The sequence below is a fragment of the Filicampus tigris genome, chromosome 2 (genome assembly GCF_054856515.1).
Source record: "Filicampus tigris isolate MCC_2025a chromosome 2, RoL_Ftig_1.0, whole genome shotgun sequence".
In the NCBI taxonomy this organism is placed as follows: domain Eukaryota; kingdom Metazoa; phylum Chordata; class Actinopteri; order Syngnathiformes; family Syngnathidae; genus Filicampus; species Filicampus tigris.
Genome location: NC_141218.1, coordinates 35,339,852 through 35,411,940, shown reverse-complemented (window position 1 = coordinate 35,411,940; position 72,089 = coordinate 35,339,852). Strand labels below are relative to the sequence as shown.

Here is a 72,089-nt window from a genome sequence, read left to right as displayed (position 1 = left end):
CACCAAGACTGTGAGTTTTCTCACGTCTGCAGTGCACCTAATATCATTTAAAATCCTTAAAAGAGCAGTCTCCGTACTGTGGTTCATCCTAAAACCAGATTGATATTTCTCCAAAATATTATTTGTATTTAAAAAATGATTCAACTGGATGAAAACCAGTTTTTCTAAAATCTTACCTAAAAACGGTAAGTTGGATACGGGTCTGTAGTTATTAAAAACGCTCGGGTCAGAACCGCTCTTCTTCAGAAGGGGCTTCACCACCGCCGTTTTAAAGGCAGCGGGGAAGACGCCTGTCTGAAGAGAGCAATTGACTATATTTAAAATTTGTTCTTCAAAAAATCCATAAAATGTCTTAAAAAGAAATGTGGGAATTGGATCCAAAAGGCAGGTTGTTGGGTTTACCTGGGAGAAAACTCGAACAAGTGTCCTTGCATCAACCAGGGCAAAATTTTCCAGTGTTTCCTCATGTAAATATGATTGTCCGGGTTTATTAAAACTTGTGTTTTGACGGGCTAAAAGACTGGATCTTATGTCATCGATTTTACTTCTGAAGTGGTCTGCAAAGTCCTCACAGAGAGCATCTGTTGGTCTCTGTGGGGACTTATTAAAATCAGAACTAGTAAAAAGTTCAAAGGTGGAGAAGAGAACCCTGGGGTTGTTTTTATTGACTGTAATGAGGTTTGAGAAATCGGAAGATCTTGCCAGTTTTACTGTTTTATTGTAGGATTTCAGTTGTTCGCGTAAAATTTCATAGTGTACTGTAAGTTTACTTTTTCTCCACCTCCTCTCTGCACTCCTGCATTTTCTCTTTGATATTTTGATAGCATTGTTTCTCCACGGGGGTACAGTCTTTGTTTTTGTTGTTTTAATTAAAAGTGGAGCTACTGAATCTAATGATGATTTAAGATGTAGGTTAAAATTGTCAACAATAAGATCACAGGGTGCAGGTAAAATGTCAGCAGGAGTGCTTTTTAAGATCTCGATAAAATTTGCAGCCACCTCAGAAGATAGGTAGCGTTTCTTCACTGTTCTGACCGGGACTGCTAGATGGTTAAAACTGGCGATGTTAAAATAGACACAGTAGTGGTCTGACACTGCCAAGTCAACAACAGAGGACACACCAGCAGACAAGCCATAGGTTATAACCAAATCCAGGGTGTGTCCTCTGTTGTGAGTTGGCTGCAAGACGTGCTGTTTAAAATCCAAGCAGTTTAAAAGGTTTGAAAAATCTCTGGATAGTGGGTCCGAGATGTTGTCCATGTGTATATTAAAATCGCCAGTTATTAATATCCTGTTATAACTGGAATATAAAATGGATAAGAATTCTGAAAATTCTGTAATAAAAGAAGTGGAATGATGGGGAGGTCTATAGACGGTAATGCAGAGAATAGGGGGACTGCTAAAAACAAAGGCATGGTGTTCAAACGATAAATAGCTGCTAAAAATGATCTCCTTTGATAAAAGAGTATTAATAAAAATTGATGCAGTCCCGCCTCCTCTTTTGCCATCCCTTGTAGAAAATAAAAAGTTAAAATTCGGTGGGCAAGCCTCGTTGAGAGCAACTGGAGCATCTGTACCAAGCCATGTCTCAGACAAAAGTATACCATGTAAATTATTGTCTAAAATCAGGTCGTTTATGATAAAAGTTTTGTTTAAAAGGGAGCGAACGTTCAGCACGGCCAGATTAATTATTGTGCTGGACGTGCGCTCATGGTGGTACGAATGAGCAGTATTAACATATACTAGATTACCACTGTTAAAACCACGTTGTTTGTGTGTGCAAGGGAAGCGTCTGCCGGTGATGGTTTCAATGGGAAAGTTGTCCGATAGTGGTAATGATAATGAGGGCCTGCAGGGGGAGCTAGTGAGGGTGGTGGTACTGTGAGCAGCTGGTATTGGCCTGTAAGTGATGGTAGTGACATTGTCATTGCAGCGTTTATGAGTAGAAGAAGAAATATGATTGGTAAACAAGAGTCAGCTGGGAGTGGAATTGGTTACGACATGGTGGATGTTAGCGGCTAAAATCTTGCTACCAAGAGAGTTCGGATGAACACCATCCGGCTGGTAAAAAGACGGGCGATTCCAGAATAGGTTCAAATTGTCAATAAAAGCAAAGTCAATATGTATATATGTATATATATATATATATGTATATATGTATATGTATATATATATATATATATATATATATATATATATATATATATATATATATGCATATATATATATATATACGTATATGTATATATATATATATATATATATATATATGTATATATGCATATATATATATATATACGTATATGTATATATATATATATATATATATATATGTATATATGTATATATATATATGTATATATGTATATATGTATATATATATATATATATATGTATATATATATATATATGTATATATATATATGTATATGTTTTATTTCTTCTTAATTAACTACAATACAAACTTTCACAGTATAAAAAATTAAAATACTTCTACTACAACAACTGTTTCAGAACAAAAGTCAAGAGAGTCAAACCAAAAAAGCAGCAATGTAACAAAAATACAAACCGTCGCTGTCCTGTGAAAAACACTTATCTCCAATTTTTTGAACTTTTTTATTTTTTCACTTTAATGCGATGTCTGTAACGCGGAAACATGATTCATGTAAAAATAAGAAAATAAAAAAAACATGTGTTTGTGTTTTTCACATGACAGCGACGAAATATAACAATGTCAAGTTGACAACTATAATACCTTCCATTGCACAATATTTTGAAAATAAAGTCAGAAAGTGCAAATGGAGTAAACAATACAATGTAAAAACCTTTAACACTTTAAAAAAATAAAATACTTCTACTACAACAACTATTGTTGATTTTTTTTGGGCTGAAAAGCCTCTGCCAGAGTATGTTGTCTCTATGTCCGCGGGGGTGTTCTGGCTTGGGGATCTCCCCCTTCCTCCTCCTCCTCCCTCAACTTCACTTGCAGCTCGTTGCTTTCTGTAGGGTGAGCTTTTTTCATATCTTTATGTAAATTTGTGGTGTTACCACAGTAGCGTAGCACTTTATTACACAAATCACACTTTGCATTGTCCTTTTCTGTTGTTGAAAAAACAAGTCCACACCGCGCTAGCCTCCGCTTCTTGTTTGGCTCTGCCATTGCTTTAGGTTCCGGCCGCTCTCTCACTCTCTGCTAGAGAGAGGCGAAAAGTGTGCCTGAGAGAGAGTAGCAGGAGGCGCTGCCCGAGAGAGGGGAGGGGGGGTGCGCTATTTGCGCAGAGAAGCGGCGCTTTGAGGAAATTGGTGAACGAGTGAAGTATCGATTCCAGGACAATAGTATCAATCCGATCCAAGTCCTTGCTTAGTATCGATAATATCGATATTTGGATCGATCCACCCACCCCTATTCTTCAGAACTGAAGGCCGGTCTGCTGCAAACACAAAGCCAGTAGAGTTCGATTAGATATAAAGCTCCAAAAACAGCTAACTTAAAATAGTTAGGTATATTTTTAAAAGTCTTCTACTGATTTTAACCTCTTCCACTCAGGTCTTTCCATCGGAGGGTTCCAAGTCATGCTCTCAGCTCGCGTTAAAATGCTGTTCTTTTTCCAAACCAGTTAACATTTACGGGTCAACAAATCACTGTGAATTCATTCAGTAGTGAGAATTGATCTGAAAAATTTCTGTCCATTGATTGTAATTTAAAAAAATATCCATGCACACTGTTTTTGAATTAAATATAGTTTCACCTCATCTCTGTCGTCCAAAAGGGGGGATTCAGTCTGACTTGGCGATATGGAGAGCGCAAAGCTGGCTGAGTCGGGGTCTGTTTCATAAGATGGCTCTGCATGGCTCACTTCCAGTGGCGGCTGAAAACTGACTGAGTCAGGGTCGGTGTAATTTTGGGGTTCTGTGGGATTTGCTTCTCCTTCTACGCCTTCCAGTGAGGTACTATTGTGGCTCTGCACATATGCCCACCACCACACACGCACACACACACAGCCACACACACACGCACACTAGCCAAACATGCGCACACATGCACACGCATTCACACACACCAAATACAGGTAAACATTAAAAGGATATGCTATGATCACAGTATGCACACATTTTTTTTCTAAATAATGTGCATTATAGTGAATAAGCTAATGGGGATATTACAACACCTATTCCAAAATAGGACAAAGTGTAAATTGAGAATAACAAAATGCAACGAATTTCATATCACTTGAGCTAATATGTTATTAACAATAGAAGATATGCATGTTTTAAAAAGCAGTGCGAATGCTGAAAGGTATATATAGGTTTTACTGCAATATATGACAACATATATTCCAGGAAAGGCCTTGTGTATTTCTTCAGGACATTGCAATACCACACATTGCAGCTATTACAACAACATGGCTTAGTAGGACAAGAGTACGTGTGCTGAACAGGCCGACCTGCAGTCTTGATCTTTCATTGAATTGACAACAAAACTCAAGGAAACGTTTGTCAAAGGAGACCCTAAAACATGGGTGTCAAACTCATTTTTGTCGCGGGCCACATCATAGTTCTGATTTCACTCGGAGGGCCGTTACGATTGTGAACCCATGTAAATATATGTTGTTACTGTTACGGCCCACGTATCAAATTAGGTCATTTGTTTCAGGTGTGGCACCAGCGCCAGTTTAAGAGGGACTGGCTTGCTGGTGTTCGGGGCTGGCTGTGGCTGATGCAGACAGTCCCTTGTATTTTGATTTTGTATCCGCTGTCTTTTGTGTTGGTGCACTTTTCATTTACCCCTTCCAGCTCGCGCAGCAATGTCAGACCCCTCCTCCTTGCCATCTAGAGGAGGGGTCATAACATCGACTTATAACACAACAAATTGATGGATGGCTAGTTTTGAAATCAGAAGCCAGTTAATATTTTGTTCAACTATTTTTAAAGTTATTTTAAAGGAAGGATTGGTAATATATAATAACAATATGCTTGACATCGAATATGTTGTGTTAGCAGTGAAGACAATTTCAGAGAATGTCAGGTTTGGCCACATAACATGATGTCGTGGGCTGGATCTGGCCCCCGGGCCTTGAGTTTGACACCTGTGCCCTAAGATGTCCATCAGCCGGAAGCCTGTATCAGACAAAAGTGGGATCAAATTCCAAAGGCTAAACTCAAGAAAACTGTCCCCTCAATACTCATCCACTCATCCACTCTTGGTTAAAAAGAAGAGGGAATGCTACACCATGGTAAGCGGGCCCCTGTTCAAACATTTTTTGAGACCTGCAGCAGACATCAAACTTAAATGAGCTAATTTTGCAGATGAAATTGTAATATTTCTCACTTTCAGCATTTGCTATGTTATCTCTGTTGTATTCAGAAGGAAATACTTGCTGGTATGATGATAACGCCGCTTTTACTTATATTCACAATATACACTTTGTCCATAGTATTTTTGAATTAGATTTGTTCAAAATAACAGAGCAGTACTAACGCTAGAATTATGAAGCAATAATATTAAAAAGTATGGAGTAAAAAGGAAAATGATTTTTTATTATTACCTGTTCGTGCTGAAGGTAGACAATTTGAATTCTTGTCCTATTGTGCAGAAGATTGGGGATTGCCAATTCCTTGCAGACAATTCCCCATAAGTTGTCCTGTGGATAAGTGCTTTCTTTGGCAAGCGGGGCATTGGCTTTGTCGTGTAGCCTACGGATGCATGAAAGAATGTCCGATGCACTGTACACCAACTTTCTGGACTGTTCCGAGAAGTATAAAATGATCAACCATCCATCCATTATCGATACCCCTTATCCTCACAAGGGTCGTGGGGCGTGTTGGAGCCTATCCCAGCTGTCTTCGAGCACTAGGCGGGGGACACCCTGAATTGGTTGCCAGCCAATCAGGGCACACAAAGACAAACATCTGCACTCACAATCTCACTTAGGGGCAATTTAGAGAGTCCAATCAACTTATAAAATGATCATGTCTTTTTAAATTCTTATGGTTGCCATTAAAAGGCAAAACTTCTTATTTTGCACACTTATTGTTGAGCAAAATGAATGTACCCTTACCCTCCCAAATATTGAAAAATGGAAAAATCTGAAAAGAAATTAATAGTTTTAAGAAGCCAGTACAAGTATACAACACAAAGACTTTCAGAGAACCCCATAAGTAAGGGGTTAATAGCGCGACACTGTAGGCCTACAGTGGTTTGTTTTTGTTAACCTTGTGTAGGTGTGATGATGTCATGAGGTGATTATTACAAATTTATAGAGCCAACATGAATAAAGGTAGGCCTCACAATATTCCCAAAAGGAGAAATTATAACTAATATTTTGTTTTAAAGCCGACCGCCGGGTCTCCACCTTTTAAAGTAGGCCACTAGATATACAACTGCGAAGTTGATAAATAATATGATCTAACAAAAACGGAAAACGCCCCCCAAAAACAAGAGATATGCACTGAAATACACTCAACATTAAAACATCTACTCTTTTTCACAGTTTCGTTTCTGCTTCAGTTCTGACCGCTAAAGGTAATGTTCCAGGTGAATTTCACCCAATGCGTGTTTTATCACAGAGATGTCAGAAAACGAATAAAACACGATTTTTAAAATATTTTATCATTAATACTAAATCTATGAGTATTTGTCAACACTTACCTTTAACGGGTAATGGTTCAATAAGGATAATCCATGTGTTTTTCAGGAAAAAAAAATACATGGTCCCGTTTTTTCAAAGGCCAACATCCATCCATCCATTATCTGTACCGCTTCTCCTCACAAGGGTCGCGGGGCGTGCTGGAGCCTATCCCAGCTGTCTTTGGGCAGTAGGCGGGGGACACCCTGAACTGGTTGCCAGCCAATCGCAGGGCACACAGAGACAAACATCCGCACTCACAATCACACCTAGGGGCAATTTATAGTATCCAATCAACTTACCATGCATGTTTTTGGAATGTGGGAGGAAACCGGAGTGCCCGGAGAAAACCCACGCAGGCACGGGGAGAACATGCAAACTCCACACAGGGAGGCCGGAGCCGGGATCGAACCCACGACCTCTGAACTGTGAGGCGGACGTGCTAACCAGTCGACCACCGTGCCGCCAAAGGCCAACATATAAAACACAAATTTTACGTACAAGTAAAAAATGACATTTAAATTTTTTAATTAATTTAAATTAAATGCACTGTTTTAAACCAAAAATGAACAACAAAAAATGCACTGTTTTTAAACAAAAAATGAACAAAAAACAAGCTGTCGCAATTTGAACTTGATATGTGTGCGTGTCTGTCTAAAGTCTCTACTGCATGTACTGTATTTTGTGCAGACTTTGTCACAAATTAAAAAAAAAAAAAAGTACAGTAAAATCAGTCCAAAATTGGCACGCTGATAGTATAGGCCCCCAGGAAGAAGAATCCAATGGAATGATTTTCTACTTATTGGAGGAATTGTTTTTATGGGAGTTCAAAGGTGAGGCAAATGATTTCTGTACTGCATGCACTGTATTGTGTGCAAACCTTGCCTCTCGTTTAAAAAAAAAAATTGTTCAGTAAAATCAGTCCAAACTTGGCATGCTGATAGTATTCCTCTTCAGGCAGAAGAATCCACTGGAATGATTTTCTACTTATTGGGAGAATGTTTTTTTACTGCAGTCCAAACGTGAGGGAAATGAAGATTTTGTACTGTTTGTGCTGTGTTTTGTGCAGACGTTGACTCTAATTTAAAAAAAAAGAACTGCACAGTGAAATCAGTCCAAACTTGGCATGCTGATAGTATGGGCCCTCAGGAAGAAGAGCCCACTGGAATTATTTTCTCTTTATTGGAGGAATTGTTTTTATGGGAGTTCAAAGGGGAGGTAAATGATGATTTCTGTACTGCATGTACTGTATTGTGTGCAAACCTTGCCTCTAATTTACTAAAAAAACTGTATGGTAAAATCAGTCCAAACTTGGCGTGCTGATAGTATTCCTCTTCAGGCAGAAGAATCCACTGGAATGATTTTCTACTTATTGGAAGAATGTTTTTTTATTGCAGTCCAAACGTGAGGGAAATGAAGATTTTGTACGGTTTGTACTGTGTTTTGTGCAGACGTTGACTCTAATTTTTAAAAAAAAACTGCACAGTGAAATCAGTCCAAACTTGGCATGCTGATAGTATGGGCCCTCAGGAAGAAGAGCCCACTGGAATTATTTTCTACTTATTGGAGGAATTGTTTTTATGGGAGTTCAAAGGTGAGATAAATGATGATTTCTGTACTGCATGTACTGTATTGTGTGCAAACCTTGCCTCTAATTAAAAAAAAAAAAACTGTACAGTAAAATCAGTCCAAACTTGGCATGCTGATAGTATTCTTCTTCAGGCAGAAGAATCCACTGGAATGATTTTCTACTTATTGGAAGAATGTTTTTTTATTGCAGTCCAAACGTGAGGGAAATGAAGATTTTTGTACTGTTTGTACTGTGTTTTGTGCAGACGTTGACTCTAATTTAAAAAAAAAACTGCACAGTGAAATCAGTCCAAACTTGGCATGCTGATAGTATGGGCCCTCAGGAAGAAGAGCCCACTGGAATTATTTTCTCTTTATTGGAGGAATGTTTTTGTGAAGAATTATGAAAAGTATTAAGTAAGTTGACATTGAAAAATAAAGAAAAAGAGAAAGAACAATGAACACGGAAAACAATGGTATAAATGTAAAGCCCTCGTTGACCGGGCTGGACAAAAACAATCTAGGAAAACAGCAGAGGAAAAGAAAAAGATGGATGAGGATTTAACAATGGCCAACACAGTAGCCTGGTTGACCCATTAATTATTACTCCATCATCCTCAACCACAGGAGGGTTATATCCTACCCTACCTTCGTATTCTAAAATAACAGGAGGACAAAGAAGTAGTTTTTGTTGACGGATCAGCGAGCAAAAGGGAAGACGGCCGCAACAGGGTGGGCTATGCAGTTACAACGCAGACCAAGATTTTATTTCAAGGAACGTTGAATTCAATGTGCTCAGCACAATCAGCTGAATTATCAGCATTGAATCAAGCATACAAAATCATCCAAGGGAAAGATGTAACCATTTGGACACACAGCCAATACGGCTGGGGTTCAGTGCATGTGTTCTGTCAACACTGGGCAAACCGAGGGTTCAAAACCACATTAGGAAAAGAAGTCGCCCACAAGGCATTACTTCAACAGCTACTAGAAGCAGTACAGCTGCCTAGAAAAATTGCAATATGCAAATGTGAAGCACATTTGACAAGAAATGACACAATCACAATTGCACATTTGACAAGAAATGACACAATCACAATTGGCAACCGCTTAGCTGACCAAGCGGCTAAGGAAGCGGCCCAGGGTATTTTCCCAGTTGACACATTAGCACATGAACTGTTTACAACAGAAACACAGAACACAACACAAGACATGTTGAAGTCACGATAAAAACAAGCACCGCATACAGAACAACAATATTGGGCAAACAAGGAGGCAAAACCAGAGCATATAGGATTAGAAAAATTGGCCAATGGTAAAACATGGCTACCTAAATCCTTATATGAATGGGCAGCAAAATTGACACATGCATTGAGTCATGTGTCCACAGGAGGGATTATAGCACAGGTACACCAGCACTACCACACACATGGATTTACGCACTATTCAAAACATTTTTGCAGACGTTGTATAAGTTGTTTAAAAAAACAATGCACAAGGTTATTTGAGACCACGGAGGGGAAAATTCCCAGATCCACCAGAACCATTCCACACAATACACATGGATTATATTGAATTGAACAAAACACAAGGGAAACGATATTGTCTTGTTATTGTTGAGGAGTTTTCAAAGTGGGTTGAACTGTTTCCAAACATCCACAATGATGCAAAAACTGTTGTAAAGGCATTATTTGAATGCACAATTCCAACATTTGGTATTCCATCTGTAATCAGAAGTGACAATGGAACACACTTTGTGAACAAAGCAGTTACCAGAGTGAGTGAACTGCTAGACATTGACTTGAAGCGACATTGTGTCTAACATCCACAGACAGCAGGACTTGTGGAACAAACTAATGGAACAGTCTAAGCCAGACACATCAAGACCATGAAAGAAACAAAGAGACAGTGGTCTGATTGTAGTCCCATTGTAGCCACAGGAATGAGGATAATACCTACGGAAGGAAAAACTCTGTCCCCATTTGTCCCCTCAATGTGCTGAGACAACCCCGTTGGGACAGTGAACGCTGGGATGCCCCCTTCCAGGTGATTGCAGCAAGTCCAACTTCTGTAAAGGTCCAAGGGTATGAAGGCTGGATCCACCAGTCGCAGTGCATTCTCCTTCGGTGCCCTGTTGATGGGCCTACCGACGCCAGTTCCTCAAACTAGGATCAGCACCCAGACTGTGCACTGTGGAAAGACCACACCCCTCTCGGGAAGATGGAGCAGGCCCCACGCCGGAAGCTGACCACAGTCCTGTGGGCTAAGTACACTGTTTGCATCCTTGCTCGCATGCAGGTCACTTTTGTGACGCATGTGCTCATCCAGCAGACAAGACTGAGGTCGTATTTAAAATGTAATATGAACGCTTACAAAAAAATATCAGATAATTTGAAAACAATCCGAATTGAGCATTAAGACCTGCGGTGTGAACCTAGCCAAAGAGACCGGATGTTTTTTTCCACACATGGTGTCTTATGTATGTGTTAAATACAGAAATAGCACCCGTAACCGAGACTGTGCCTTTTATTACGGTGCGCCTTTTGGTCGTGAACATACAGTAAATGCAGGTGGATACACGTGTGATCCTTGTGCGCGAGGAAGTGCGCCTGCGAGGCTGAGTCGGTACAAGACTGTGCCTTTTATTACGGTGCGCCTTTTGGTCGTGAACATACAGTAAATGCAGGTGGATACACGTGTGATCCTTGTGCGCGAGGAAGTGCGCCTGCGAGGCTGAGTCGGTACAAGACTGTTTAGGCTGTAAAAATCATATTCTGTACAGTCTAATCTTTGCTTGTGCTAATTAATAACAGTTTTACTGATTGGTTTTGTTGTTTCTTTTGTAGGTTTCTGAGACACATAGTTATGCATTGGAAGTGTAACTACTACATGTTTTCTTCTGAAAAGAGGGCGCAACTATTCAAGCACTACCGCTTAAAACATGGAAGCTATGCCAGAACTACTCCAATTCCATGCCTCCACACAGATTGGCTGTGTACATTCAAGTCATTTAATGCTCTAAAAGTGCATCTAACAAGAAATCACTCCTATGAAGTACATGATGGGCAGATGAGTGGAGCTGGTGAAATTCCTGTGATATTCCATTGTCCCCTTTGCACTTTTGAAGAATCCTGCACTGAACAAATGTTTTTTTCCCATTTGCGCCAACATCTTAAACGTGAGGAAACTGTGAACTGTCCATATGAAAACTGCATTTTTGAGAGCAATGTCTACTCAACATTTAATGCTTATAAAAGCAAAGAGCATCGGCTTCCCAGTCAGAAACATTTGAAGCCAGAAATTGTCTTGCGCAGTACACCTCACGATTCAGATCCAGATGTGTCACAAGATGTACAAGAAGTTGAGGATTTTTCTAGTGATCCTACAGACCAAGAAAAAGATGAAGAACGTCAAATGGAAAATTTGGATCACTTACAACATGAACTTTAGCATAATTTAGCGTCGCTCTTTCGGAAACTGCAGGCAGTCTTGCATTTATCTGATATGGCAGTGCAGGAAGTAATTCAACAACTAAATCAGCTTGTTCTTCTTTCAGAGCCCCTTTTGCATAATGCCATTCAACAATTTCTCAATGAACATGGTGTCAGTGACAGTTCAGTTGTGAGAAAGATTGTGAATGCTGTCAAAGAGAATAACTTGTTCTTAAAAATGACTGATGCTGGCCAGTCACTCTCCACAGCCAGTAAAAGAGCCTTATATTTTCAGAAAGAATTTCCTATAGTCGTGCCGGTTGAATACAAGCTCGGAAAAGACCTACAGTCACTCTATGTGCCAATTCTGAAAACGTTACAAAAACTATTAAACAGAGCTGATGTTCTGGATAAAATTCTCACACAAGTGAACTGTCGATGGAGTCAGCACCTACAGAGATGGTACACACTATCGTGGAAATGATTTGTTTAAGACTGAGACCTTAAGGATTGTGCCTTTACGTCGCTGAGTTTGAGATAACCAATCCTCTGGGCACCTCCAAAAAGAAACACAAACCGTGTGGTATTTATTGGGTTCTTGCCAATATTCCATCCAAACATTGCTCCTGTCTCCACTCCATTCAGCTAGCATTATTATGCAGCGCAAGTGCAATCAAACACCATGGCTATGCACCTGTCCTTCACCCACTTCTTCAAGACCTGGTGACTTTTGAGAAACATGGTGTCTATGTTGAGCAATTCAGCGAGAGTGTGAAGGGAACTGTGCTCTATGTGTTAGCCAATAACCTGGGTGCTCATTCTTTGGCTGGCTTTCAGGAGAGTTTCAAGGTGGAGCACCCATGTCAATTTTGCATGGTGAAGAGGAGTGACATCCAGCAAAGGGAGGTCAGATCAGGAGGTTTTGAGGGGAGAACCTGCCAGGATCATGACAGGCAAGTTTCTCAGGTTTTAGGGAATCGAAGTGTCACTGTCTAACTCAGTTTTGAACTGTAAGACTTGAGGCCTATTTGACATCATAAAGGACAAAGCATAAAAGGACCATAGCAACGGAAGAGCAACTGATACATCACGTAAACAACCAGTCATAAAAGTACCGCCCCCCCTCAAGGTGCACCACTTTGTGCCCAGAATCTAAAACAACAACAGAAACAAGGTCACAAAGAAAATAAAAGAAAACAAAAAAAAGAGAAAAACAATAAGAAAACATGAAACTAAAGCCTAAATAGAAACCAAAATCAGGAACAGATCGGAGAAGGCGAGACAAGAGGTTCCCCGGTGGAACCAGTTTGGTGGGCGTCCAGAAGGCCAGAGGAGAGGGTCTTGGAAGGACCAGTCCGGTTGGCGACCCGGAGGCCAGACAAGAGGGTCGTGGCGGGGACAATCTAGTGGCCCTCCCAGAGGCCAGACAAGAGGGTCGTGGCGGGGACAATCTAGTGGCCCTCCCGAAGGCCAGAACGAGGTTCTTGTCGGGGCCAGTCCGGTGGGCGTCCAGGAGGCCGGACGAGAGGGTCTTGGCAGGAACAATCTGGTGGGCGACCTGGAGGCCAGACGAGAGGGTCATGGCAGGTACAATCTAGTGGCCCTCCTGAAGGCCAGACAAGAGGTTCTTGGTGGGGCCAGTCAGGTGGGCGTCCAGGAGGCCAGACGAGAAGGTTGGACAAATCTGGTGGGCAACCCGGAGGCCGGACGAGAGGGTCTTGGCGGGGCCAGTCCTATGGGCGTCCAGGGGGCCACACAGAGGATGAAGGCAGCCTCAGGCCTTGCGCCGCTGTAGCAGAATCCAAGAGCAGCCGCAGAGGTTGCGCCACCAGAGCCAAGTCAGAGGGCAGCCGAAGGTCTTGTGTCGTCGTAGCAGAATCCAAGGGCAGCCGCAGAGGTTGCGCTGCCGGAGCCGTCGTAGCAGAATCCAAGGGCAGCCGCAGAGGTTGCGCTGCCGGAGCCATCGTAGCAGAATCCAAGGGCAGCCGCAGAGGATGCGCCGCCGGAACAGAGTCAAAGGGCAGCCGAAGGCCTTGCACCGCTGGAGCAGAATCAGAGAGCAGCCGCCGCCCGAACAGCGTCAGAGTCTAGTGGTGCTGAGGAGCTAGGATGGGGGCATGCATTTGCTGAGGTGCCCGGAAGAGGTGCTGGCACTGCAGAGGAACCGGCAAGGGAAGCCTGTAGTTACAGAGGTGCCGAGAAGAGGGCTTGGCACTGCAGAGGAGCCGGCATGAGAGCCTGTAGTTGTCGAGGTGCCGGGAAGAGGGCCTGGCACTGCAGAGGAACCGGCATGGGAGCCTGTAGTTACCGAGGTGCCGGGAAGAGGGCTTGGCACTGCAGAGGAGCCAGCATGAGAGCCTGTAGTTGCCGAGGTGCCAGGAAGAGGGCCTGGCACTGCAGAGGCACCGGGTGCAGACGAGCCGGCATGGGAGCCTGTAGTTGCCAGGGTGCCAGGAAGGGGGCCTGGCACTGCAGAGGAACCGGCATTGGAGCCTGTAGTTACCAAGGTGCCGGGAAGAGGGCTTGGCACTGCAGAGGAGCTGGCATGGGAGCCTGTAGTTGTCGAGGTGTCGGGAAGGGGCCCTGCCTCATCAGCCTCCCACCATAGAGGTTGGGACGCACACGAGACACGAGGGATTGGGAGTACAGATAGTGAGGAATGTAAACTAGAAGAAACAGGATGAACGGGACTAGGTGAAGAAGTACGCAGTGAACGAGGTGTCGAAAAAGGTGGGGAGTGTAGTGGCTTGGGTAAAGGTTCGTAATGATGTGACTTGGAAAAAGCTGAGGAGGAACCAGAAAATCTACGTTGGCCACCCCGCGGGGGTCCCGTGTAAATGGCCAACCGGGCGCCCAAGATAGTGTATGATGGAAAGTGTTCTGGAGTGGACACTAAGGAATCATCATCAGAAAAACGTGACAAAAATTGGCAAGGGCTTGAATAGTGACTTGGGAAGGGACTCGGAAAACCAAAATCAGTGTCAAAATCTGAATCGGAAACTAAGGGATCATCATCGTACAAAAAGTAAGGAGGGCTTGAAAAAGCAGGAAGCCCAAAATCAATATCCGAATCAGAAAGGAGATTAACCAAATCATGGCCATCTTCACAGTCAGAAAAATCTGAGTCCGAAACAAAACATCGGCTGTTAAACTAGAATCGGACTGTACAAAATTAGAACAGGTCGGTGGCAAAGATGAGAGAGACATGGAAGAAAAGACAGAGCTTACACGAAGGGTTTGGGGGTGGTCAGCAGGCTGAGGGCGGTTGGAGGCAGACCGGGACTTGCGACGGCTTGAGCAACCCATCGTGAAGGAGCGACACGAGAGGTTCCCACTGAAAAGGCAAAGCAGCACCCGGTGAGACGATCACTACCTGATTGGAGGTGGAGGTGATGTTTAGGAGCAGGTGGTGATGTCTTCGGCTTGAGTGATTGTGTCTGAGTCTGCTGGGTCCATGACTGGTCAGTACGTTCTGTCATGTGAGGATCGGGATTTGGACCCATTCGCAGATATGACACGGAAGTTGAAGAGTAAAAAGTCTTTAGCAAGAAATACAAGTAACAACAGAGATCATGACTGGAGGAGAGCTTGCATCCTCACTCCAAGAAGGTTGGACATAAAAACTGTAAGACTTAAGCCTGTATGACATTACAAAGGACAAAGCATAAAAGGACCATAGCAACTGCAGAGCAACTGATACATCACGTAAACAACCAGTCATAACAAGAATGGCATTATATGTACTTGTTGAAAATAAAAACTTTTTTCTCTCCTTTATTTGCCTTTTATTTAACCTACAAATGTGTCAGATCATTTTACCTGACCCTGTATATACATGTGCATAAATGATAATCGAAATCTAGATATGGTATGAAATGTCCCTGTGTGTTTTATATGCATTAGATAGTTTGTCAACATTTTACACTAGTTCATGTACTAGTGTCTGTCTCAGTAGCCATTTCCAATGCATACTTGCATATAACAGTTGTCTAACCAACTATTTTTATTTTGTTTTGTAGATTCATTCTCCGAGCAAATCAGCCCGGCTCCAGCAGTATCATCAACTTAGCTGTTCAGAATTTCCCTTGATATTTCTTTCTCTTGAAATTATTGTAATAGAGCTACTGTAAATATACAGGGGGGTGCAAAAGTAGGTACGTTTTTGCTGATTGATTACAAATGCCACAATTAAAACTGATGTAAATGAATAGAATTTCACTTTTTTTTTTAATTATAAATAATACTACAAATAATAATGATGTGTTGTACATCTGTGCAATTTACTACTCATAATTTTGTCAAGTACTTAAGAATAAGAATAAGAATAAGAATAAGAATGCCTTTATTGATCCCACAGTGGGGAAATTTTCATTGTTACAGTAGCAAAGATATAGGTCACACAGGGGCGGCGGCATAATGTGGCCATTAATGTATAACATTGACGGCAAACATTTAGAATCAAACCTATGTAGATATACGCAGTAACATGTGTATATACACATGTGTATACACACCAACCTACATCTACATAAAAAATATGAGGAACACTCATTTCGGCCTGTACATAGTACAGAGGAAAAAATACTCTAAGTGACAGTGCTGCAGTGCTGTAGTGAAATGTAAGGAACAGCATTGGATAAAAATAAAACTAGACTAACAGTAGTGGGGAATGTTGAGTATTGCACGGTATTACAGTAGTGGGGAATATTGGGTATTGCACGATACGAGCTCAGGTGCAGGACTGCACAATTGCACTAATGACCGCCAGTTTGTAGAGACTACACAATGTTCTTGTTAAAGAGTCTGACAGCAGCAGGCAAGAAGGAACGGCGGAATCTCTCCTTTGCACAGCGAGGGTGTAACAGTCTGTCACTGAAGGTGCTGTGGAGTGCTGTTAGGGTGCCCTGGAGGGGGTGGTCCGGGTTGCCCAGCATTGATGACAGCTTGGCCAACATCCTCCTGTCCCCCACCGAGTCCACAGAGTCCAGGGAGCAGCCCAGGACAGAGCCGGCCCTCTTGACCAGTTTGTCCAGCCGCTTCTTGTCCCGGGCCGAGACGCCGCCTGCCCAGGTGACCACTCCCTGGAAGATGACCGATGCAACCACCGAGTCATAAAAGTTCCTGAGGAGTGTCCCCTGAACCCCAAAAGACCTCAGTCTCCTGAGTAGGAAGAGTCTGCTCTGACTCTTCCTATAGAGGGCGTCTGTGTTGTCGCACCAGTCCAGTTTATTGTTCAGATGAACACCCAGGTACTTGTAAGTTGAGACTCTCTCAACATCTGTTCCCCGGATGTTCACTGGTGCAGGTGAAGAGTGCTGGCGCCTACCGAAATCCACCACCATTTCTTTGGATTTCCCCGCATTGATCAGGAGGCGGTTCTGCTGGCACCAGTCCACAAAACCCTGAGTAAGTTCTCTGTACTCCCGATCATCTCCGCCTGTGATGAGGCCGACAATCGCAGAGTCGTCAGAGAACTTCTGCAGGTGACAGGTAGGGGTGTTGTAGTTGAAGTCCGAAGTGTAGAGGGTGAACAGGAAGGGAGCCAAGACAGTTCCCTGTGGGGCCCCCGTGCTGCAGAGGAGCACGTCAGACACACAGTCCTGTGTCCTCACATACTGTGGCCGGTTTGTGAGGTAGTCCTGGATCCATGTGGTGAGGTGGTGCGCCACCCCCGCCCGCTCCAGCTTGTCTCCCAGTAGGGTGGGCTGGATGGTGTTGAAAGCACTGGAGAAATCAAAGAACATGATCCTCACAGTGCTCCCCGCCTTCTCCAGGTGGGAGAGTGAAGTGTGGAGGAGGTAGATGATGGCATCATCCACACTGATGCCAGGCTGGTATGCGAACTGGAGTGGGTCCATTGAGGAGCTCACCAGGGGGCGCAGGTGGACAAGGACCAGTCTCTCCAGGGTCTTCATCAGGTGAGACGTCAGCGCCACCGGTCTGAAGCTGTTGAGCTCCTTCGGGTGGGGGGTCTTTGGCACCGGGACCAGGCAGGATGTTTTCCATAGCTGGGGGACCCTGCCCAGCTTCAGGCTCAGGTTGAACATGTGCTGGACAATTCCACACAGCTGGTCTGCGCAGGATTTGAGGAGCTGGGGGCTGATGCCATCTGGACCCGCTGCCTTCCTCGCCTTCATCTTCTTCAGCTGGTTCCTCACCTGAGATGTTGTGAAGGCCAAGGCTGGACAGGAAGGAGTGGTGGCTATCTGGTGTAGCTGGGAGCTGGAGTCTGTGGAGAAAAGAGGGGAGGGGGTGACACGCCCAGCAGGAGGAGTAGGTGGAGACTGCAGCAGGAGAGACTGAGTGGAGGCAGGCATCTGATCGAACCTATTGAAAAAGAGATTTAGCTCATTTGCCCACTGCAGGTCCCCCCCAGTCCGGGTCTTGGGTTGTCCGTGGCCTGAGATGGTCTTCAGGCCCCTCCAGACTCCCCTGGCGTTATTCTGCAGCAGCTGCTCCTCCATCCTCTTCTTGTAGGACCTTTTCCCCTCTCTGATCCTCCTCCTCAGCTGGCGCTGCACAGTCCTCCGCTCCTCTATGTTGCCTGACGCAAAAGCCCTCCTCTTCTCCTTCAGGAGAGCTTTTATGTCTGGTGTGATCCAGGGTTTGTTGTTGGAGAAACACCTTACTGTCCTGGTGGGTATGGTGTTCTCCATGCAGAAATTTATATAGTCTGTAACAGTGTCCGTTAGACTACTAATGTCTTCCCCGTGAGCATCGCTGAATACTTCCCACACAGTTGTGCTGAAGCAGTCCTTTAAGGCCTCCTCGGCCTCTCCAGACCATCTCTGAACCGTGCGGGTCACAGCTGGCTGCCTGCGGACCAGAGGTTTGTACACAGACTGGAGAGCCACCAGGTTGTGATCAGCTTTGCCCAGCGGGGGGAGGGGCAGTGATGTGTATGCCTCCTTGGTGTTGGCATAGAAAAGGTCCAGTGTTTTATTGTCTCTGGTGTGGCAGGTGACATACTGTGTGAATGAAGGCAGAGAGGAGGAAGGGGAGGCATGATTGAAGTCACCAGAGATGAGTACCAGGGCATTTGGGTGCTGTGTTTGTAGCCTGCTCACTGCTGCAGTCAAGACTTTCATTTTTATGTTGTGATTAGACTTCTCGCAGCTCTGTTCCGGTGGCATCTCGGCATTCGCAGAGTACCCGGAGCCAATCCAGCTAAGGGCATCATCGTCAAGTCTCATCCATGACTGTGTCATCACTGCATGTCCATCTCCATCTTCAATTCTGCAGCTACTCCTGAAAATATGATTACTTGGAAAAATATTTACTATGAAAATTATTTATTATTTTTAATTATATATGTAGCCCACATGAAATCTATGATGACCTAACCTGTGTATACCATTTAGATGTAATACCATATTCTACCATCAGATGACGCATCTCGCTAATACTGTATTGTACATCTTCAAGGCCATTGGCATGTAACATTCATTTTTGCATTGAGACTCATCCAGTGGATATATGGGTGAATCAATGTTGAAATATGGTTTGCCTTACGTTTTGAATCTACGTTGAAACCTAAAGTAGAAATCATACAGAAAGCGGTTGGTAAAATGTTGGGTCAATGTTTGCTTTTCAACCATATATTACACAACATCAATGTGGATTCAACCATCATCTAAATTGGAATCAAAATATTGTAAATGGTGAATGGGCTGTCACTTATATAGCGTTTTTCTACCTTCTGTACTCAGAGCACTTTACACTCTACCTCATCTACCTACTGATGACGAAGCATCAGGAGCAACTGGGGGTTCAGTATCTTGCTCAAGGATACTTCGACATGGTCACAATGGCCGGGGATCGATCCCACAACCTCCGGGTTGGGAAATGGCCACTCTACCACTGAGCCATGCCGCCCCACTGTAACAAAAATATTGGCTTATATTGGCCACTGCAAAATGTTAGCTTTTCCCTTACCCAAATGTATGAAAAACCTATGACAGAAACATGTTTAATATTCAAAAATGTATTAGAAGAGACCGAAATACGGCGCGGAAATGGCTAAGAAGTAAAAACGTTTCATGAAACAAGACCAACACCAGTGTGCTCAGGGCAACAAAAAAAAAATCAGTCAGGAAAAAGTGGTTAAAAAAATCAAATAAAATGTATGTATGGAGAAGAAGTGAGAGCGAGAGAGAGATACAGTACACACACTCTTTGCGGTTGAAAAAGACCAGTCAACCTTAGAATATGCCCCCTTTCCACCTCCCTCCGCTGAAGTAGAAAAATAGAGAAGGGCAAACGTAGATAACACAGATTCAACATTAATTAAACATTGTCCTTTCAATTTTTTAATTCTTCAACTAAAACCAAAAATCAACCTTCTTAACCCGAATCCAACATTGATTTAACATGTACTTCTACTACTCTACAACATCTACTTTGTGCAAAGTTATGGAAAGGATGATAAATGATAGGCTAATGTACTTTTGTGAAAAGAACGGTTATCTAAGTGAGTATCAATGTGGTTTTAGAAGGGGTAGGAGTAGTTTAGATTCAGTGGTATGCTTGGAGCATGACATAAGAAAGGCACAAGTGAATGGTGAGATCGTAGTGGCCGTATTTTTTGATATAGAGAAGGCTTATGATATGATGTGGGGTGAAGGTTTATTGATTAAATTGAGTAGACTGGGGTTTAGAGGAAGGATTTATAGATGGATTAAGGATTTTTTCCTAGGTAGAAAGATTGAAGTTAGAGTTGGAGAGAAATACTCGAGTATATGTGGTATTGATAATGGTACTCCTCAGGGTAGTATCATTAGTCCTCTATTATTTTCAATAATGAGAAATGATGCGTTTTGGGGATTGGAGAGGGAGATAGGTGTGTCGCTGTTTGCAGACTATGGGGCGATTTGGAGAAGAGGGAAAAATTTGGCGTTTGTAGTTAGAAAATTGCAAGAATCTGTTAGAGAGTGGAAGAATGGTCATATAAATGGGGTTTAAAATTCTCTGTGGAGAAAACAAAAACAGTATGTTTTACACGGAAAAGAGACTGTGGAGTACGACTGAAATTATACAGGGAAAATATAGAGAGAGTCATAAAATATTGGGTTATGGTTTGATGAAAATTTAATGTGGGCTATACAAGTCCAAAAGGTGATTGATAAATGTAAAAAGGTTATTAATGTGATGAGATGTCTAGTCTGCAGAGATTGGGGGGCAGATAGAGAGGCATTAAGGCGTGTATATTGTGGATTATGTAGATTATGGCTGCATAGTGTATAGGTCGGTGGCTAGAACAGTTTTAAAGAAGTTGGACGTAGTCCAAAACCAGGCATTGAGGATCTGTACGGGTGCATTTCCAACAACTTCCAAAGCAGCACTAGAAGTAGAATTAGGATGTATGCCAAATTCGTAGGGGAACAGTTGTCACTCTGTTATTGGGCCAGTTTGAAGGGACGAACCCAGGATCACCCCGTTATAAAGGTGTTGGAACTTTGTTGGGAGGAAGAAAAGAAGACATTGAGGTGCTTCGGGTGGATTGCGAACCAGGAAGCAAAGGATATAGGCTTAGGGCGACGTGTTATAAGTTTGACAGTTCCGCATTCAGTGATTCCACCATGGATACTTCCTGACCTAGGAGTGGACTTAACTTTATTAAATAGGAGAGTGGAAAATGGGGAATAGTATTGTGATGCAGGTAGAACAGATAATTATATATCCAGTTATGCTAATTATCTAAAAATATATACTGATGCATCTAAGGACAAACGAGATAGAGTAGGCGTGGCAGTGTATATTCCGGAATTCCGAATAGAATTGGGTGAAAAGATTAGCGTTGAGGTCTCAGTTTTTACGGGGGAGATAGTAGCTGTATTGATGGCGTTACAATGGGTGGAGGAGAACAGGCCATTACGTACACTTTTATGCTCGGATTCTAGTTCAGTGGTAAAGAGTTTACAGGTTGGTCACTCGGAATGCAGACCAGATCTGGTACTGGAAATACAACAAATATTGTATAGGATACATATGATGGGGTTGATCGTTGTGTTGCTTTGGGTCCCAGCTCATGTTGGTATTGAGGGGAATGAGAAAGTGGATAGGGTTGCGAAGCGGGCATCATTGAGGTCTGATATAGATATAAATGTTGGGATTAGTAAAATGGAAATGAAAGGGATAGTTATACAGAAACTGATGGAGAGATGGCAGCGGCAGTGGGATACAGAAAGCAGAGGAAGGTGGTTTTACAGAATCAACAGGAGGGTTGCTGAAAAGCGTTGGAAGGTGGGTAATAGGTTGCAAGAAGTGGTGTCGTCTAGGATTAGATTTGGACATACAGGTTTGAATAGTACACTTTTCAAAATAGGGAAGCATGAGTCAGGGAACTGTCAATGTGAAGAGGAAGAGACTGTAGAACATGTCATTTTGCACTGTGCAAACTACAACAAGGGAAGAAGACATTTGATCGGTGTATTAGAAAATAGGAAACTGAAACTGGATTTGGTTAAAATGATGAATAATAGGGAAAGTTGCCAGATTTTATACACAGTAAGTATTCTCTAATAAGGAATCATCTTTGCATTGTCCAATCTTTCCTGATAACAGAATTTCCTTATATGGGAAACGACTATGGTACATGTCCTGTATGAACGTGCAAGTATGTTAACAACATATATGTGTAACAACACAAGCAATATAATGCAAAAAAAAAAAGTTTTCTTATTCGCGCTACTGCAGGCTTCACTATGGGTTCCGGGTTTTGGATACAGTACCGGAACTTCATTTTAAGGAATCGATCATTAATGTAATATAGCAGTATAAAATGTAATGCATACTTTTTTTTCCGAGGGAATTTCTGTTTGATCCAATGATGGCGGAGCGATCAAAGTTTTTCCGTAGTATCGAGCGGGGACTGCTTGAGTTTGCGCGACTGCGGGTTAGGGCTAACCCGGGTTCCGTATACCGGAACTTCTGTTGTAAGGAATCGATCGTTAATGTAATATAGTAGTAGAAAATTTAACGCATGTTCTTTACCATAGAGAAGCAGATTCATCAATGGAAAGTTAGCAGGATAAGCACAGTAAACAATTCACAAACATACATTTGAATATGTTTCATTTCAAGGTAATTTTGATTGACCTAAAGGCACAGGAAGTTTAAAACTGCAGTTCCCATGTTGACCTCTTGAGGTCAGTCTTTGTCCAGCATGTTCGTCGGGCTCTGGCCCCCCTGCTGTGTAAATGTGAGAGGAACCCTCCCACTCCCTGATGGGGAAGCTCCAGAAAGTCTGTTTCAAGGCAGTTCGAATCCACAACCCATTGTCTTGTTGAGGTGGTCCACGTGACGAAGAGTGGAAGAAGTTTGTGTCTTTCTGAGTCCTAGCATGTCTTTGTCGAAACGAATTGCTGGGGTCTCCTGGTGATTCGATTGCTTCAAAGTCACACTGGAGCAGACCTGGTGGCAGTCCTGGCTAAATCTTGTGTCCACGGCATGGAAATGTAGTCCACATGTGGCATATTCATTACACGGTCACGCTGTCCTCTTGTCGGTTCAAACAAAAGCCAGATACTATGTGGCAGGATAATCCAAGTGAAACAAAAAACGACGAGCACACTTCACAGTCGTCAGCCAGCAAGTCAGACATGTGGCTCGGGTACGTCATAAGCACCGCCCCTCGATTTCATCGTGAAGACGACAGAACCCGGAAGTGTTTCAAAGCGTAACGCTAAATCCATTAAATACTCTGTTAATGTGTATCAATTTGAAAAACCGTTCATTGCGAGATGAATATTTTATTGTTGTAAATACAACATTAAAATGTGTGCAAATCGTGTCCAAGGCACTTTAAGGATTCATCAATTATCAGATTTGAAATATAAAACCAGGATTGCATGAACATTTCGTAATTGTTTATTTGATTTGTTGTAGAATTGTTGAAGATGTATATGAGGTGAATGCTCTGAGGCTAGGTTCATACCGCAGGTCTTAATGCTCAATTCGGATTTTTGGAAAAAAGCAATTTTTTTATGTTAGCGTTCATAGTACATTATGAATACTCCTCTGTCTTGTCTGCTGTATGAACACATGTGTCGCCAAAGTGACTCACATCGGCAGAAGAAGATACGACATCACTCCCGACGTCGTGTTTGTGGAAGTAAATGTGATCCAGCATGTCGGGGCATTTATACAGTGAAGCGATTAGGTAGGAGGTAGAAATAATTTTTCAAATAAAGACAATATTTGGGGGGAATTATGAGGCAAGGCTTTAATATTTAATTTCATAGAGACATCACTAACGATGACGTCACGTCAACCATATGTAAAAAATCAATCGATCTGAACGGTGGCTGAATACTATCATCATAAATGTCCATTTTATGCTTCATGTTTCAAGTGGGATTAAATTAAAGTAAAATATAAATGGGATTAAATTAAAGTAAAATATAAAGTCAGTAGTGTTACTCAAAACAACTTTGCCGATTCGATCCCCCTGCTGCCAGCCAGGATCGAAGCCAGAACCTGGTAAATGGGTGGGCTTGGAAAAAGCGGGGTGGGCCTGAATATTTCTCTCACTGAGCACAATCCTCCTATCACGACATATCGTATATTCAAATATAATGATAAGATGAATAATATGAAGTTCAGATCTTCCTTAGACAACCACAATTATCCAATTGTTAATATTCAATAAAATAAAAAATAAAAAACAATGAAGCACAAATTAATCCATCCATCCATTATCTACACCGCTTATCCTCACAAGGGTCGCGGGGAGTGCTAGAAACTATCCCAGCTGTCTTGGGGCAGTAGGCGGGGGACAACCCGAATTGGTTGCATTGGAGACAAACATTCACACTCACAATCACACCTAGGGGCAATTTTGAGTGTCCAATCAACCTACCATGCATGTTTTTGGGATGTGGGAGGATACCGGAGGAAACCAACGCAGGCACGGGGAGAACAAGCACACTCCACACAGGAAGGCCGGGGCAGGTATAGAACCCACGACCTCCGCACTGTGAGGCGGACGTGCTAACCAATCGAACACCGTGCCACACCCGCACAAATTCAAAAATAATTCAATAATCGACTAAAAATGTAAACGTATATATTTTTTTCAAAATAATTTAATAATTTACTAAAAATGTAAACGTATGTAATTTTTTTTTAAGAGCGGCACGGCGGACGATTGGTTAGCACGTCCACCTCACAGTGCAGAGGTTGTGGGTTTTGAATCCGGCCCCGGGAGAGTTTGCATGTTCTCCCCGTGCCTGCATGGGTTTTCCCAAAACATGCATGATAGATTAATTGGACACTCTAAATTTCCACTAGTGTGATTGTGAGTGTGGATGTTTGTTTGTCTCTGTGTGCCCTGTGATTGGCTGGCAACCCATTCGGGGTGTACCCTGCCTACTACTCAAAGACAGCTGGGATAGGCTCCAGCACGCTCGCGATTGGCTATTACCTAGCATCTTCCTGGCATCCCATTGGCTAAGAGGGACCTCTTCTGTATGTCTCTATGTGTATGGATAGACGGGTAAATAGATAGATAGATGCAGCGTCCTCGTCATTCGCCCCCTCAGGCCATGAGGTGTTCCGATAGTTTTACGTGAATTAGAAACGAGAAAAAGAAAAAAGGAGAAAATCGTTTATTTGTCCATAAAAAAAAGCAAGAGATAATAGAAAAGTATGAAAGGGGGATGCGTTTGGTTGATCTCGCCAAAGAATATTACCGTAATGTATCGACAGTCACCACATTATTAAATCAGTTGTTTAGAAAACGCCAGGCAAAAAACACTTCTGAGAGAGAACATGAACCAAAGAGGGCAAAAAGCGATGAGGACAGCAATCAAAAGGTAAACGACCATTTTTATATTTTATTTTCATTTTTATTCCTTACTCTATTCTTTTTTTTTTTTTTACATTATGCACAACTCTAATTTATTCTGCAATAATCTAATTGTAACATTTATTTGTTACATGTTTTCATGTATTTTTATGCTTTATAAAACATTTATGTCTGAATATTGGGGGGCTTGGAACGGATTAGGGCATTTACATGGAAAACGCGTCTGTACTTACAAAATTTTCTACTTAAGAAATTTCTTCCAGAACCAATTAATTTCGCAAGTAGAGGTACCACTGTAGTTGGATGGATGGATATTTTTTTCATGAATCTCATTGGGTGGGCAGTCTGTCAATGTGGTGGGCCTGTGTGAGCCAGGCCCACCCATGGCTCCAGCATGGCTCCCCTGCTCCCAGCACTGTCACTCCGCCTGCGCGGAGCGCATTTTGGCCTCCGGATGACGTCAATGTCGGATATATGCGACCTGGCCGTTCAGACCGCGGTCGCATTGTAAACAATCGGATATGTATCTGACCCAGGTCGGATTTGAAAAAATCCGATCTGGGTCGCATTTTCCTGCGGTGTGAACCTAGCCTGAGATTTCTTGAACCTCACAAAGACTGAAAAAGCCACCATGTTCGCTCAGCTAGCATTAGCCACAGAGCTATAGATCACTGAGTCGGCAGTCTGTCCCATTTTGAGCCTGTGGATGAAAAACAAAAGTAGGAATGAGTACCGCACTAATATAACAGGCCCGCCCCCTGAGATATGATAACAATATGTATCACTCTCCATCAATATTGTGAGTGTTTTACAGCCTGGGTAGTAAACCTACCTGGATTCTTGTGATCTGTTTTGGTCAAATTGAGATTTTTTCACTCCAGTGGTGACTGTTGAGTAGGTAACCTCATCATTATTGGAAATGGATGAGTTGTTATTATATGACTGTGAATGTGAGCTTTGACGTCGGGTTTTCACATGTCCATACAGGTGCATTACATTGGCGTGTTGTTTGCTTGAGTATTTTCGTAGTGGAGGTTGAGGAGATGGTATATATATGCCGACATTGGCATACACACCGTTGGACTGATCTTCAATGGCGGCAGAGTTGACTTCTTGGAAAGGAAACACCGCCTGATTGGTCAATATTAATGAGTGGTTAGTTGTAGTGCAAGACACACAAAAAAAAACTACTGCAGACAGTATATACAGTATGTCCTCAGAATATTTTCAAATAACCACCAGGGAGGGCGCTATACCAGGATGAGAGGCAGGCTATAGCACTGTCAGAAAGCGGTGTAGTCCCAGTTAAAGTGGAAGTCAACCCAAACATATTTTTTTCAAGAAGATGTTCTATGCAATCACGGCTGACCTGTTTTCTGAAGCTGAGCCGTGATTGGTCGTTACCTGAGCCCTGAGTAGTTGTGATGTCATTTTCAGTCGACAGAAATGACAAAATGGATGAGATGGGTAAAAAGGGGTGGATTTTGCTGCTTAAATCATATTCCACAAACACAATATTAATCAGAATGCTGTGTTTCAACAAGTGGGCCTGCTGGGAACATATTCTTGACAAAAATATGTTTGGGTTGATTTCCCTTTTAAGCTTCTCCAGCATTTTATTTGATATTGATCAAATATATTTATTGTTATTCATTATTATTTTCTCAGCCTCTTGTAGCCTCCGGAGAGAAACAAATCCTGGAGCCATCCCTGACAACCATATTAGAAAATATCTATCTATCGCTCTATCTATCTACATATGTATTTACACATACATATATGAGCCATTCTACCGAATTGGTTGAAATTGCTGTCCCACAACGAAAATCAAATTTTAAAAAACAATTAAGTGTTCAGACCTTGCATATTTAGTAATATCTTGTTATGATCTATTTTATCACAAGACATTAATTGAGATACTATTAAACTCAATGTATAAAAAGTCATTTTTATACGTCCCAATCCCTACCTTCTAAATTTCAAATCATGAAAATAAAATGTAGATTTTTGCCAATTTAAAAATTATTTTACTTTAATAGTACATTTTGGTTCCTTTTAAATGTCTGGTGAATGATTTACATCGATTTTGTAGATTTTCTTCAAGTTAGAAGAGAGCAGGACTGGAGGAATTCTGACTGGATAACTGAATAACTCGATCTTACAAGACATCAGGCCTATATGACATGACAAAGGACAAAGCATAAAAGGACCATAGCAACTGCATAGCAACTGATACATCAAGGAACAACCAGTCACAACATGCAATGCTAAAAGTAATTTGCTCTTTGCAATCAAGGAAGCCACCTGTTAAGATAAGCTTTCCTTCCTTTCCATTACGTACTTTTATACTTGTTAAGCAGAATCTGCTTGGGGAAGGGTTTTTCTGGGGGGAGTGTATGTTACCAAAATGTTTGTCATTCCAATTAAATTTTCATTTGGAAGGTGAAATCACAGTTTTTCAATAATGAAGTGAAGTGAAAATAGAAAAAAATTATGTTTCACTAGTTATAATACATGTTAATAGTTATAATATATAACTAATTAAGTGATTACAATGTTACCCTCACACATAGTATTACTGCAACAACAGCAACACTATGGTCACTACCGAAACTTTGCAGTCAGTACCGAAAAAACAGATGTTTTGACAAAAATAAAATGTATTGAATTATCAACCAACAATTTATGATAATGGTTGTTTAAGGGTATGTTTCTTTTAATTAATGATGAATTTTGAAGTCAATATGATCAACTTTCTATATTTTACAATGAAAAATAGCATATTAATTTTGATTTATTTGGGAAAAAGTAATATTAAATTCTGTAAAAAATTCATTTAGATTGATTTTTATGTCAAAACCATATATATCAATTTATAAAAATATAATTTTTTTCTTCTGTAATTGTGTGTTTCGGTAGTGACAAATTTTAGGACAGGCAAGATATTAGGGAAAAGCTAGAAAATACTGTTTGAAAATTGACTCTACTTTTACTATATATGTGTCCTTTAGATATGGTGCAACATGAATACAGTAAAAGTTTTTCTGAAATAATATACAAATTTCACACATTTTCCAACTCTGAATTTGAACCAATTCAGTAGAATAGCCCATATATGTACATATACATGTATATACAAACTTTATTCATCTCTTCACTCCCAAAATGCATAAACAGCTGATTTATTATTTTCCCCGAGGTAAAGTCAGTGACATAGTAGTTTTACATTGTGTAGTGACACATTTTATCTTTTAACAACAGTAAGGTATAACGTAGTGCAACATTTATATCACATAGTGGAGGTGAACATTGATGAACATGATTCAGTAAACACGTACAGTCTGATACTGTTATGGTAAATCAAACGTTAGTGCAATCACAATATAGTAACACTCGAAATAGTGCAAAGCAGTAACAATACATGTATAACAATAACTCAACATTGTTCAAACGTTAACCCATTAAGGCCTAAAGTGCCTGGCTCCCCAAAACCTAAGGTCGTCTTTGGAAAACCTGAAGTTTTCACATAAATTCAACACCAAAATAATTAATATCTCAGCCCCTGTAGCAGACAGAAACATAATTCCAAAAGAATTTAAGACCTTAGACATGTGGTTCGCACACAGGCCCGAGTTTATTAATCTTTACTGTTTCAATCAAAGAGGTAAAAATAAAATGTCCGTGTAGGAGAAGCACTATTTTTTATGTAAAAAATCGAGTGGTAATTTACCATCCTATATTCTGTTACAAAGACGTCGATATTGTCATTGTCTTCAAACATATATCTTAACTGTATATCACGTTCGACTGGTTCTGCTGGTTCAAAGTCCACAAGCGCGTTGTCTATATCACCAACGTTACTCATTTAAGAGCTCCTGCGATCCAAGGGCGACGCAAGAATTCCGGAACGTCCTATGCGGCCTTACGACACCATCACGTGTATATTCTGGTGCATTTTATTGGTTAAGAGACCGATAATTAAATAATAAAAAGAAAATGACGTGTACGCTCTCTCGGATTTAAGGGTAGAACGACGCAACAGCGCTCCCGGCTCTAGTGGTAGAAACGCGGTTATGCGCTCCCGTCCTGAACGGGTTAATGTCCCTATTCACTTTATTCATTTATACCTCATCCACAAATCCCTCAAATTCTTCGTCTTCAGTGTCCGGATTAAACAATTGGGCGAATATGGCATCCGACATGCCCTCCGTCTCTTCAAAGTCGTCATCAATCGTGTCAGTGTCGCTGCTGTCTGGCAGTTCAATAACAATTCCTGCCTTCCTGAAAGCTCGGACCAAAGTTGAGACTGATATATCAGCCCAGGCATTTACGATCCACGGGAAGATAGTGGCGTATGTCGTCCAGTGCTGTCTCCCCGTCTTAGTGAGCGTATGTTTGCCTTCTGTCATCCACTGCTGCCACGCAGCTTGCAGTCTAGCTTTGAATGCCCTGTTGACAATATCTAGCGGCTGGAGTTCTTTTGTCAATCCATCCGAATGACGATGAGTATTGAATTAGTGTGTTTCACTTGTTTTTTGACACCATCAGTGATATGGGAGTGCATGGAATCGTATATCAATAGGGACGGAGCTGTGTGAAAAAAGCCACCTGGTCTTTTCGCGTAAATTTCTCTCAAGCACTCACTCATCTTTTCTTCATCAATTCATCCCTTCGAGTTAGCTTTGTGACAACGCCGGCTGGAAAGTTTTCTTTTGACAAGGTCTTCCTCTTGAAAATAACCATGGCTGGAAGTTTCTGGCCATTAGCCTGGCAGGTGAGAACTACAGTGAAGGATGACTTCTCATTCCCTGTGGTGCGTACATTTATCGTACATGCTCCCGTTATATCCACAGTGCGGTTCACGGGAATATCAAAGGTGAGTGGAACTTCGTCCATGTTGATGATGTGCTCTGGACAGATCTTTTTTTCAGTAATCTTGTTTTTGCAGTATGCGCAGAAAATGGCCAGCTTTTCTTGGTAGTCTTTTGGCAGTTGGTGTGAAACAGTAGTTCATGTGCAGATGGAGAGATTACGTCTTTTCATAAACCGAATGCACCATACTAGCACGAATACTATTCATTCGAATAGTAATTGTAGTGACACTTCTATTTGCTGCCCTCCGACTGGCTGGCGACCAGTTCGGGGTGTAGTCTGCCTTTCGCCCATTGTCAGCTCCAGCACCTCCCCGCGACCTTGTACAGGATAAGCGGTTTGGAAGATGACACACATGACACTTCTACTTGCTACTCTCTGCTCAACAACCCACGTTTCGAGTTTGTGCTCCAACTGTAGCCATCTCGCTTTGTTCCCTCGGAAACTCAGTTTAGTCTTCTTTACTTGCCGTAGGACATCTTGTTGCTTCCTCCACTTCCTCCGCACCATTGATTCGTTAATGTTAAATTCGCTCGCTGTTGCTCCATTCCCGTGTTCTACTGCGTGACTGATCGCCTTGAGTTTAAACTCTGCGTTATAAGCGTGTCTAATAGGAGCCATTTTGGGGTCGTTACACAAACACATAAATGGAAATGAAACGGCACGCTTCGCACAGTCATATATCCCAGAATGCACCGCACACAATTTCCTCTACGGGGCAAAATGGAGTCGGCGGCTGCTTACCGTAGTTGTGAGACGTGTTGGGCTCAATATTGATCCATATAAAAGGCGCACCGGGTTATTAAAGCGCACTGTCGGCGTTTGAGAAAATTGACGGTTTTTAGGTGCGCCTTATAGTGCGTAGAATATGGTATATAAATATATATATATATATTTCAGAGCTTTGAGTCACAACCAAGCTGTAAAGGGTGTCCATTTTGCTTGCTTTAAGAACACATTTTTGCTATTTGTGGACAATGTGGTCTAGATGGTCTCATCAAATTGTGACTCTTAAGCACTTGCTCAGACGAGATGCTGCCGGGGTGTTGATCAGCACCTTCAAGTTGGAGACCAAGGGTTGAGTGTGCCCTCCTGGTTGGTGTGAACTACTAGTCTGTTGCCTTGTTACCGAGTAAGCGAATGATCAATAGAAGGCTCGACTGTCATGGTTAAGGATAGATTGAGGGGCTTGTAACATATCTTGAAAATTGAAGTAGAGACACTATAGCAGGGGTCACCAACTCCGGTCCTCGAGGGCACCTGTCCTGCACGTTTTCAATCTCTCCCTGCTGTAACACACTTGATTCAAATGATCAGCTCATCAGCAAGCTCTTGAGAAGCCTGATAACAATCCTGATCATTTTAACAGGTGTGTTACAGCAGGGAGAGATTGAAAACCTATAGGACAGGGGCCCTCGAGGACCGGAGTTTGTGACCCCTGCGCTATAGCTTTCCAATGAGAGGAGTCAGTCGAGGTGGTTTGGGCATCTATTTTTAGGCATCTACCTCTGGAGGTGAAAAAGACCAACCAGGAGGTCACCTCTGCATGGACTACTGTATAGCCTTTTTTTTACACTACCTGTAAAAGCTGGTATTTTTCCACCTTTTACCCATGTTGCAATATGCCTTATAGACAAGCTTGTCTGCTATGGGGGTTGCCCAAGAGGCTTATGCCTCACAGCTGGCCAGGGAACGTATCTGCGATAGAACTAGGAGAGGTGGACAGGGCCAGCAAAGTCTGACCACGCCCACATAAGTGGAATGAAATGGATGGATGGAACATGCAAACCTTTTCCTCTGTCTTCCTTTGTTTCTTCCTAACATGGGGGGAAAAAATAGAACAAAATCAATTCAATTTTATGAAAAGCAGCATTTTGTTTACCAGTGTTTGAAAACAGATTCTTTCTGTGACAATTATGTTTCTTTTCACAACATTGAAACATTCATTTTTAGCATTTACACTATATATCATTGCAATATATTGGTAATGTTGTCTTGTATTTTGTTATATATTGTATGAAATCTCTTTAAAGCGGAAGTCAACCCAAACACATTTTTTTCCAAGAATATGTTCCCAGCAGGCCCACTAGTTGAAACACAGCATTCTGATTAGGGATGTCAAATTAGTGCATTAATTGAGATCAATTAATTACAGTCAGAGTTAAAGCCTTAATTTTTTTTAATCGCATTAATTTAATTTTTAATCTCTAACTTTACTGTTTCTGTATGATGATGAGATTCATTTTGATGCATGGGGCTTGGGTGGTTGGGGGTGTAAACAATGTTCGATGTCACACCCTGAAGTGGACACTGATTGGCTGTCATTGTGTTTACACTGTTTGGCATAACCTGATAGGCTCCTATTGTAGATGGGAAGGCAAGTTCAGGAGCAGAGAGAAGACGTGAAAATGGAGGCGCATGTGAGAGTTGTTGGTCTGATGATTGGTAAATTTAAAAATGCCCTGACAGTACTATTGACAAAGGCAGAGTGATATGCTTTGAGACTTTTCTCAGCAATTTTTAAGTGAGATTGAAAAATAGATTAACTAGATCAATAAATTACAGATCATAATTAATTAATCCCTCAATTTTTTGCAATCTATTGACAGCCCTAATTCTGATTAATATTGTGTTTGTGGAATATGAGTTAAGCAGCAAAACCACCCCTTTTTTTAGCCATCTCAGGGGCAGCCATTTTGTCACTTCTGTCGACTGAAAATGATATTACAACTGCTCAGGGCTCAGCTAACGACCAATCCCGACTCAGCTTCAGAAAACAGGTCAGCCGTTATTCGTCGTTACCTGAGCCCCGAGCAGTTGTGATGTCATTTTCAGTCGACAGAAGTGACAAACTGGCTGGCTCCAGAGATGGCTAAAAGTGGAGTGTGGAAAGTGGATTAACTCTTATTCCACAAACGCAATATTTATCAGAATGCCTTTTTTCAACAAGGCATTCTGATAAATATTGCACCTGCGTAGAACATATAGTTGAAAATGATATGCTTGGGTTGACTTCCTCTTTAAGCAAGAAGCCATGTTGGGGTGCTGCTATAGAGCTTTGGGGCCTATGAAAAAAAACGCCACTTTGGGCCCCACCGCTTCAACGTGGAAATTGAAAAAAATATAAAAATTATTGGTACTGTGTCAGTCATGTAACCTAAGGTTTTTCCCTCAATACAGCACCGTTAGTTAGGCAATAGTGGTCCACAAAGTTGTGCAACACTTAAATTACATCAATCTCCAAGCATACAGAGGAAGTGCAAAAACACCCACATTTGTTAAGAGTTGTCAAAAATACTCATGTAACTATCAAGTCACAGTATCGCCCATTACATCAGTAACTTACCAGAGTTGTGTAGCTACAACAAGTATACCAAAAATACAGGCTCCAAGTCCACCGAGTATTGTGACAGACAGGCGACCTGTAGAGATAAAATAATAATAATAATGATAATAAACGGGTAGGTTGGTGCACTACTAAGCACTGAATAGAACGTTTTACCATCATATCACACAAACTTTACTTCTGGGTGGCCAAAGACGGAGCTTTAACCAATAGCAGCACTAGCAAACAAACCCTTAGATCTCATTTGACCAAGGCAGAGTTATTGAGACAACAGCTCAAATGATGACTGCAATAGCTTTCTCTGCTGCTGTATTTTGAATGTGTGAATTGTCAGTAAAAAAATTATGTGAGGCAATTTTTTTGGAGATGGAACGGTGGCCGTAATTTACATTTCAACAGTAAAATTGGTTCAGTCATACTGTAGAGTGAGCATGATCAATGAGGAACTGGCTGATTTTATATTTGACAGGGCAAGTAACACAAACCAGAATTCTGTTCCTCCATTGGAAGAAGGATTTTCGTCAAGTTGATGACTTCAAGTTGGCTCCATGCCTGACAGAGGTAGATTCCAGTGTAGGGTGCTTCCATGGAGGCAAAAGACAACACCTGCTCCGAGCCCACTTGGAGCAGTGAGCTGGAGCTGGTCCACTTGTACCACACATAGCTGTGGGTGGCATGGTTGGCTGTGATGCTGCACATCACCTTGACAATTTTGCCATCAGCAACCCTTGGCAGATCTGTTAAAACCAAGACATTTGATGGACAATATGAAAAGGTTCAGTCAGGTGTGAGACAAAAAATGTGACATGCTCCCTGTGAAAAAATAATGGTATACAAAAACGGTCATTAAAAGTAATCCACACACTTAGATAGACTATCTCTCTTTAAATATGAGAAATATACTTATTGCGAAGTACTGAAAAGTTCTTGTGAGTTAAGTTTTACATTTCTATTTTTATTTTTTGGAAAAAGTGGGGTTAGGACAGGGGTCGCCAACCTTTTTGAGACTGAGAACTACTTCTTGGGTACTGATTATTGCGAAGTGACCGGATTCTCTCCATTACATCTGGTGTAACGGAGACTACCGGACCTTTGATGTTTACTGGCAGAAGCGCGGTTAAAATAACATGATGGACTGACTGACACAATTACAGCTATCTTCTCTGTCATGTGAAAAACACTTACAGTATGTCAATTTTTTTCCATTTTCTTATTTTTATGTGAAGGGTGTGTCCGCGTTACAGACATCACATTAACGTGAAAATTAAATATAAAAATGTTTTGTTTTTCACAGGAAAGCGATGATATGCTGCCATCCAAGCAAGGTCTTTTTCAGGGAATTCCCTGCTTATTTCAGCAAGACAATGCCAAGCCACATTCTGCATGTGTTATAACAGTGTGACTTCATAGTAAAAGACTAGACTGGCCTGCCAGCAGTCCAGACCTTTCTCCCATGGAAAATGTGTGGCATATTATAAAGCGCAAAATACAACAACAAAAATACCATATTGTTGAGAAAGTTACTGAAGTTGGACATCAAGCAAGAATGGGAAAGAATTCCACCTACAAAGCTTCAACAATTAGTGTCCTCACTTTCCACCTGAGTGTTGTTAAAAGGAACGGTGACGTAATACAGAGTCAAACGGCTATTTCTGAACGTGTTGCAGGCATCAAATTCAAAATAAGTGAATATATGCAAAAACAAAACAAAGTATATCAGTTTGAACATAAATATCTTGTCATTGCAGTGTATTTAATTGATTATAGGTTGAAAAGCATTCGCAAATCATTGTATTCTCTATCATTTGAATTTTACACATCTCAAATTCATTGGAATTAGGGTTTGTGTTAGCCAAAGCGAGCACTTTTTTTTTTCCAGATGCCATTTCACAATGCTCTCGCCACTCGATAATCATATCTGGGACATTTTGCTGTTCTTTGGTTTTGTGAGATCACTGTGATCATGCGAGAATAGCGAACAAAATTGTTAGCAAGATAAGAGAATTTCTCTGTACACAAAAAAATTTACTTAAAGGGAAAGTCAAACATTTTTGTAAAGAATATGTTCTATGCAGGCCCACTAGTTGAAACAAGGCATTCTGATAAATGTTGTGTTTGAGGGATAAGAGTTAATCCACCCATTTTTAGCCATCTGAGTGGGCGGCCATTTTGTCATTTCTGTCGACTGAAAATGACATCACAGTGTCTCAGGACTCAGGTAACGATCAATCACGGCTCACCTGTTTTCTAAAGCTGAGCTATGATTGGTCGTTACCTGAGCCCTGAGCAGTTGTCATTTTCAGTCGACAGAAGTGACAAAATGGCTGCCCCCTGAGATGGCTAAAAACCGGTGGATTTTGCTGCTTAACTCATATTCAACAAACGCAATATTAATCAAAATGCAGTGTTTCAACGAGTGGGCCTGCATAAAACATCCATCCATCCATTATCTACAATGGTTATCCTCACAAGGGTCACGGGGAGTGCTGGAGCCTATCCCAGCTCTCTACGGGCAGTAGGCGGGCACACAGGCACGGGGAGAACATGCAAACTCCACACAGGGAGGCCGGAGCCGGGATCGAACCCACGACCTCTGAACTGTGAGGCAGACGTGCTAATCAGTTGACCACCCTTGCATAAAACATATTCTTGAAAAAAATATATGTTTGGGTTGGTTTCCCCTTTAAATGAAAGAAATTCCACTCTATCATACTATGTAATGTAATATGTATGTAACTATGTAATGCTTCAATTTTTGAGCATGAATACCAGTAACATGGGGGAGCTTATATTACATGAGTAAAAGGAAAAATCAGCTTTCGAAGGGTGATTTTTGGGGTGCATACAATTAGTGTACATTTTCTCAAAATTACGGTACATGAAGTTAACATCTGAAGATCCTTACACTGCACATCCAGAGTGAGCTCAGTTGATTTGACAAACGAGATGCCCCTCAAGCTGATATTGTTTGAGGCCTCACAGTGATACATTCCACTGTGGCTGGGCTGAAGACGAGAGATGGTGTGACTTGGTCCAGAACTTATCAGTTCATTGCCTTTATACAGGCTGTAGCCACTTAGTGGGACAGGTGGATTGGCATCGCCTCTGCAGCTGAGAGTCACGGAGCTTCCATTAATGACGTCTCCCGGTGGTGTCATTGACAACACAACGTTGCTCGGAGCATCTGATTTAAACAAAAAACGTTATTCAAGACAGAGAATCAAAACTCAGATTAAGATTTCATTTATATCCCAAATGAGACAATGCCTCATGAAAGGCCCAATGTGTAGAATTACTGCCACCTAGTGGTGTACTAATAGAATGCAACGACCTAAGCTCGAAGTGCGTGTTTTGAAGCGTGTCCACTACGGTGCCTCAGAGAAACCACATGTCGCAAGCCTACCACCAATTTCTTCAGCAGAGGTACAAGCAAAATGATATCACAAGCGATTTGTGGTATTCCCTCAAGTGACAAAGTAAGTGCATTGCGTTTGTTACACATGCTGTAGTCATGATGTGGAGGAACTACGTTCGCTGGGTTGTCTCTTTTGAGTACCCGTAGCAGAAAGCTGGCGGTGAGCCATGGCAGCCTCCTCTAGGGGAGGCTCACCCAATGTAATATAATTAGAGATTACTTCACCTATGATTGTATTAAAAAAATGTACATTTGATGTGATAGACTTTTTTTCCCTTTTTTTTTTGCATATTACTGAAATTAATAGTGGGTTTTCAGAATGAATAAACTTTGAAAAATCAAAACATTCTACACGCTGTCACTTTTAGACTGGGACAAATTATTGCGCGCCTGGGCTTCTCTACATACATTTGATAGTTTCCTGAATATTGCTTCCATGTGAGGAGTCGGGATGGACAGTATACAGTACTGTAATTGAATCCAAACTTAAAGTGCAATATTATGTTTCATCTTCACAGAGCCTCTGGAGTGTGGAAGAGGAAAAGTGCTTAAGTCAGCGGGAAAATACATGCAGGGTCAGATTTGACAGGGAACGCCCACATTTTAGGGATCCTCCACCCACAGTGCCTATCTGGCTTGGGGGGGGGCATAAAAGACAGATCTGGGTTGACGGGAGAATGTGCACAGCCAAGAAAAGCGTGCAGCTAAGCGCCTATTCTGACTCACGCATAGCGATGAGAATACTGTATGGCCCTTATTGAAAAGTTTGACATTTTCATATAAATCATAAATGTCAATGTACTACTACAAGACGAATGAAAGCATTTTTCATGATAATTTTGCCTTTATTGCTGCTCTGCCACAAGTGACAAAAAATGAATAATTGTAATACCGCCAAGAAGCGAGATAATTTTCATAACTTTGTTTTATCTATCCATCCATTTTCTATACTGCTTGCCCTCAGCGGGGTGGAGTGAAGCCTACAGTATTGAATCTGAATTTGGGCAAGAGGTGGGGTACACCCTAGACTGGTCGCCAGTCATTCGCAGGGAATAAGTCATGTTTAACTTATTATTATGAAATCAATAAAATACCAATGTGCTCGCTGTTTCATATGAAAACGTTCAAACAGTACTTAGTCAGCTATTCTAATAGGCTAGCAATACAGACAGATGGGTTTTCACTTTTCTACCTTAATGGTACTCAAAGTGCTTCCACACTGTCATTCACCTACTGATGACGCAGCATCAGGAGCAACGGGCGGTTCGGTAGCTTTCTCAAGAACACTTTGACATGGTCACGGCAGCTGATCAAAACCACATCGCCCGAAAACAAACAATCTAGCAAGCAAACAAACCATTCACACTCACATTTACGCCTACAGCCTATTTAGAACGCTCAATTATCTTAAAATGTATGTCCAAAATGGCAACAACTGTAAATACATTTTCACCCCCGAAAAACGACCATTCATGCAGATGAAATGATGAATTTAACCATGCCACCCTGCACATTTATAGGCCTAAAATGTTGCGGGTGACATCTGCTTTGAAAAGAGTCGACAAATACTCACATTGAACATTTAGAGCCACGGAGGCCGATTTGATCTTCTGTTGTCCGAGGACAGCACAGTAGTAAGTCCCAGAATCATTTCTGCTGGCCCAGAAGACCGGCTGTGGTACCACTTTTCCATCTCGGTACCAGACATAGACCAGCCTGCCACAATCGTTCCTGCAGGTCAGCCTGACAGATTGGCCTTCTGTCACTGTGCTTGGCTCCACAACAGCAGTCAGTTCTGCTCAGGAAATGTGGGATTAAATGCATGGCATCCAAAACTAGGGCAGGGCGATATGGCCCAAAAAATTACATTACTTTCTTTTGACTTCCTCTGGGATTTGCTTTATTTTTTCCCAGTAGGCCTACCAAACACGGTTTGAATTCCACAACCAGCATTAACTTGCATCAAATTTTACAGGAATAATAGAAATGATTTTTTTTTCTTTTGCAGATAGTGAAATGTCCCTTTAATAAAACATATTTTTAACACGCGCCTTAATAAATATACATTGGAAATGTTCAACAATTTAGCATGATAAAATGAGCTGTCAAAATACATGGCTCGGCTGCTCCATATGTAATTCGTAGCTCCTCTGTTCGCAGCCAGATTGTTAGTGCAAGCAGTGCACATAAGCAAGGATGCGCTTTGAATTATGGAACAGGTTTAAATAATCAGATAAGCAATAAACTCAAATTAATCGATGAAATTCATTCATCACCCACCCCTTGTGAAAACTAAAAATGTCTATACCTTTTACTGACAAATGAAGTGCATTTTTGCTTGTCCAACTGCTCAGGGTCGTCGCAAAACGAAAGAGGTAATGCCCTTCATCAGCATGTTTTACATTATTGATCTTCAGACTGCAGTCTTTCTGGTAGTTGCCCACATATTCAAAGTGGGGTGGGATGGAAGTGGCTGTGAGCCAGATCCACCTGCCTGACTGCCATCGAGCTAGAAACCAGCCAACTGATGTGACAAAGTGAAGAAAAGGGTAGTCATACTGGCACCTCACAACCACCGTCGACCCTTCCAAAGCACATTGATCCTTGAATGTCACTCCCCAGTCTCCACTCAATACACCTTAGAGCAAAGGAAGTCAGGATGAATAAACATTCATCACATCAATACCAGATATGCCATTTCAACAGGAGGAATTCATATTATACAGCCAAAATCCGTCTTCAACCAGATTCAGCACATTACAGGGTTTTTGATGTCTAATAACCTCAAATAAATATGATCATGTGGTAACAACTCATTTCAATCATATTACACAGGTAAAATAAAACTTACCTGAAATGAATACCAGAATAACCCAAATTTCCTTCATTGTTAAATCAACCTGAAACACATTCCATTTGTTAAAAAAGGATTAAAATGTATGTTTAAAAAAAAAAAACACGGACATTACGCACCCACTAACGCTTTGTACACTGTACGTTATCAAGAAACAGTTCCAGAGATGAAAAAGCAGAAGTGTGTATAAGAGAAGTCAAGTCCCCTTCTTCTTCCGCTCTCACTTTAGTGCACAATCATCAACAAGTTGTCAATTTTATCAATAATATCTATATCTTACATAGTACCTTCATAGACAGCCACATTCAGACTCCATTCACACCTGAAAGTGTTAAAACTGCAGTAAAATGCCCAAACTTGTTGTGGTTGTCTGGTCTGTTTTGCAACTTAATGAGTTTAGCTAAATATTAGCCTCAAATTGATTCATTTTGTGAGACTTTATTAGATGAAGTGTATAATATAAGCTTCTGTTCGACTCTGCATACCTGCGTCTTCTGATAGACAAAGTGTGCTTGCTTGTGGTGGCTAGTGTGCTAAGATATGATGGTGCAATGCATAAAACTGGTCCATGAATGTGCAACCAATCACATATCAACAACCAATTAGATTTCAATCCATTAAATCAGGCATCCCTAACCCGGGGGACTTGTTCAAATTTCCACCAGTCCACATCATCTGGCATGCAATTAATAGTCCGTACTGTTTACTACAGTAGAAAATACATATGTAAAAAAAGCTATTTTATATTTCACCAGAAGATGGCAGCAGACCTGTGGCCGCGTTCTCGTCTCAGGTGCTTTTGGAAATACGCTTCAAGCGTGCGCTGCCTCTCTGAACACACCACCCTCAAAGTTGTGTTAGCTGTCAGAATGAACCTCGTATCCTTATATGGCCCTTTCCAGCTTATTTCTAAAAATAGAGACTGCAGCGAAGAAAAAGAAAGTTGACTCAGAGGGACTTTCCTTCCAGGACAAATGGAAATTGTCATATTTTTTCACTGAAATACAAAACAACTGTGTCTGCCTAGTTTTCTCAGAGACTGTGGCTGTTTTCAAGGCATTATATATCAAGAGTCTCTACCAGACGAAAAATGCAAACTAAGACTAGGTGACTGGTAATGTATGCCATGATAAACCTGAGAATGCAATTTCTGGTGAAGGCGAAGGAACTTGAATGGAAACCGTGGAATGCGTTGGAATGAAGTTGAATGACCTTGAAAAAAATCAGAAGGGAAACAAGAAAGGAGGAAGTAAGGAAACAATGAAAGAAGGAAGTCAATTAAAAAAAAGAAGGAAAACAAAGAATGATAGAATCAAAGGAAGGAGGAAGCAAGGAACCAAGATAGCAAGGAAAACAAGCAAGAAAGAATACAAAATAGTAGAAGGGAAAGGATGAGGCGAAGAAATGAGGAAGAAAGGACACTAGGAAGCAAGGAGGGAAGGAAACAAGGAATATCGGGAAGGACGGAACCTGGGAATGAAAAATCAGGGTGTTCCAATACTTTTGAACAACATGGCCGCTTCATTAGGGACACATGAGGATGAATATTCTGAGTGTCCCAATACTTTTGAACAACATTCCCAAGATGGCTGCCGGACTGGTAGACCTCGGGGTGAGTATCCCCAGTCTAGCTAATGTCCCTGCCCAAGATGGCCGCCGCACTGGGGAGACCTCGGGGTGAGTATCCCCAGTCTAGCTAATATCCCTGCCCAAGATGGCCGCCGCACTGGGGAGACCTCGGGGTGAGTATCCCCAGTCTAGCTAATGTCCCTGTCCAAGATGGCCGCCGCACTGGGGAGACCTCGGGGTGAGTATCCCCAGTCTAGCTAATGTCCCTGTCCAAGATGGCCGCCGCACTGGGGAGACCTCGGGGTGAGTATCCCCAGTCTAGCTAATGTCCTTTCCCAAGATGGGCGTCGCACCGGGGAGACCAAGGGGCAATAACACTAATGAATGGTGAATTTTTGTGGGTTTTTTAAGTATGACTGAATTGAATGTGTGGGAAGTAGGAATTTTGGGGGTGTTGAAAAGCTTGACCAATATGAGTCGAATAAGATGAATGTTGTGAATTTCAAATTGGAATGATGTAAATGTGAATTGTTGAATATGTCAATGGGAATGAATGATGGAATTTTGTGGGGTTTTTACGGGTGAATAAGTTGAATTTTTGGGAAGTAGGAATTGTGGGTGTGTTGAAAAGCTTTTCCAATGTGAGTTGAATGAGTTGAATCTTGTGAATTTGAAATTGGAATGGTGGAAATGGGGAATTGTTGGAAGTGCTATTGGAATTGAAGGGTGTTTTGGGGGTGAAAAATGGGAAATATTGGGGAAACGGTAAATTTGAGGAACGTAAAAAAATACTAAGCCGGAAGGCATGAATTTTCTGAATGTTTTGAAACTTGAATGAAGTGAATCGGGTGAAAAATGTGGAAGGAGTCACACGCCCAAAAAGTGGAGTGGAATAATAAGAATAAACTGTAGGAATAACATATGTTTGAAGGCAACTGGAAGCTCAATGGTCAGCCTCCACACATTTTCACCTTACCAAATCTGTCCCTCTGCATTAAGTGATTATCTGGACAAGGTGTACCAGTCGTTTTACTTCCGGGTTAGAAAAATGGCCACCGAAATAACTCATATTTCTTAAGAGATTTGATCGCCACAGGTGTCTGTCCCTCTCTCTTGCTATATATATATATATATATATATATATATATATATATATATATATATATATATATATATATATACTGTATATATCATGTAGATCATGCTGTCTCTCTCGTCTCTCTCTCTCTCTCTCTCGTCTCTCTCTCTCTATATATATATATGATATATATAATGTATGTGCCTATAGTTAATTGTGGAAATCTTAAAATAGCATAATACATTTCCTTTTAAAACATTAAGGCTTAAAGTGCCTGGTGAAATATCCCTCTGAAACCTAAGGGTGACTTTAGAATCACACTCTAAAAACTGAACTTTTCCTGGAAATTCAACACCTACAAAATACAGTAATTGAAATCTCAGCCCCTGTAGCAGCAACATTACAAAACTTGAGATACATGTGGCTTTCACAGAGGCTTGAGTTTATTTACTGCATTTACTGTTTCAATGAAAAACGTGAAAATAAAGTGTGTGTAAAGTGCAAGAGAACCATCTTTTTAATCGAGTAAAAACAATCGAGTGGTATAATTACCATCCTGTGTTTTGTTACAAAACCGTCGATATCGTCATTGTCTACAAACATATATCAGGATCGACTGGTTCTACTGGTTAAAAGTCCGTGTCATCTATATCAAGGATCCCCAGGCCACTTTGGAGCGGGCCGCGGCGGGCTGCACAGATGAAAAAGAAAAAAAACATAACAGAACTTCCGGTTTATTTATTATCCGAGACTGAAAAACATTTTATTTTGAAAAATGACCGGATTCTCTCGATTACATCCATCTGTGACTGACTCTTAACTCATGTCAAGTTGTCTCTGTCGCGTAATGCTAATATTAAATGCGCAAGCTAGCAAATGAGTAAAATAAACAGACGTATTTGGAAAGTTTGGAAATGTTATGTATGAGCCATTTCGAAATATGGTCATATTGTGTGTTGTTTTTGAAATAAGATATTTGTACTAAAAAGCAATGTATATGCTTAGCACATTAGATTTACTTTGGGGAAAAAAAATGTTTAATCATATTTCACACTGTGTTTTTTCCCCCCTCAGAAACCATCCATGTAAAAAAAAAAAAAAAAAAAAAAAAAAAAGGCCAAGCAATTGATTCTTCCTCACAGCTGTTTTATTCGTTCAACATCTCACATTACAAATACTTCAAATGTATGCAGACAATTACAAACAAGGTTGGCAGCAAATGAATGACATTAGATGTTTGTTTTTACTTCACTTCTACAAACCAGCTATAAAAACTGATGTCTTTATTGTAGCGTAAAATAATCAGGAAGAAAATATAAAAATTAGAACTTATGTATAAATGTGAAATTACTTAATAAAAATCCAAATTATAAATGTGAAAATACTCAATAAAAATCCAAATTATATTAGGTAAAAAAAAAAAGTTAATAAATAACCTTCCCAGCATACAATTAAAAACTATTGAACATTTGCAATCAAGTAATACTAAGAGACATATCCAATATTCTTTTTCATCTGAAAATGTAGAGCACAAAACAGCAATTAGAAAAACTAGACACATCAACAAGTTAAACACATCACCCCAAAAATATAACAAAAAATCTGATCCAAATCATAGTCATACATTTCAATTGAAAATATAGCAAATGTAATACATTATCAACCTTGTTTATACAATGTTTTTTTCAATCACAGTTGCATGGTAGTAGCAAAATAAGTACGTAAGCACAAAACTAAATGTTTAAAAATAAATTCATGTATAAATTAGCTTTTTTTTTAATATATATATATATATATATATATGTATATATATATATATTTATTCATGTCTCGCAGACATCTGTATGAGGGAACAAAAAGAAGGGAACAATAGTGTGACTGCATGATTTATGGATTCAATGACCGACTGCGAAGACTTGTTTCTGGAAAGAAAAATAAGTATTGCACATAATGGCTCACAGTTAACTTGCAACATTACATCACATTCAGGTTATGTCCCAAAGCATGCCACATCACAAAAGGGGTCAAGTGATCAAGTCTTCTCGCCTATGTATGTCCTACCGAGTGTCCTCTACATTACAAAAGTGTTGTCATAGTGTCGATTGCATAAACATGTCTGTGTGAGGAAGGCAGACTCCGTCATGTAAAGAGAGAGGTGATCTCCAAGAGACAATGAAAAGAAAGAAGGAGCGCTAGTGCATTTCATCATTAGGTCCTGCGTTAACACTAGCCATGTAGTTTCTGTAGTACATCGTTATGCATGCCAAGAAGAAGTAGAACTTACAGGCAGTCCCAGAAAGAGGATCTAAATATTCAAACCTACTCAGGTGACAGAAGGATGTTTACATGTTGACCAAAGCCAAAACATTTATTTTACTCATAATCATATCAGCTACACCTAAGAGTGAAATACCAGAATATATATGTATTTTCAAGACTATCAAAATCTTTTAGAAAGGTCTTGCCATGCCTTAGGATCCCGTAATAATGTTCATCAGGGCAGAGGGGAATCTATGTACGATTGGCTAATGACAGCCTATTTTGAAGCTCCGGAATCATACCAATACACCAGACAATGTTCAGATTTACCAGCACTTAAATATATAAAAGCTAATTGAAAATTATATTAATATCATTCATTTTCTTTTTTTTTTTTCTTAAATTAAGTTTACCATAATTGCAGATCTCTTAGTAACAAAGGTACAAAATTATTTTTCACCAAGTGAAAAAAATGAGGTATTGCAAAAGGAGTTCTCCCATCTGTGAAAAATGTGCCTAAAATGACTATTGAAAAAAATATTTAGAAAAGTAGTGCATAATAAATGTATATATGTCCATGACAAAATAATCAGCTATAAAACACTGTACAAAAATCAGCAGGCCATGTATAAAATAATATCTTTATCTCTGTGACAGCAAATTCTAGCTACAACCACATCCAACCACAACACTAGTGAGAGAAGCTCCAATCCAGGTAGAGCGTGCAGTGGTACACCATGAGGACAGCTCAGGGAGAAGGGACTGTGCATTCCCATAGTTTGTACTACATTAGCATGATAGCTTCCAGTGCTAATATCCCTGACAATATAAAGCCAGCAAATACTACTGCCAATACCTGAGCCACGAGGGCTGGGCCTTAATGAGCTGAAAGTCCAGAAGACTACCGGTACTTCCTCCCCCGCGTGACGAGAGGACGCGACAACCCCACGTTGACATCTGCTCCCGACGATGCACGTTTTATAGGCCAATCTTTGGTTTGCCCTTTCCGGTTACAAAGCGTCAACTTCCAAACCGAGACTTCAAACAATTGCAAGCTTTTCTTTTACCAGATGCAGGGGAGGGACTGATGTGTGACGTTGGTCAGCTTCCAAACAAATCAACTCGCCATCTAAAACAACATTCCTCCTCTATTCAAACCCAACCAAACTTTGGTAAATGGTACTTGTTTTGATGTTTTCAAATTCTGCACAAAAACAAAAATGAAAAGAAAACATACTCTCTTCAATGCAGCTTCCGCAGTCTGTATACTGATTTAGGTATTATGATGAACCTCAATTAAATTTTGTTACTCTTGACAACAAATGTAAGCAGCTTTTGCCAGCCAACACCAACAAAATTACAGTCAAGTAAGAAAACATCGAAATCCAAATAGAATGCATTCATATGCTCATGCACACTTTAAGTCAAAACATAAATGGGATTTTACTCTCTTCTTAGCAGTTACTATGTTTAGAGGGCCCAATTTTAAAAAATAATATAAATTAAGTCGTCTTTTTTTTTTTTTTAACTTAAAAGAAAAGTGCATTTATATTTTTCATATAATAGGTCACCCCATACCCCTTTCCCTCGCAACCCCTATCGCTCAGAACCTCCCCCCCCACCCCAATCCTAGGCTCTCTCCCTTGCCTTAGTTCCAGCGGAAGGAGATGTGCCGGGGTCGGTCGCCACCTTCCTTCACCAGGGGCTTGTGGAACTCGCGGCCGGCCCGGGAGTGGATGGCCGCCCAGCAGTATTCGCAGTAGTACTGCAGACAGGTCACGTTGGCGCAAAAGAACGGCGCAAACTTCCCCCCGCAGCGCGTTCCCTGGCACTCGTCACACAGCTGGTCGTCCAGCACGTATGGCTTCACTTCCACCTGGGAGACACATTTGGGATCCAGTGTATAAATACAAAAGAAAATGGGCTGCTGTAGTAGAATGGTGACTGCAGAACAGCAATATGGAAAGTTTACTTTTGCACGTGTTCAATTTTCTGACATGCATCAGAAACACATGTTTTTAAAAAGTTGTGATATGATCAATCACTAAGAAGCCGGGATTTTGTCACTCAATATGGTATAGTCTCTAAAAATTGTACCTCATGTTACTAATACAAGTAAAAGGATGGTACCTAATTTTACTAATAGAAAGAAATAGTAGTAGTAGGTGAGCTGAGTAAGTACCGTCCAGTGGAAATGGCCATTAGTCTTGTGATGGGCTGAGGAAAAGCAATATATTTCTTTAAACAACTTGTTTATTTAGTCGGGATAGGAACCAGCCCAACCCATAAATCACAAAAATTCGTATAATTGAAGTTCATTGAAATGCATTTGGGAAAAAGATAAAGAAATAAATAAAAAATTGAAAAACTCCCAAAATTATTCAATAAATACTGATCAACAAAATATATGTAAAATGGGGTGGGAAACACTCCCCACAATTATTTAAAAATATTAAGGGGAAGAAAGAAAAAAAAAAAACTCGCGAATGGGCGAATCAGCGGGTGCCAACAGCGCGTACGCAGTAGTGGACTGTATAAACTGTGGAAGCTTGGATTATTAACTTCATTGGTTCTAATAATAACACGGGGGAATTCTCATTCGGGGTTTTGGCTTTTATCCAACAATGTGAAAAAAAGCAAAGCACAGATCTTTCCGCCCATCCATGAAAAGAGCTTGGCAACACTATCTTTAGCAGTTTCACTTCAGTAGCCGTTCTAATTGTTTAGGCTACGTTCAGAATGAGGACGAAATGTCACTTGCATATCTTGCGTGAATTTGATTGCGGGATACAAAAGTAGCTGCTTCATTTACGCCACAATACAGCAGAGAAGAGAAGGGCCTCCTGGCTCTCTGACAGAAATGTAAAAAACAAAACAAAACATGCATGAACAGTTTTTGCACTTTTTTAACAGGTCAGTCACAAAACTACAAGCAGATTGGATGCAGAACTTTCGCCTGCCAGCGCAAAGGCTTTCTGCTAACACGACAGGCGACAAGGCTAAAAATGGATTCGTTTACGGGCTCACGGATCCGATCATTGATTGATGGCATGACAGCCAATGAAATGAAATGCAAAATGTTGACCGATGACCCGATCAGATTGATGTGAAATCAAATCACCATTTCAAATATCAGACTGACTTACCCTTTTGTCAATCTCCCCATGCTGCAGTTGAACAAATCTGGCACTGATGGCTGCAATGTAGCTTTGCTGATTGGAGAAAGCCACTCGCCCCGCCCCCTTTGGGTATTTCAGTTCAGGGTCTGTGTCAATACCAGCATAGCACACTCCGCCATAGAGACGGTCCATGATCATGGCCAGCTCCACTGGAAGGACAACAACACAAGTTGACTTGGTGTAACGAGCGCATTGTGCTGCACCTGGGGGCCATGGCCCAAATGTACCTACCTGCGCGTAGAGGGCGAGGAACACCTCCTACAAAGATGGTCTTCCTTGGGTCCAAAGGCTGAGAGCCATCCATCACAAAGTCACTATCATTTAGGTTCCAGGGTCGGATTTGGACCTGCCAAATGAAATATAAACGCATAACAGAAACACAGCAGGTTTAGGCGGTGTACTGTATATGAAAGCAGCTTCCAGCTTTTGCAACAATGTGCTTGTTTGTTAATCACACAGTCTTTACACAACACACATGGAACCACAACAAAGAAGAAGCAAGTCTTTGTTTCAACTTTTTTTTTTGGGACCTTTTTTCTCACACCACAATTTTAAACAGTTTAAGTCCCTTGATAAAAGATCCCTGGCATTCAGAATCAGAGGTATCAAATGAGTGCATTAATTGCAATCAATTAATTACAATCAGAGTTAAAGAAATATTTTAATCACAATCTAATTTTTAATCTTTAGCTTTACTGTTTCTGTATGATGATAAGCTCCATTTTGATTCGTGGGACTTGTGCTTGAGTTGTTGGAAAATGGAGGAGCATGTGAGAGTTGTTGGTCCAATGAATGGTAAATTAAAAAAATATCCCTCACGGCACTATTGATAAAGGCAAAGTCATATGCCTTCCTTGTAAGATGGACTTTGCTTACCAAAGAAGCAGTTCAAGCCTACCACATAAATGCAAAGTAACCAGTCGCGACTAAAGCCACAGCTAATGATAGCAATGAAGACGCTAATGTAGCGAGCGATTGCAAAGCTCTTCGCCAAACTAAACTCGAGAACAGCACGCATATGAGCAAGTCTGCGACCGACGGGCCGACGAATGTTCTTTCCGAGTGAATAGCGATGAATGGCAGGCCGATCAACATAGTGGAAGACAAGGGATTAATTGAGGTGTTGCATACAGCGTCCAATGACCCATCATACAAACCACGTGCAAGACTGCAGTGATGGCTAAAATCAGCAAGATGTATGACGGTGAAAAGAAAAGCAAGCTTGATGTTTTGGGGGGGAATTCAGACAAATGTATTGCTATAACCGCAGATCACTGGACCTCAATTCGCAACCACGAATTATTTGGGGGTGACTGGACACTTTATTGATGGCGAGTGGAACTTCTGGAAAACAGAAACCAGGGATTTGGCTGATAAATTCATCAAACAGTTCCTCAAGGGGGCAAATGACTGGGTAATTGAAAAAAAGAAATACACCATAAATACAAATACATGCATACAGACAATGGGGGGCTTTGGGCTTCACTCAGCAATTCTAAGTGAGATTTAAAAATAGATCAATTTGATCAATTAATTACAGATCATAATTAAGCTCCCCTGCATCTTCATTGATCTAAATTAATTACAGATCATAATTAATGGATCCCTCTTTTTTTTTTTTTAAATCTCTTGACAGCCTTAGTTATAATACTCAAAAGGCTAAACAATTACAGCAGCAATTACTTGTCACACTCTGGGTCAAATGGCATCTTGGTTGGGAGTGGATTGGGTTGGCGTTGTTCTCATCCAAATGCTGATTACAGATTAGAGACAACTAGCGCAGAGGTCACCATGCGACAATGGAAAAACGTCTGTTGTGAAAACTTGCATATATGTCTCAAGACTGTCCATGTGTCGCTTTTTCATCGACAAATACACATGAAAATAGAATTACAGTAGAAGCACAGCCTTGAGTTCCAACTTTAAATTTGCTCCACAACCACGCTTTGTAACTCAAAACGTGTGTCATGTCATCTTTCCATGTTGAAATGAATGGCAAGCCATAAATCTGTTTCAGCCTTCCCCACCCCAAAAAACAAAATATTTCTTTGTGTGTTTAATAAGGACAAATAGCACTGTATAATATTGGACATCATAAAAATAGATGAACATCAAGCATGAGAGACAGAACAACGTTTCAACAAGCTTTCAACATTTGCTGCCAATTGGTGTCCTTGAACAAGACACAGACACCCCAAACTGTTCCCAGAGCGCTTGAGTACACCTCTGCTCCAGTGTGTGACACTGACAATGTGTGTTTGCTGTATCCTCTACGGTGATGGGTCAAATGTCACGCATGTTTGTGTACATGACAAATAAAGCTGATTCTTATGTGTTTTCTTCTATTTGTTGTTTTGTCACTCCAGTCTAATCAAGCACATGCAAACACTTACAGGCTTGTCTTTGATGGTGGGGCTGGAGACACACAGGTACAGTTTGCCATCCTCTTGAATGCAGGCATCGATCAGAGCCTGAACAGAGCTTTCATCTTGAAAGAGCAGGAAGGCGTATCCTGGGAAGTTGTAATGAGAAGAGCAATGACCATCACAGCGCCGTTGCATCCAAAGGAGAACAAACGTGGAGCAGTACTCACCTTTTGGGGGGAAATATGACTTGCTCTCCGCCTTGTGAGGCCAGTCAACAAATAAGTGACCAAAACGACGAAAACTGGCAGTGATTTCATCTGTACACAAATGAACAAATATTCAGTCAGTGTTTATTAAGTGCCATGGGCAAATCCATGCAAATGTATTCAATTCGGGACAGGCATAGAAATGTATTTGTTGATTTATTATCTATGCAGGGTTTGTATTAACAAAGCTATGTTTGCAGGCAAAATTTGAGCAGGGTGCACTGACAATTCCGACTAGAGAAGTCATGCTCTCAATGAAACCACTCTGGCAGCACCAGACCATCTCACGCAAGACAAAGCTTCGGATATACAACTCTGAAGCACTCCCCATTATGCTCTATGGCAGGCCTGGTCAACCTGCAGTTCGTGAGCCGCATGCGGCTCTTTGGCCAGTTTCATGCGGCTTCTGAAGCCCTTTCCAAAAATGAGCTTCGCTGGGCGCATTGCACCGTCAACCCAATTCGTTGTGTATGTTGTGAGGGGTAGCAAGCACGGAATGGTGCTAAAAGTTCCTTGCCATCGTCCTGGTCTTGTTTCACTGCAAATGAGCATTTCTCCTTAAAATGTAACTTTGCTCGCCAGCGTAGCGTAGAAGCTCGCCACTTCCAGGTTCGTGTCACGCGGCCAATCGGGTGCCACTATTCGCAATACCGGCACCAGATGGGCTGCATAACCCATGTGATAATATTCACGGCTGAAAAATACACTGATGATTGGCTGACTGGCACATGTGACATTTCTTCAGCGAGTTATGTAAATAAATGCAAGCCATGTACACTCTGAGTTACAGCACATTAATCTTGTGATTAAAAAAAAAAAAAAAAAAAACAGAACTAATGTGAACTAAACGTGGATTATGGACACTTTCAACGCATTTAGCAGCCCCGGATCCTTTTGTGGCTTCGCAATCAATCTACTGAAAATGACATCACAACTGCTCAGGCCTCAGGTAACGACCAATCACGGCTGACCTTTTTTCTGAAGCTGAGCCTGTGTCATTTTCAGTCAACAGAAGTGACAAAATGGACGCTCCCGGAGCTGGCTAAAAAGAGGTGGATTTTGCTGCTTAACTCATACTTCACAAACGCAATGTTAATCAAAATGACGTGTTTCAGCTAGTGGGCCTGCTGGGAACAAATTCTTGAAAAAAAATATGTTTGGGTTAGCTTCCCCTTACAGGTCAGGGTGCAAACATTTTTCAGAGTCTGTTAAAATTCATATTCTCATTGATAATAGGTTTTATAATACATACAAGTCACTTCCTGCAAGTTGTCAACCACAGATCGATTAGAAATAGGTTTTACTTACTCATTCTGAGTGTTTCCGAACCTCACGGAAGCTCGAGGAATCGTGGCTCTAGCCACCGGAAGTGACGTAGATTTAGCTAAACCGCTCGTTACACCATAGACTGTACAATTTCCATGCGCTACAAACACAGCACATTCAATGGCGACCGATTTTGGAATGAGAGGATTTTGACACACACATCCCAAAAGAAGGAGGCGTTATTCGACCGTTCATGATTAGTAGGCACTGAATCTTCCGGCTACCGTGACGTCACATCTCCGGAAAAAGCCGAAGATGGGGGGGCGCAAGATTTAAACGGCAGACGACACATTCTGAATTGTATTTAGTGATTAAACTGCTGTCTACCAACGACCTAATCACATTTTAATGACAGTTATGCATTGTAAAGGGGGTTCTAGACGGCTAAAGAAAAGTTTTCAATGTTTGCACCCTGACCTTTAAAGGGGAAATCAACCCAAACATATTTTTTTCAAGAATATGTTCTATGCAAGCACACTAGTTGAAACATGGCATTCTGATAAATATTGCGTTTGTGGAATAAGAGTTAATCCACCCATTTTTAGCCATCTCTGGGGGCGGCCATTTTGTCACTTCTATCGAGTGAAAATGACACAGTTACTCAGGGCTCAGGTAACGACCAATCACAGCTCGCCTGTTTTCTGAAGCTGAGCCATGATTGGTCGTTATCTGAGCCCTGAGCATCGGTGTTGTCATTTTCAGTCGACAGAAGTGACAAAATGGCCGCCCCCTGAGATGGCTAAAAGTGGGTGCATTTAGCTGCTTCACTCATATTCCAAAAATGCAATATAGTACTCATCAGAATGCCTTGTCTCAACTAGTGGGCCTGTATATAACATATTCTGGAAAAAAAATATGTTTGCATTGACTTCCACTTTAAGTATACACCACGCCCGTGTGGGTGAATTATGTTGTCGTATTGAATGCTTACCAAACTACACATCAAAATATTTTGTGAGTATATACCTGTAATTGTAGTAGATAATCGTTCAGCCCTAATTGAGGCTTGATTACATGTAAAATGACCAATATGCTAAAGTAAAAGTAATAAACTAGGGCTAATTTTATTTGTGTCACAAATCACTATTCAGTGATATATTCTATTTTAACATATAAGTGGTTTGATTTTTTTTTGTTTGTTTGTTTTTGGGAACAAATCCTATAACATGGGCGGCATGGTGCTTGACTGGTTAGCTAGTCCGCCTCACAGTTCAGAGGTCGTGGGTACGATCCCGGCTCCGGCCTCCCTGTGTGGAGTTTGCATGTTCTCTCCATGCCTGCGTTGATTTTCTCCGGGTACTCCGGTTTCCTCCCACATTCCAAAAACATGCATGGTAAGTTGATTGGACTCTCTAAATTGCCCCTAGGTGTGATTGTGAGTGCGGATGTTTGTCTCTGTGTGCCCTGCGATTGGCTGGCAACCAATTCAGGGTGTCCCCCGCCTACTGCCCCAAGACAGCTGGACCAGGCTCCAGCACGCCCGCGACCCTTGTGAGGATAAGCGGTATGGATAATGAATGAATGAATCCTATAACATGTAACTGGTTATTGGATTCAGGTTTTGAGCAGCCGTTTACATGTCTGATGTTGCTCAACGTGGTCCAAGGAATGCTCAGGGAATGGATCCAAATATGTACTGTAATTTTTTAGATGCTCGTATTTTTTATTTTTAGAAAACTGAGCCATGTTGGAAATACGCATATTTTTCCATACTTTTCCAGACCTAGCAATTTATTAAATCTTTATTTAATTTCCATACTTTCCTTACTTGCGTAGCAACCCTGAACCTGGCATAACGTCTTTTGGGCGGTTTCTGTACCTTCGTCTATGTCTGGGGGCAGCCCTCCGACAAACACTTTGCGAGAGTAGCGCTCTATGCGCTCCCCGTTCAGGTGGGGGAAACAGTGCGCCGAGCCAAGTCCACCAAGCCCCTGGTCGTTGGTCTCATCCTCCCCGAAAGAGCGCTCATCCTCCATTGGGAACAGAGAGGAATGACCTAGAAAGAGGATTAAAAAATACATACTGTATTAAAGTGGTGAAGAAAGCTGGACTATGATCATTTTCTGGGAGATTTAAAAGCAAACATGGGGCTGCGTTATTGACAACATCCAAGAGAGAAAATTCAATAGTGAAACTCCTACCCCACTGAACGGTGAACATATGCGAGTCATTGCGAAGGTAGCTGAAGTTTGCGTTCTCGTCAGGGTTCGTTCAAGGTCGCAAACATTCGCCAAATGGTCACTAGACGTTCATCTGTACTTTTGTTGTCGCAAGGAAATTTTGAACATGTGCAACAAGAAAAAAAAAAAAAAAAAAAACACTAAAACCTTTGGCGAACGTCTGGTGTACCTTTGCGATCTTGACTAAGCGCGCATTTTGTTACCTTCGCCAACAGTCGCAAATGTTTGCCTCTCAGTGGGATAGAGGCTTACATTATTTCAAATGGTTGACCTGAGCTTTTTTTCTTTGTTTTTTTCCAAGTACATTACAATATTTACCTCGTCTTCTGCCATAGCTTCTCGCTTGCATGTAAAACACAACAAAAACCTTTACATAGTTCAGGAGTTAAGCACAAACAACTGCTTTAAGCTAAAAATGGTGGTCTGCAAATATGGAACTGCATCAATGTACCAAATGCACCAAAGTTTCTAATTTAATTGTAATGACATATTCTGTTGCACCGTGATCGGAATCCATTACAATTATGCCATGGTGCTTTTTATGCCTGTAATATACATACCATTCATAGGCAGAGGCCCATCTCCACCCTGGTGAGAGAAGCTGAAGCGTCCTACAGTGAATGACAAAACAGGAAAGGCTTTAAACCATATTACAAAATGGAATTAACTCATTTCCGTCAAGGACTTTTTACACCTCAACAGTTAGTGTACAATTTTTGCTTACAAGGAATTCACCCCTCGAGATGGCTTGAAGTAGATGCATTTTGGTGCTTAGCGTATATTCCACAAACGCATTACATAGAATGCTGTATTTTAACTAATGGGCCTGCATTGAACATATTCTGGAAAAATTATGTTTGGGTTGACTTCCACTGAGAGAAAGAGTTGAATATTCAATGTGCCAAAACAAGACAATAGGGCTGCAACAACGAATAGATAAAAACGCTCAATCGATTATTACAAGAGATTGCAACAAGTTTCCCCTTTGGATTGCTTGTGTTGCGTGATTATTACGTATGTCAGTGATTTTGTGCTGTCGCTGTTGTGTGCCTTGTTTGAGTGTGCTGTTCCTACTATGCACCAGTGTGCCTGCCTTGCTTTCTAAGGGGTGTGTGGTTCACGCATGCAAATAACTTCATTATATAAACGAGCAGAAGAAGACTGTCATTATGGAACGGCATTAATATAACTCCTTTTTCACAGAGTAGGAAGAATATATACCTTTGAGTATTGAATTATCTTTCTGTGTGTGTTGCTGCAGTGTTTGTATGTGAATATCCATTACTCGGGAGTAATATAAGAACCGGTGCTAGTACTGTAAGCCTGTCAATGACAAAAATGCCATTTTAAAGTAGGGGTCAACCCAAACATTTTTTTTTTCAAGAATATGTTCTATGCAGGCCCACTAGTTGAAACAAGGCATTCTGATTAATATTGCATTCGTAGAATATGAGTTAAGCAGCAAAATCCACCCACAGCTCACCTGCTTTCTGAAGCTGAGTCATGATTGGTCGTTATCTGAGCCCTGAGCAACTGCGATGTTATTTTCAGTCTCACAGAAGTGACAAAATGGCTGTCACCTGTGATGGCAAAACACGGGTGGATTTTTCTGCTTACCTCCTATTCCACAAATGCAATATTAAATGAGAAAAAAAATGTTTGGGTTGGCTTCCAATCTAAATGTGGACAAAATACATGCATAAGGGCAAAATATGTGCTCTTAATATATTTCATTTCTCAGACTACATTTCTCAACGCATGTATAAAAGATCCACTATCCTAACCCAACAACAAAGGGTTCGAAGCAAACAGAATAACGACAGTCATTTTTTTTCCAGTGGAAAGAGCTCTCTTGCATAAAAGATACCATTCAAAGGACGGCACAAAAGTGAAAATTCAAGCTATTAATTTCCTGATTTAAAAAAATGTACACATAAATTGAGATGGATAGTGAAAAATTGACCATCCGGGCTGGATGATCCCTTTAACCCAGTATAGCTGGGAGCGCATAACCGCGTTTCCTCCACTAAAGCCAGGAGTGCTGTTGCGTCTTTTTACCGTTGAATTTTGCCACCTTTATGCATTTATGTAATTTTCTTTTTAAATCCAATTCAGAACTTCAGAAAACAGGTGAGCCCCGATTGGTCATTACCTGAGCCCTGAGAAACTGTGACGTCATTCTCAGTCAAGAGAAGTGACAAAATGACCGCCCTTTGAAATGGCTAAATATAGGTGGATTTTGTTGCTTAAGTCATATTCCAAAAACGCAATATTAATCAGAATGCCACGTTTAGACTTGTGAAGGCGCATCGAACATATTGCAAATAATTTTGGCAGTTAACTTCCTCTTTAATGTGGAAAATATACAAGTTTAATACTTTCTTGCTATTTTTTTATTTATATATTTTTGTTCCACAAAAGAAAATGTTGAATATTGTTCTGATACATTAAGTATTTTATCAAAAGGCTTTCTTTTCATTGACGTTTCCATGCATAAAAAGAACTCTTATGCTGATAATAAGGCAAGTTAGTGTATAAAAACCGAACTCTCTTATTCTGGTATCACTCTTGTTTTATTACATTTTAGAATCGCTAAAGCTGAATTTGTTTTAAAATAAAATCCAATGAAAAAAAAGATGGTTTATTTGGAGTTACCATTAATCAGTGTAGGTTTATTTACAGTAAAGCCATTGTTATTGTTTCGAAATATATTGAAACCTTGTATCGAAACTGTGTCAAATGTTTAAATTGAATCGTTAGGCCTTATATCGATGCATCGGTCAAAAAACATATTGTTACACTCCTACTGATTAATTGCGTTTGTGGTACCTACTGATTAATTGCGTTTGTGGAGTATGAACTAACCCATTTAGGCCTAAACATCGCTCTAAAACCTAAAGTCATCTTTGGAATGACCCTCAAAAACCTGACGTTTTCCTGGAAATTCAACACCTACAAAATAATTGATATCTCAGCTCTGTAGCAGACAGAAACATAATTCCAAAAGAATTTAAAAGCTTAAATGTGTAGCCTTCAAACAGGCCCGAGTTTATTCATCTTTACTGTTTCAATCGAAGATGTAAAAATAACTTTTTTTTTTTATTTTATTAGTGCAAGAGAAGCACTATTTTTAATTAAAAAATCGAGTGGTTATTATCATCCTCTATTCTGTTACAAAGACGTCGATATCGGCATTGACTACAAACATATCTTAACCATACATCACGTTCGACTGGTTCAAAATCCACAAGTGCGTCATCTTTTTCACTGCCATCACTTGTTTCAGAGCTCCCGTGATCGACTGCGATCATTAATGCCGAAAAAAACACGCAAAAGGCCTCCAGGCTTTAGTAATAGAAACGCGGTTATGCGCTCCTGGCCTTAATGGGTTAAGGAGCAAAATCCACCTGTTTTAATCAAGCTCAGTGTGCAGCCATTTTGTCACTTGCTGCCACCTGTTTTCTGAATTCGGTCATGTGACGTTCACAAGCTGAGCCATGATTGGTTGTTACCTAAGCAACTGCGATGTCATTTTCAGTCAACAGCAAGTGTCAAAATGGCCTCCCCCTGAGATGAATAAAATCGGGTAGATTTTGCTGCTAAATTCATATACCACAAATACAGTATTAATCTGGATGCCATGTTTAGACTAGTGGGATCGCATAGAACATACTATTGTAAAGAAAATTTATGAGTTGACTTCCCTTTAAGAGGTGGATTAAGTGAGCTAAGTCCCTACTGAAGGCACAGGTTCCAAATGCAGGGCCCACCTATTGATGCAGTTGAATCTGCTCAAAATAAGTCAAGCGTGGCGTTTTGCTTGCTGCCTCTTGGATATTGTCACCAACTTCCTTGTGCAGTATTAAATATGATTATTTACTGAACCATTATGCAGGGTCTTCTGCAAATAGTGCTCCACTTGCCTCTATGCTGATTATGCAGTGTTACATGTTACAGTTTTGTAATACGTTTTTATACAGGCCATCAAATTATTTCTTTTGCAAATAGTGCTCCACTTGCCTCTATGCTGATTATGCAGTGTTACATGTTACAGTTTTGTAATACGTTTTTATACAGGCCATCAAATTATTTCTTTAGCCCAGTCCAACTCATCAGCCTGCCTTTGTTTTTGCTGTTCATCTGTAACAGCACTTCTAATTTATTTTAAACTATCTCATGTAGTGTAATGTATAGCATGTGACTCAAGTGGTTTTATTTTTTTTAAAGTATACCAAGTTCTGCTGCAAATAGTCTAAATCTGTGAGTAATTGACCCTACTCCCCCCCAAAAAAACAAAAAACCTATCTAGTGTAACGGGCTTTCGCCTAAGCACAGCAAATAGGTGATTTTTTTCCAGCAACTAAAAAATAAATACAAATCTGTGAATAATTGCATTTGTGAATGCCTGACCACAAACATGTGCGTGTTCACGCCACTAAAGAAATTTTTTAAATGCACTACAGAAAATAAAGGGCAAATCACAATTAACATTTTCACATTTTTCTCTGCTGGGTATACCCTTCAAACCGCATGCTTTGCGAAGACACTCAATAACTTCGTACTGTCATATAAGGCTCTATTTATTTATAGCCAATGGCAACAGAGCTCATCGTCACTATTGTTACTGTGGGAACTAACCTTTCAAGGAATCCTGTTCAGCCCTCATAATGTCGATCAGGGAGTTCTCCAGAGAGTGCATGTTGAAACCATCAAAGGAGCGGGTTCTCTCCTGCTGAAAGAGAGGAAGAAAACAATTAGCCTCATCACAGCTCTCCCATCACCATCTGAGGCAACGGCAGCCCTGACATAGTCAGCCCTGATGCTAGCGGCTAGAAGGACCCCCATCATACATTGCACTGACAGCATACAACCTCACAGCAACGAGTAAGATCCAAGGCTACTCTAGCGCTAGCTAATGCACCAGTAGCATTGACGATGGAAAAAATGAAAAAGTATGACAATACAAAATGTTGCCATTTGAAACAAAAAATACTGAAAACATGATTAGCTTGCTGCTGACGATGCATCTACGAGGCTTGACAGCAGACAAAGCTTCAGTATATTTACATATTGCAGAAGAATTGTAAAATGACGGCAATGAGGAGCCAGGGGATATGAACAATTCCCTCCAGCTAATTGATGTACATAAGACTGTCACAAATCCTGTTTTGGAGCAGAAGAGCGCAGTCAATAGCATTAGCATCATAAGGTCCATGGAGGACATAGTTATCACTAATGACCTATAGCCCAGTGGAAGATTTGACCGTTTCGTCACAAAAGGCAAGGTAAAATGAATGGAAATATTTTCATATCCTCACCTGGAAAGGGTAGACACTATCACTGCGGCTCACAGCATCCTCCACCCAGCCCTTGTGATTGAAGCCAGAGCTATTACGGGGAAACTTCTGTGAAGGAACCTGAGGACCAGTGAGAGTTTCATCTAGAGACAGTTCAATATTATTTTGTATCAAGAGTAGCAACTAATGTGAAAATACACCGGAAGCTATTTTAAATCATGCACATGTTTACATAAACACTATTCAGCTGAGGGGAGAATAGCTTTGGGCTCACAATAAAATAACCACAGTACCTAGTAATCTTTTTTTTTTTTAATCCTATTTTTTTACTGAATGCAAAACATTCTTTTCCCTCTTTGAACACTAACATTAAGTACAGATGAAAGAATATGAACATTTTATATTGCGATATAGTGACCTAAATTATCAAGGTAAATAAAAAATAAAGACCCCTCCCCTACACTACTATTGGCATTATTTTGAATACAAAAATAAAAGACAAACCTATACACATTTAAAGAGCTACAACCAAAAAGTTGACCTCATGAAATGTATGTACAATTACTAAGACCATGCTAGAGATCACAAAGATGAGAAGTATTGAACCCTTTTCAGTTTTTCCTCCTGCATTCAATGCATACAGGGTAATTCTATATTTATGCATAATTTTCCATCTGAGATAACACCTACTGTTCTACACTAGTCCTCTATATAGGTGAAAAATATTGTCGCCACCGGGGCAGCCTTATGCCATCTTTCCCATAACATTTGCTTCTGGCGTCATCATCTTTTGCATCCTCTTCTTGATCGTAGTCTTCGGTAGGTATCTTCTGAAGACAAATACTGTTCTCATATGCACCAAGTACAATAGTGACGTTAATTATCATTTAAAATTTAATACTAACTTTCTGGTATGTTGTCATTAGATCTTGTTAAAACATTTGAGTCATGATGTTTATCAGTATTAAACGGAATATACAGTATAAAGACAAAGGATCCACAAAACTAGTTGTGCTCTTATACGTCCAGCAGACCAATGCCCAAGAGATGGGCATTCCGCCCAGAGACGGACGGAACGTTCTTTCCATCTGTCCGGGATGGCCGCCCTTTTGAGAGAGAGTTTTTTTAAATTATAAAGGATGGACTAAGCAAGGACGGAAGTGGGTTTTTGTCCGTCCGTATAATTATCTCTAATGGGGTCAAGTACCGACTGAGTGTTGTGTTGGGTTGGGTTCTCTTCTGCCATACACTCACAGGTACAGTCTGCGACATAGGGACGATGACAGAAGGGTGCCCAGGTCGCGGACGGGAGATGCAGGATGGACCGGCAAAATAGGGTAAAGTGCCCAACTCTGTTAATTCCAGCATCACCAATAAAAACACTACTAGGTGACAGTAGCCTACTGCTCTGCTACCTTTGTTTCCTCTCCTCCATGTGACTTAACAGGTATCTACATGGGTGAGTAGTATTCCTTGAGTGTAGTTGTATTTTTGTATTTTAACTTCTCTTCACTCTTGAGTGACAGTTAAAGCGGAAGTCAACCCAATCATATTTTTTTCAAGAATATGTTCTCAGCTGGCCCACTAGTTGAAACACGGCATTCTGATTAATTTTGCATCTGTGAAATATAAGTTAAGCAGCAAAATGCACTCCTTTTTAGCCATCTCTGGGGGCGGCCATTTTGTCTTCTGTCGACTGAAAATGACATCAGAACTGCTCACAACGACCAATCACAGCTGACCTGTTTTCTGAATCTGAGCCGTGATTGGTCGTTGTGAGCAGTTCTGATGTCATTTTCAGTCGACACAAGACAAAATGGCCGCCGCCAGAGATGGCTAAAAACGAGTGGATTAACACTTATTCCACAAATGCGACATTTATCAGAATGCCTGCCCTTTACGGATGTTTAAGTGTTATTTATAAATAATAAAACCTGAACCATGCAGTTACAGAGTGAAATGAATTAATTCAATCTCCATTTATTACTATGGCTAAAATTCAGTATCTACTTTAGAGTTTCCACTGTAAACAGGAATGGGCGTTTTGATGAGTCGTGACATTTGCATCTACCTGACTGTTGGGGAAGGACTTCTTCAGCGGAGAGATGGAGTTAAGGCCAGTCATTCCTCCACCTACACCACGTCGGTACTCTCGAACCCCATGTGCGGCCCCCCAGCCTCCATAGCCGCCAGGGCTCCAGGTGGTTGATGTGGGTGTGGAGGGGCTCTGGTAGCTTCCCCAGGGTGAAGGGTGTTTGCTCTGGGCAGGAGTGAGGTGGGGCAGCTGGGGGAAGCCTCCAGTCCGATGAGCATGTGGAGGCAAGGAGGGCTGAGGAGGATGAGGGCTTGCTGGGGAGCGCCGGTGCTGCGGAGGAACACCCTGTCCGTGAGGGTGATAGGGCTGGGGGTGAGGTGTGGGAGGATGGTGCTGGGAGACTGGTCCGATCTGCGGAGAGAAATTGCCACCTGCACCAAAGCTCGGCCCGGCGTGGTGGGAGAAGCTCTGGAACAGCAGGGGAGGTGCATTGCCATTGGAGCCAGCAGGACCAAAGAAGCCCCCGACGTCATCACCTACCACGGGAGACTGGGTGGAAGGAACAGCAGGGGACCAGTTGTTGAAGCTCGTCAGTGAGGAGGTGGGGGACTGTGTGCACCCTGGACCCATTCCCAGGGTGTCCTGGTAGTCAAACCCACCCAGCACTGGTGACTCCATCCTTAGCTTCTCCTTGCCACCACTGCTCTCCAGAGAACCTTTTTCCATCAGGTTGTCTTCAGGAAGAGCCGCCTCCAGCTCTCCTAAGGAACCATCGGCCTCCTGCTGGCCTGGAGAGAGGGCCTGAGGTTGGGCCTGGACCTGAGACTTTTCCTGCATTTCCTGAAGGTCTAAAGCCTTGAACTTGTCTGACTCCAGAATCTCATCTTGCATGTTACTGTGTTGGGCTACTGCGGGGAACAGCCAACCACTGCCCCCATTGGTGGAGCAGGTGTTGTTTACGAAGGAGTGGGGGCTCGGCGGGTTGGAGGGGTGGTGAGTGTGCTGGGGTTGGAGGTGAGGAGGGATCCTTACAGGGAAGGCAGATTTGTTACTACTGCTGTTCTTCACCAGAACTCCAAACCCGTAGTCCCCCATTTAGGACACCCAGTCAATATTCAGTAGGTTTTGGCTTTCACCGACTTTTTTTTTTTTTTTAATTCTGAAAAACACAGGAACAAATGGATTAAAAAGATATAATCTCACTTCAAGGTACACCTTGAATGAGTCTGGTTAGTAAAAAAATAAATAAAACACACATAAACATATGGCAGTGGATTAATTGCATTGCATCCTGTCTGTTTTATAATGCAACCAAAAAGAATGAAAGAAGTATCTCGCCAGGATAATAATGGAGAACCACAGAACCACCTTTGGCAGCGGCTAAACGGCCGGTTTGACGCCTACAAAGGTCGTTGCGCAGCTAGCAACAAAGCTAACATCGAGTCCACCACCTTGCATGTGTCCTTTTCATCATGCACACGTACCAGGCTATTTTAAAGCACCCCTGAGCAATACTGTGTATTTGTGACGGATCCGAGGTGGACAACAGCGCGGACACCTACCGAGAAATCTTCCTTTCTAAGCAATGACCTCCTCACACGTAGCCATTTAAATACAGGAAAATGCTGATGACGTCTATAGTCGGTTCTCAATGTAGGGTAGTTCCCTTCCCGCAGCCGCGATGCTAGCATAAGGGACGTTGGACGGCTAGCATATTTGCGCAGCAGCTGGCGAGCACTAAAGCGCTTTCTGCGGATAACAATGTCAAACCAAACGAACGAACGAACAGACGCGACACCATAACGAACGAGAGCTCGGTGGAAATTTCCAGGGAATGACAAGTTGTAAATGGAGCTTGGCTCTTTAAACGACCTCGTCTATTTCGTGCCCTGTCTGTTCAATGTCACAGAGCAAAGCCATCAAAATTTCACCTCGAAACAACGTATCCCAACCCCGTAGGCTGCTCTAAGGTAAAGAGAATGAGAGTCAATCGGCAGCAACTCGGTCGTAACTACCTTCAGTTCGGCGTCATGACCTTATCGTTTTGATGTTGCCACATTTCAGCGTTTTTCCTTTTTCTGCATTTCCCAGACGGCCGGTGTAAATGGTTTCTCCTTTCATCTAGATGACAGCTGAGCCAGTCGGCGGACACTTCCGACTACAAGCCCCGCCCCGAATAGTGCCAGAGGACCAATGATCGTCAGGATTTCCTCCATCGTCCCGCCCAGTCATGCCTCAGTCTCCCATTTGATTGGATAATTATTGTGTAGCCGCTCCTATAGCACGCCCTCATTCACGAATGGCACATGTTGTTCTCCCAAATAAGGATGCATTGAAATCAATGGGAGGAGTTGTTGGGGAACACGTTCATATTCAAAATGAAGATATACTTTCAATATCAAAGTCCTTTTTGTAATAAGGTCATTTCAAAGCTCAGTAATTACATTTAAATATTTAAACGAGTAAAAAAACAGAAGGATGCATTATTTCCAGCCATTTAGTCAAAAATGCAGTGGGCAAGATTTGATTAAACAAAAGTTGTTCCTCCACCTCACCTAAGCAGCAGCTGTGTGCTTAATCAGAAAATTCACTACCTCATGTAATTATTACCATAACTGTTTTACTGTTAAATCTTTTGTACAAGTCGAAATGCATACATGTGTACATGTTGCTATAGCCTTGATTTTAATTTTTCACTCTCACTCCAGCAGAGTTGGTCTTCAACTGAGGGCCTGCGTTACACATTATTCAAGTGGGAGTAGATGACTTGTGTAAACCTGTTCAACCAAAAGAAGCTTATTTCACCAGTTCCAGTAGGCAGTAGGAGGTCTTTTGTCCGCGAGCATAGAGTACGGCAGCCGGGCCCGCGATCATAGCGCACAGCCGACGGGCCCGCGATTAGAGAGCACGGCCGCCGGGCCGCGAGCAGAGAGCGCGGCCGCCGGGCCCGCGAACATAGCACACGGCCTACCCGCTCGCGATCCGAGCGCACGCCACAGGGGCGGAGCCATGGGTGGGCCTCGGAGTGCACAGGCCCTTCCAGATTGACGCACTGCCCACCCAGTGAGATTCATGAAATATATACTTTTAAATTTCTAGTAAATTATTATTAATCTCTAGGGGTGTAACGGTACGTTAAATCACATTTCGGTTCGGTTCGGTTTTTTGGAAACTTCGGTTCGGTATATTTTCGGTACAAAAAAAAAGTTTTAAATATGTTTATTTTGAAAAGATGACAAGTAAATGGTACATTTTTTAGAACAAATAAATAAAAGTGAACCATTCGGGTGATATTCTGAGAAATTACACCAGAATAAAAAAGGCATTAACAATAAAGGGCTCTTAATTTTGTAAATTATTAAGACACTGAAATCTTTAAACACTCAGCAGCAATAGCCTATGACACACCTAAGTATTAAAATTAAAGGCACGTTGTCATTATGTATACACGTATACACTTTTTGTGATAAAAAAAATACATACACTAACAGTTACAATTATTGCTAACTATATTAAAACTCTTTTTATAATGAAAAAAATACAGTAATTTTAAAAAGTCTTTATGAAATTGTATACACTTTTTAGGCATTGAAATCTTTAAATGTTCAACAGCATATTGTAACGAATTGGGTTATCTGTGTTTTGGTCTAATTTGTGTGTTACTGATTTGTGATGTTTCCGAGGTTCATGATTGTTTCATACGGCAAGAGAAAGAAGAGCGCGAGCAGTTGTACTTGGATTAATAAAAATGTGATAATTAAATTACGTCCGAGGGCGTGTTCCTGGAAGACGCTACAATATGATAAATCTCGCTGTTTAAGTTTGACGTTTTGGGCTAAAAAGACTGCTTACTTCTGTTAGGGATTGTGGTATTGCCCCCACCCCCCCCCCCTTTTGTAATGGTATGCTCCAGTAGCAGGTGGGAGGCACGGTTTACGTGATGTGAACACAAGGAAATACAGACACGCTTGACGCACGCTGCTGTCTCAGTCTCTTCATACACAAACAGCTTCCTCGTCTAAGAAACATTCACAGTCAGATGATGCCGTGCATGTTCGACGTGCTAGCCGCAACATAGCCGCCGATTTCATGTAGCAATGTCGGCACACAACTTTCTGACTTATCCACGCACCTTTACACATCGGCGATGTGGAACAGGGAAGCCAGAATGTTCCCAAACAGGAGACCGCAGTGTATGCGGGCACCTTCAAGCTCTGGCTCTTTTCTGGCTCTCTCTTTTGTGTCGCCACTCTCGTCTCCCGCATGCAAACAGTCAGCGTCCGTGCGTAAGCTCGCGCTAATAAGTGGACCGAACCGAACGCAAGTGGACCGAACCGAACATGCCATAGCGAAACGTATTAATGCACCCGAGTATACCGTTACACCCCTATTAATCTCCTAAGGCCCAAGCTGTTTTTTTTACATTTTTTATTTCTTTTTGCTATTTGGGCTTATTGGAACCAAAAACTAAGCATTATCTTTGAGTTATTTGTATTGTTTTGTACTGTATTTTGTATACTGTATTTTGACTGTAGTATGTAATACCACAAGATGGCAGTGTAAGTGCCCACATATGTGTCCAAAACACCCACAGTTCCACAGTGCACACACTTGTGGACACGTGAGCTAGAAAGTGATAGCCACGTATGTGGCCACTAAGCCTGAGGAGGTTAAATTAATTTAGAATTTGTGTTTCCTTGTGTGTGTGTTTTTTTTATTTTATTGAATATTAAGAATGGTATAATTGTGGTTGTCTAAGGATCTGAACTTGATATTATTCAATTTGTCATTTTATTTGAATATACGATGCGTCGGGACCAAGGGCGGAGCCATGGGTGGGTCTTGGTGTGCACAGGCCCTCCCGGATTGACACACTGCCCACCCAGTGAGATTCATGAAATATATACTTTAAATTTTTTTGTAAATGATTAATCTCCTAATCTCATAATCTCCTAAATTAGAATTTGTGTTTCCTTGTGTGTGTGTTTTTTTATTTTATTGAATATTAAGAATGGCATAATTGTGGATGTCTAAGGAAGATCTGAACTTCATATTCATTTTGTCATTTTATTTGAATATATGATGTGTCGGGACAGGAGGATTGTGCTCAGTGAGAGAAAAATTCAGGCCCACACTGATTTTTCCAGGCCCACCCATTAGCCACGTTCTGGCTCCGCCCCTGGCTCAGCACGGCCACCGGGCCCACGATCAGAGAGCACAGCTGCCGGGCCACGATCAGAGCGCATGGCCGCCGAGCCCGCGAGCATAGAGCGCGGCCGCCGGGCCTGGGATCAGAGCGCGCGGTCGCCGGGCCCGCGAACATAGAGGATGCGGCCGCCGGGCCCGCGAGCATAGAGCGCGGCCGCCGGGCCCGCGATCTGAGAGCGCGGCCACCGGGCCCGCGAGCAGAGCGCGTGGTCGCCGGGCCTGCGACGAGAGCGCGCTGCCGCAGGGCCCGCGAGCATAGCGCACGGCTGACGGGGCCGCGATCAGAGAGCACGGCCGCCGGGCCAGCGAGCATAGAGTGCGGCTACCGGGCCCGCGATCAAAGCCCACGGCCGATGGGCCAGCGAGCATTGCCCGCGGCCGCCGGGCCCACGAGCATAGAGCACTCAGATTCAGAAAATAGGTCAGCCATGATTGGTCGTTGTGAGCAGTTGTGATGTCATTTTCAGTCGACAGAAGAAAAAATGACCGCCCCCAGAGATGGCTATAGACGAGTGCATTTTGCTGCTTAATTTATATTCCACAAATGAAAAATTAATCAAAATGCTGTGTTTCAAGTAGTGGGCCTGCTGGGAACATATTTTTGAAAAAAATATGTTCGGGTTGACTTCTCTTTAAGTATACAAAAGTTCCATATGACAAGATTATTTCATACGTTGGATGATTTTTTTTCAGATACATTGTCTCCTCACTATGTTTACCAATTGCAATACCGGACGCACCCTGATTTGTGTCCTCTCCATGCTGCACTCACCACCCAACCCACTCTCATCTGCTGCAGGGCCTGTTGGAGTGGTTTAACAGCACAGCCTGCTTTGAGCTTATGATTTCTTTTAAGAACCAACAAGCTGGAGCTCCAGGTGCTTCCTGGTTGAACATTCACAAGTACATACAAAAATGTTATTTGCATCTAAATCTTTATCTGAATAAAAAGTTAAATATATGGCTAATATATGTATACTCCTGTCTAGTGGCTTTTTATTTTATGTCCCACTTGCCCTTAGAGTTAGCATGTTAATGACATATTTTGGTACCATCCAAGACATTATTTCCAGGGTCAATATGACACAGTTTGCATCCAGTCATTACTGATTGATCTTAAATGATTAATTCATCTGGGCACCAGGTCATTAATATATTCATTAGTTCCCACAGAGATGGTCCCCCTGCAGCCGAAGCCGGTTATCTCAGGTTTCTCAGTTCAGAGGACACTTTCTGTCATCTCTGCACATCTCAATATTGATAGAGCTCGGTTGCCATATAAACCAAGTGAGTGTAACGAGTCGAGCCAGCCAGCAGCATGCTGTTCGGGTAAGGGGTCATCCCTCGCAAGTGTTGTTGTAAAATGCTACATGTGTAACAGCCCCATTTTGCCCATATACTGAATGTGGGTATCCAAAATACTTCACATCTTTACTTCTATAATGACTTATTTATTGAATGCCATAGATTAGGGATGCCACCAAAATTCCTTTTTATTTATTACCTCCCTGGAGATGCTTTATTAGGCTTTTACTTTTTGTGGTCTTGTTCAGTAAGTGAAAAGCATGCTCTATCGGTTTGCTATTGGGCCACGGACTTTGATGTTAGTGTATTTTCAGCCTTCAAAAATCTTGAGTTAGTTTTCATTAGTTGACTAGTGTTTACTGATGATATGACTGCTGCTGCTTCTCTGTTCACATTGCGCTTCAAAGTGCAAATGAGTGACCTGATAGTAAATCAAGACGTTTTGAAGGAAAATACACTGAATATTCATCGAGTCAGTAGCCTGACTGCATGTATTTCACATACTGCTGAAAGGCTTGAAGGCACCAGTGAGCGCAAACAGGCAAAGACAGAAGTTAACTGCAATGAAAACCTGTCAGAGTAGGATGGCGTCTGCATTGGTGACTGAGGCCTTGTCTACACGTAGCTGGAGTTTTTTTAACAACCGTGTTTTATCAAATAACTACAATGGAAACTAACAGAATAAAAAAATAAAATTCTTCTACTACAACAACTGTTTCAGAACAAAAGTCAAGAGAGTCAAACCAAAAAAAACAGCAATGCAACGAAAATACAAAAGAACAATGTCAACATGACAACTAAAATACATCTCATTGCAAAATATTTTGAAAATAAAGTCAGTAGTGGCGGCACGGTGGGCTACTGGTTAGCACGTCCGCCTCACAGTTCAGAGGTCGTAGGTTCGATCCCAGCTCCGGCCTCCCTGTGTGGAGTTTGCATGTTGTCCCCGTGCCTGTGTGGGTTTTCTCCGGGTACTCCGGTTTCCTCCCACATTCCAAAAAAACATGCATGGTAAGTTGATTGGACTCTCTAAATTGCCCCTAGGTGTGATTGTGAGTGCGGATGTTTGTCTCTGTGTGCCTTGCGATTGGCTGGCAACCAATTCAGGGTGTCCCCCGCCTACTGCCCGAAGACAGCTGGGACAGGCTCCAGCACGCCCCGCGACCCTTGTACTGAAAAGCGGTATTGATAATGGATGGATGGAAGTCAGTAGTTCAAATAGTGTAAACAGTACGATTTAAAAACCCTTAACAATAGGAAAAAAAATACTTCTACTACAACAGTTTCAGAACAAAAGAGTCAAGTCAGAATCAAACCAAAAAAAGCAGCAATGTAACAAAAATGTGAAGTTGACAACTATAATACCTTCCATTCCACAATAATTTGAAAATAAAGTCAGAAAGTGAAAATAGAGTAAACAATACAATGTAAAAACCTTTAACACTATAAGAAATAAAATACATCTACTACAACAACTATTGTTGATTTTTTGGGCTGAAAAGCCTCTGCCAGAGTATAATGTCTCTGTGTCCGCGGGGATGTTCTGGCTTAAAGTTAACATTGGCACTTATATAATAGGTTTGCATCTAAAAATTACATTAGTACTAAAATGCCCACCTCAAAAGACTCTGATTCATGAATGGATAAAAGAGAAAATGGCAACTCTTTTCATTTTCCTGATCAAAAAAATATATAAAATGAACTTGTAAGTGAATACATGGCCATCCCAGCCCCACCGTCCCTTTATGGACCTCCCACCTCCTCCTCCTCCTCCCTCAACTTCGCCTGCAGCTCGTTGCTCTCTGTAGGGTGAGCGTTTTTCATGTTTGCGTAAATTCGTGGTGTTACCACAGTAGGGGAGCACTTTATTACACAAATCACACTTGGCACTGTCCTTTTCTGTTGTTGTAAAAAAAAAAAAAAAAAGTCCACACCCCGCTCAGCTTCTTGTTTGGCTCGATATTGCTTTAGGTTCCGGCCACACTCCGGTCGCCCTCTCTGCCAGGGAGGGGCTGAGAGACTCAGAGAGTAGCAGTAGGCGCTGGGCGAGTGGGGGGTGGGTGCGGTGGGGGGGTCGGGTGTCGGGCGGAGCTTTGAGCGATCCAAGTACCTGCTTGGTATCGATAATATCGATATTTGGATAGGATCCGGCGATATCTGGAGGTTTCCGCAAATCTCCACTTCAGCCGGAGTTTTGCGTTTTCACTGAAAAAACTCCGGGTACGTGTGGATGATAGGACTAACCGCTGTCTTATATCTGGCGTTTTCAAAAACCCCGGCTACGTGTAGACAGGGCCAGACACTTCAAACATTAGGTAATTATTGACTAGAAAGCATAGATAAAATACTCAGTATCTAATATAATGGTTAAAGTTACAATTATGTCAATTGGGCAAATAATATTATCGAACCTTTGGAATTGATAAAATACAATACAATGTTTTTGCAAGCCAGCTTCAAGTACATGTTGACTGTTTTCTTTTAAATACATTGTGGGAGTGTGTAAAGGCAAAAATTTACAACTTCTGCCATTGTCCAAACCCTTTTGGACCTAATTTACAGTTTAAGGCAAGCTATAACTTACCACTGAAAAACATCTGAGAAATGTCTCCACCCAGCGGTCATTTTGTATCACTACACCCTCTTCCATGTCATGACGCTTTGACTCACAGTAATAGGATGGATGATGATAAACCGACGATGATACACTGCCCGAGTCACGTGTCATTGTGTCCTTGGGCAATGGGCAAGACACTTCAGCCACCTTGCCTCCACTGTCACTCACACAGGTTTAAGGCTGGGAATGAATGTTTGGTGGTGGTCCGCAGAGGGGCCGTAGGCGCGCACTGGCAGCAAAACCCGACTATTGTAATGCACGGGACACTCTATACATGCTGAACCGCAAGGAATGTTGGTCTGTGTAGTACAGGAAGCCATTTGGCGTGCAACCTGCCAGAAATACTGTATTTTCTTTGCTTCATTCGTGCGGAGAATGGCATGAATATAATATGTTTTATTGACGGAAGCAAGTAACAAGTGGAGATGACGTAAATTGCGTCACGACGTCCGAGTGTCAGCGTTTCAATCGGGTTATTTAAATGCTGGGGCTGTATGTGAATTATCTGAAAATAATAAATAAATAAAATAAAATAAACAAAAAACATTAAATACTGGGGCCAACTCTGTCCACTCAAGCCATGTAAACGGGTTATTCCGAATGACTCAGAAATCGGAATTTTGACCTTAACCCGAATATTGACTGCATATTAACGTAGTGACTGGCTCCTAGTCATCTTCAGAATTGATTTTAAAATTATGCTACTGGTCTATAAATCACTCATTGATGTGGGTCATGAATACATTGAGGAAATTCCAATTGAATATACACCCAGCAGGCCTCCAAGGTCTGCAGACTCAGGTCAATTGGTGGCCGAGGTTTCAAAGCAAACCTGGTGATGCGGCATTTAGCTGTTATGCTATACCAAAATGGAACAAGTTGTCACCGGAAGTGAAGTCAGCCCCAAGTATAAATTCTTTTAAAAATCTATTCCGCTGTGTATGAAATGTGCTATATACTGTAAATAAACTTCCCTTGCCTAAAACAGCGTTTCCCTAACAGGGTCATTAGTGTACATGAGCACATTGCAGGGGATACGTGGAAGCATTTAATATTTTATTTCCAAGATGATAAATATTCTTAGTCATTTCATAAGCCCGTCAATAAAATGGCGCAATAAAACTTGTTTCCCTCGGAAGAAGTGTTTTTATCCTGATAAAAGTTTAAATGCCTATTTAAAGGGGACTTATTCAAGTGAGCTAGTTATTTAAAATTTATATTACACATTTATTTTAAAGGTGACTTTTTTGGTTTGATTGAAGTTAAGAAGAAAATACCTGAGAATTGAATGTTAAAATTAAGGAGACTAAATAAAATTATTTTCATCTAATAATCAGTGTTACGTTTTACTTTTGGAGAACCATCTATCCGTATGAGTGGGTACTCGTGACATGACGAAAGGTTTTGGGTGTACCACTGATGTAAAGAACATAAAATACATAATGAGATGATGATGATAAAAGGAACAGGTTAGTTTATTGTTC

General features: G+C 41.5%; 3 protein-coding genes across 7 annotated transcripts in view; all 3 read right to left on the bottom strand.

The window, feature by feature from the left end:
• Positions 1–24,868: 24,868 nt before the first annotated feature.
• Positions 24,869–40,049, bottom strand: LOC147152215 (B-cell receptor CD22-like). The gene is made up of 9 exons (XM_086021364.1): positions 39,918–40,049; positions 39,375–39,704; positions 38,640–38,861; positions 36,557–36,835; positions 34,137–34,388; positions 33,652–33,727; positions 32,095–32,122; positions 26,266–26,564; positions 24,869–26,133 (listed from the first exon to the last, which is right to left on the bottom strand). The coding sequence occupies exons 1-9, from the start codon at positions 39,952–39,954 to the stop codon at positions 26,073–26,075; spliced, it is 1,584 nt and encodes a 527-aa protein (XP_085877490.1). The 5' UTR covers positions 39,955–40,049; the 3' UTR covers positions 24,869–26,072.
• Positions 40,050–43,696: 3,647 nt separating this feature from the next.
• Positions 43,697–63,609, bottom strand: LOC147152214 (cytoplasmic polyadenylation element-binding protein 4-like). Of its 5 annotated transcripts, XM_086023893.1 has the most exons (13): positions 63,491–63,609; positions 62,016–62,634; positions 61,512–61,943; positions 59,462–59,560; positions 58,782–58,875; positions 54,704–54,754; positions 54,462–54,485; positions 53,783–53,959; positions 50,599–50,688; positions 50,399–50,517; positions 48,237–48,351; positions 47,973–48,154; positions 43,697–46,702 (listed from the first exon to the last, which is right to left on the bottom strand). In XM_086023893.1, the coding sequence occupies exons 2-13, from the start codon at positions 62,568–62,570 to the stop codon at positions 46,475–46,477; spliced, it is 2,166 nt and encodes a 721-aa protein (XP_085880019.1). In that variant the 5' UTR covers positions 62,571–62,634; positions 63,491–63,609; the 3' UTR covers positions 43,697–46,474. The 5 variants fall into 5 exon arrangements, with proteins under 5 accessions (XP_085880019.1, XP_085880015.1, XP_085880017.1 ...); XM_086023889.1 differs by having other exon boundaries at positions 61,512–62,634; XM_086023891.1 differs by having other exon boundaries at positions 58,782–58,872; positions 61,512–62,634.
• An 8,453-nt stretch (positions 63,610–72,062) lies between these two features.
• Positions 72,063–72,089, bottom strand: part of stc2a (stanniocalcin 2a) — a 5,440-nt gene continuing 5,413 nt past the window's right edge. Inside the window, exon 4 of the mRNA XM_086024471.1 lies at positions 72,063–72,089. This exon is cut by the window's right edge and continues 2,191 nt beyond it. The gene's annotated coding sequence lies outside the window, so the exon portion shown is untranslated.

What these genes read in the sequence shown, in the direction of transcription:
- LOC147152214 (XM_086023889.1), bottom strand. Translation starts at nt 62,570, where the DNA reads ATGGGGGACTACGGGTTTGGAGTTCTGGTGAAGAACAGCAGTAGTAAC. An exon ending in AGTCCTTCCCCAACAGTCAG is followed by an intron (nt 59,561 to 61,511) that starts GTAGATGCAAAT and finishes ACTGGTCCTCAG; the next exon opens with GTTCCTTCACAGAAGTTTCC. An exon ending in CCACCATCAAAGACAAGCCT is followed by an intron (nt 48,352 to 50,398) that starts GTAAGTGTTTGC and finishes TTCATTTGGCAG; the next exon opens with GTCCAAATCCGACCCTGGAA.
- LOC147152215 (XM_086021364.1), bottom strand. Translation starts at nt 39,954, where the DNA reads ATGAAGGAAATTTGGGTTATTCTGGTATTCATTTCAG. An exon ending in ACTTCATTTGTCAGTAAAAG is followed by an intron (nt 38,862 to 39,374) that starts GTATAGACATTT and finishes TTTCCTGAGCAG; the next exon opens with AACTGACTGCTGTTGTGGAG. An exon ending in GCTCACTCTGGATGTGCAGT is followed by an intron (nt 34,389 to 36,556) that starts GTAAGGATCTTC and finishes TGGTTTTAACAG; the next exon opens with ATCTGCCAAGGGTTGCTGAT.